The 51,388-nt window shown below is 45.0% G+C and overlaps 2 protein-coding genes across 2 annotated transcripts; one reads left to right on the forward strand and one right to left on the reverse strand.

Moving 5' to 3' along the window:
* Positions 1 to 297: 297 nt before the first annotated feature.
* On the reverse strand, positions 298 to 6,748 carry LOC124661783 (glucan endo-1,3-beta-glucosidase, acidic isoform-like). Its single transcript, XM_047199669.1, has 3 exons — positions 6,640 to 6,748; positions 6,089 to 6,493; positions 298 to 954 (listed from the first exon to the last, which is right to left on the reverse strand). The coding sequence occupies exons 1-3, from the start codon at positions 6,713 to 6,715 to the stop codon at positions 413 to 415; spliced, it is 1,023 nt and encodes a 340-aa protein (XP_047055625.1). The 5' UTR covers positions 6,716 to 6,748; the 3' UTR covers positions 298 to 412.
* Positions 6,749 to 11,578: 4,830 nt separating this feature from the next.
* Positions 11,579 to 13,037, forward strand: LOC124666369 (glucan endo-1,3-beta-glucosidase, acidic isoform-like). The gene is made up of 2 exons (XM_047203703.1): positions 11,579 to 11,720; positions 11,935 to 13,037. Exons 1-2 carry the CDS (start codon positions 11,579 to 11,581, stop codon positions 12,864 to 12,866), a joined length of 1,074 nt encoding a protein of 357 aa, XP_047059659.1. The 3' UTR covers positions 12,867 to 13,037.
* Positions 13,038 to 51,388: the final 38,351 nt, after the last annotated feature.

Here is a 51,388-nt window from a genome sequence, read left to right on the forward strand (position 1 = left end):
CGTACAAATGCATCCGCGCGCCCCGCTATACACAACGCCGAAGGGGTATCGGGTAATCTTGACCGTCAATGTGTTTTTCACCCCAACGTCGTTCGCCGGGGGGGGGACACCGGAGCACAGGCGTTGCTTTCATTTTACTTTGGATATTTTGGATAACCATGTGTATCTTAGTTACGCAGAGATTGATTGTAATACTTAAAACTCTTTAAGTAATAAACCATCATTTATAAAAAAAAGTAAGGGAAAGACGAGACGCCACTATGTATGGCCATCGCCAAGCTGAACAGAACGGGGCTTTTACTCCATATATTATATATATTCAAAATGTTTAGACGCTTTCAAGATCGAAATTGAAATTTTGTTTCAGAACCCTGGCCCCCTCCGAGATCTTTTCCTTACCACTACCCAAAACTTACGCGAAGATGATGGGGTACGCCGGCGATTGGTCCGGGTTGAACAGCCCAAAGTGCTTCTCCGTCTCTTCCCCTTTCTTATTGTTCTCGTTGAACATAGCAAATATGTACGTCTCGATGTTCCCAGGCCTCTTAGGAGTCCCCTTCTCGACATGGTTGATGAGGTTCTGGTTGTACATCTGCGCGTTGTCCATGGTGGCCACCGTGCCGTCTCCGGCCGACGGCCACCCGCTCTCCGACACCACGATGGGGACGGTCCCGGCCCTGGCGCTCTCGAGCGCGGAGTACATGGTGTCCACGAGCGCATCGAACAGGTTCTGGTACTGGTTGCCGTTGTCGTCCGTCACCACCGTGGTCGTTGAGCTGAAGAGGGCGTAGTCGAGGGTGATGTGGCTGGTGTCGCCCTTGTAAGAGAAGTAGGGGTATATGTTGGCCAGCAGCGGCGCGCCTGTGCTGGCGAGGTACTGCGCGATGGGCGGCATGTGGGAGGCGGAGGCATTGAAGATGCCCTTGGAGGGAGGGAACCCTTGGGTGACGGTGTAGTTGTCACCACCTGAACCTCAGTGTTCGTCAGAGAAATTCAGAGAACGAGAGAGAGTATTTTGTGCTGTCAACGTACTGCTTTTCTGTTCCTCCTTTATTGCTTATATATCTGCGAATACAAAGGGAATAACAACCTCCCGATCAGCTAGCCTAGGACCCGCTCCGGACGCGCCATCCCACGTCCAAGGTCGAGCTCCGCGAGGATCGGGAGCACTACGGAAAGATAGAGGGGAACGTGCGCTGCCGCACTTCCCAAACTACGCGCGTGCATGGATCACAGGCGATGCCACGCACACAGTTATTATCTGAAACTGAATAACAGAACTAAACTGACAGTGAGCTTAAGTGAGCTAACAATTCTCCCCCTAAGCTTACTGTCCCTTGTTGATCACCACGACGCCCAACTTCTGACGGAGCTCAATGAAGCGAACCCGCCCGAGAGCCTTTGTGAGGATGTCTGCGAGCTGATCTTGAGTCCCGACGTAGACGAGCTCAACTCTTCCCTTCTCCACATGCTCCCTGATGAAGTGAAACTTCACGTCAATGTGTTTGCTGCGGTCATGATGAACTGGATTTTTCGCCAGTGCTATGGCAGCCTTGTTGTCCACTTGAAGCTCAAACTTAGCAGGCTTGCATCCCAGCATCTCTCCCAGAAGACGACTGAGCCAAATCCCCTGCTGAGTTGCAGCTCCTGCAGCGATGTATTCGGCCTCACACGAACTAGTGGCCACTGCCGGCTGTTTCTGTGATGACCAGGTTACCAGATTCTTTCCAAGGAAGAAGACCTGCCCTGAGGTGCTCTTGCGGTCAGTGATGTCCCCAGCATGATCGCTGTCACTGAAACCCAGCAGCCGTGGAGTGTTGTGCCCAGCTCTGTACTGACACCCATGCTGCTTCGTCCCCTGCACGTATCGAAGGATTTGCTTGACGGCGGTCCAGTGTGCTGGTCCAGGCTTCTCCATGAACCTGCTGACCATGCCGACAGCATGAGCTATGTCTGGTCGAGTATTGACCAGATAGCGCAGGCTGCCGATGATGCTCCGATAGAGTGAAGCGTCGACAGCCTCGGCTCCTTCTTCCTTGGCCAACTTCAGACGACACTCCATTGGTGTCTGACAGCTGTTGCAGTTTGCGAGCCCAGCTTGCTCGAGGATTTTGCACGCATAGTTCTGCTGACAGAGAGTGATCCCATTCTCCGACTGCTTCACTTCGATGCCCAAGTAGTAGCTGAGTAGACCCAGATCACTCATCTTGAAGAGTTCCTTCATCTGCTCCTTGAACTCAGCGATTGCCACTGCATCCGTGCCCGTGATGATCAAGTCATCCACGTACACGCCAACGAGCAGGAACGATGTGTTGCTCCCCCGTCGATAGACAGCGTGCTCGACAGGGCTGCGTGCAAACCCAAGATTGGACAGCGTGTCGTCGAGCTTGGCGTACCAGGCGCGTGGGGCCTGTCGCAGGCCGTACAGGGCCTTCTTCAGGTGCAGTACCGCGTTCTCCTTGCCGGCGACGACGTATCCCGGCGGCTGTGCGACGTAGACTTCCTCCGCTAAGTCACCGTTGAGAAATGCGGATTTGACATCCATGTGATGCACTTCCCAACGAGAGTGAGCAGCTAGCGCGAGGAGGAGTCGCACAGTCTCCATACGAGCGACTGGCGCAAAGACCTCGCCGAAGTCGATGCCCTGCCGCTGAGCGTAGCCCTTTGCCACGAGTCTAGCCTTGTACTTCACAATCTGGCCGTCGGGATTGCGTTTTACCTTGTACACCCATTTCAGCCCAATAGCCTTGTGACCTGCGGGAAGAGAGGTGAGTTCCCAGGTGTCGTTGTCGTGGATCGAGCGCATCTCAACGTCCATGGCTTCCTTCCAATGGACGTCGACGAGTGCTTCCCCGACGTCTCGAGGCTCTTCCGCGCTGAGGAGGAGTGCCTCAGATTCCTCATGATCGGCCTCCCCCTCAGTTTCGTCGAGGATGCAGGAGAGGCGACGGTAGCGCAGTGGAGCGCTCGTGTCTGCGTCAAGTGCCTCGTCGTGCGTGGGTGGCGTGGCCCACCGGATCTCGCGACCCGCGGGTGGCGTCTGCAGACCAGCGAGTGGGGGCGTGGATGGGGCACCTGCGGGTGTCCCAAGTGTCGATGTAGAGGGGGACACCACCGTGTCCATGCCTGCGTCCAGCTCCTCATGCCCGTCCTCAGTGGTGTAAACCACTGTGAACGTGCCGTGCGCCGTGCGCGCACTGGGCGCGCTCTGGGCCCCGTCAGCCTGTGCCGTGCGCGTCGTGGGCGCGGCCGGCGTGCTCCAGTCCCATTGCCTGTTCTCCTCGAACAGGACATCGCGAGTTACCTGCACTTTCTTCGTTGCAGGGTTGTACACGCGGTAGCACTTTGATCCAACCTCGTACCCGACGAAGATCATCGGCGTCGAGCGATCTGAGAGCTTCGATACGCCGGGCCCAACGTTCTTGACATGAACCATGCACCCAAACGTGCGCAGATGCTGCACATTAGGTTTACGGCCGTGCCACGCCTCGTATGGCGTGACACCCTCCAGGCTCCTTGTCGGCGCGCGATTTAGGATGTAGACAGCGGTGACCACGGCCTCTGCCCAAAAGAACGGTGGCAGACCCATGCTTTTGATCAAGCATCGAGCCATCTCCACCACGCTCTGGTTGCGTCGCTCCACGACGCCGTTCTGCTGCGGCGAATAGGGCGCCGTGGTGTAGTGCTTGACGCCACGCTCCTCGCAGTACCTGCGGAAGTCCATGGAGTTGAATTCGCCGCCCCGGTCTGAACGGAACGCGCGCAGCTTGCATCTCCCTTCAGCTTCTGCCATGGCTTGTACTTTCTTGAAGCGATCGAACGCCTCGTCCTTGGAGGTGAGGAGCTCGAGCCACATATATCTACTGTAATCATCGACGACCAGCAGAAAGTACTTTTTACCTCCGGGAGACGGTGGGGAGATGGGTCCGCAGAGATCGGTGTGCACGAGCTCCAGACCCTGTTCTGCGCGGAACGTCGTGGCCTGAGGGAAAGGTGCCCTGTGCTGCTTGCCGAGGGTGCAGCCGTCGCAGTATTCGACGACGCGGTCGATGACAGGCATCCCTCGCACCATGTCCTTGGACGCCATGGCCCGCAGCGCCCGAAAGTGCAGGTGTCCCATGCGTGCGTGCCACCGCCAGGTGATGTCGTTTCCCTGGGCCATGAGGCACACCGGAGCATCAATGGTCAGGACGCCAGTGTACAGCCTGCTCCCCGTGCGCCTGACGCGGGCGAGCATCCGCTCTGAGGGGTCGTGGATCGTCATGATGCCGCGCTTGATGTCGATCGCGCATCCTCCCTCGTCCAGCTGTCCTACGGAGATGATGTTGCTCCGTAGGCTGGGGATGAAGAAGACGTCCGTGAGGGCGCGCTGCTCCCCGCTCTGCCCGCGGAACACGATCGTCCCGCGTCCGCGGATGGCGACGAGCGATCCATCGCCGAACTTGACCGTGCCGTGCACGGTTTCATCGAGGGTGGAGAAGGCGTGGCGCTCGCCTGTCATGTGGCTGCTTGCGCCGGTGTCGAAGAACCAGACGCCATCTGGGGAGGGCACAGGGATCACCTTTTCTTCGTTGAGGAAGACCGCCTGAGGAGCGACCACGATGTCGCTGACGACGGCCATGAAGAGGCCACCGTCCACTTCGTCCCCAGGGCGAACAAGGTTCGCAGTTTCCTGCTTCTCCTTCCGTTCACGATCGCGCTGTGCCTTCCGACACTCCTTCGCCCAGTGGCCTGCTTTTCCGCAGTACCTGCAGTTACCTTTTCGGCGCTCGCCTGAGCCGCCAGAGTCACCGCTCTCGGCGGCGTGTTTTCCGCCGTCGCCTGGCGATCTGGGTTTGCCTTGGGGCTTTCCCTTCTTGTCGCCGGAGCCGCCGCTGGATGACGATCCAGAGCGTTGCTTTTGGCGTGCGGCCCACTCCTCTTCTGTGAGAAGGAGTTTACCAACGCCGTCAGAGATCTCGTCGTCGAGTTCGTACCCTTCCTCCGCCGCGGTGAATCTGCCGGTGAGATCCTCGACGGTGAGCTCGCGCAGATCCACTGTCTGCTCGATCGCCATCGCGATCATACGGTACTTCTTCGGCACGGTGCGAAGATATTTCAGCACGGCCTTGTACTCGTCGATGGGATCGCCGAGCAGCTCGAGGTCGTTGACGATGGCGGTGAGGCGCAGGGCAAAGTCCTCGATCGTCTCCCCGGTTTTGAACCGGAGATCTTCCCACTCGCGGCGCCTCCTCTGCGCCTTGGCCTCCCTGATCCGTTCGGACCCAAGACGCATCGTCTTGATGACCTCCCACGCAGTCTTGGCGCAGTCCTTGACCGCCAGCGTGCGCACCAGCTCCGGCGGCACGGCTCGCAGCAGCGCCGCCAGCGCTGCACGATCGTCGCCGTCCTCGTCGGGCCCATATTCAATGGCGTCCCACAGGTGCGCTGCCTGCAGCTGGACGCGCATGACCATGGCCCACTCAGCATAGTTGGTGCGGGTGAGGGTAGGGTATTGAGCCGATCCGCTGCTCTCGCGATAGACGCGCTCGCGCACGATGATTTCACCGCCGCCACGCACCAAGCTTCTCCCCCTTCGCCGAGCCGGAGACACGGAGGTGCGACGCGCCGGCGGCGGTTTGGAACCGCCCGCCGCGCCAGCGTCCACCGGCGTCTCCTTCCCCTTCTCGGATGGGGTCTTGGACATGATCGCCGAGATCGAAACGGAGCTCTGATACCAAATGTAGTTGTCACCACCTGAACCTCAGTGTTCGTCAGAGAAATTCAGAGAACGAGAGAGAGTATTTTGTGCTGTCAACGTACTGCTTTTCTGTTCCTCCTTTATTGCTTATATATCTGCGAATACAAAGGGAATAACAACCTCCCGATCAGCTAGCCTAGGACCCGTTCCAGACGCGCCATCCCACGTCCAAGGTCAGAGCTCCGCGAGGATCGGGAGCACTACAGAAAGATAGAGGGGAACGTGCGCTGCCGCACTTCCCAAACTACGCGCGTGCATGGATCACAGGCGATGCCACGCACACAGTTATTATCTGAAACTGAATAACAGAACTAAACTGACAGTGAGCTTAAGTGAGCTAACAGACGGCCGAATTCACGGCCGTGGACACCTTGATGCCGCCGAGTCCGGCCCTGACCAGCGCGTTGCGGATGTTCTTCATGGCAGGGAGGATGTCCCGCGGGTTGCCGCCTTGACCGGGAACCTCGTTACCGACGGCGATGTATTTGATGGTCAGGCCCTGGTGGGACTGCACGTTGGCCTTGACCCAGGAGTCCGCGTTGGAGGCGCTAGAAGCGAGGGCATTGAGCTGCGTGTTGCCGGTGTCGAGGATGAGGCCGAGGTTGCTGCCGCTTAGTGCCTGCAGGGTGTCGTCGTTGACGGTGTAGACGCGCATGCCGGCGATGCCGTTGGACTTGTAGAGCTCCACAACGTCGCTCGCCGAGGGCAGCCCGTCGCCGTTCACGCCGTAGCACACGCCGATGGACTGAACCGCTGTGGTTGATCGATCGATCGATTCATTAATTCGCCATGCATTCACAAATCCAATTTGGCAAAGAGAACTCGTAGTAAGTGTGTCAATGTTAATTCCCCAACTTGGGTTGCACGCTATCCTGAGAGTTGAGAGAAATCTGGAATACCTGCCGGAATGGCTGCGAGCACGCCAAGGACCATCGCCACTGCAAACATGTAGGCAGAAGCACGATGCTCTGCCATCGCAAGAGTGGCTAGGCTAAAACAAGAGCTACGTACACGTGTTCCTCCTTTTGCATGCATTGCACAAAGCATTCGCCCCTCTATATATACCCACGGGGCAACTGTTTGGTAGCGAGCGATGTCGTCGTCCACCTGCCGTCGGGTTCGGCCGGCCGGAGGAGGACTTGTCGGTATATGTGTGCGGAGACACGAAGCTTTGTCCGGCTCGTGGAATTCCGGGGTTCGCTGACCGCTGCCGTGGCTTGTTAAAAGAGCTGATAGTGGCCGCAACAGTACGTGCTTCGTTGCTTCCTGCCACTGCCACTATATGACCGATCGATCGAAATACTCCAAGACTCCACCTTTGTCATATATTCCATATATCACATTAGATAGATATCATGGTTGTCTGTACACCGCATGCATGTGTGATGGCCGGACTGATGGATATCGCGCAATATGTGGTCAGCACATAAAAAGATAAATTTTCAGTAAACCACAACTTTTGAGGTCAAGGTTTAAAAAAAACACAATCAAAGGATTTTTTTCCCACAAAACTGCAACTTTTGAGGTAAGTTGATTCAAATAACCCAAATGATATGATTTGGATGTGTCTTCTAAACCATTTGGTTTCTCTTTGCTTTTTTCAGACCAAAATAAAGGAGTAGATGTCACTTGGAACACCAGCGCCGCCGGTGCACGTGTGGTCCTCACATATTCTCCTCTATCATCCAATCGTGGGCGAGAGGATGAAACGAGGGAGGTCGGGGCACGGTGCCAGTCCCATCTGTTGCCCTCCTCATTGTCTCCATGGAGCTCTTGTGGCAGGCCATGCTAGTGTCGTCCTCGCCTCTTCTCTCTTCATTTCTCCAGCTAGAGCTCCGGTGATCGCCACTGCTGAAAGGACCTAGACGTCACCTAGAGTGAGTGAATAGGCTATATAAAACAATTAGGGTTTTGGCTTGAAAAAAAGCGGAAGTAACTATTGTATTTATCAAGCACAAAAACTAAAATATCATTGGGTCAACCGTGTGCACCAACAGCTTATGATAAACTAGTAAAAATATGTGATCGAAAGATATAATGAGATAGATAATTTCAACCATGGTGGCTATGACAATGTAACTATATGTAAGGGAGCTTAGGTATAAAGACAACTGAAGCATGTGAAGACGACGATATATCCTTAAGTTCATGTCTAAGGAGAAGTTAATCTCTGTTTGAGAGGTGTGTAGGCACAGTGATCTCCAAGCACCACCACGAGTGTACAACCTGTCATGCCAATGCATGCAATCGAAGCTTCCTAACATTCCAGAAAAGCCACGCTGGCTCTTCTTCTTGAAGCAATCAAGTTATATCTTCACTTTTGGGCCTCCTTTCGTACTCTCGACCAAAATTCTACATCACACCTCTATAGAAATAGGTCAAGCACTCAAGGATTGTGCTTTGACCCATTCAAAAAAATTCATCGAAGGCATCAGTTGGTGTGCCATATAACAACATACACATCAAAGGTGCATTTGTGCAAAATAGAAAAGCCAACCTTTCCAAATGCATCGCTCCTTTAGCGGAAAATGGGGAGACCAATTATTAAGGGTTCGCACAATGGGATGAAATAGATGTTGTTGCATGCAGAGCATTTGAAGAAATTGCGAACCATTGTACCAAGAATTCTCCAAGAAGTAATCACTAATCGTCCATCAATTGATTTTCAACAGCTTCACAGTTCCTATCAACGTGCCTGCGAGAATCCCTTCTATGTTGATTAGACATAGGTATTTGTTGCTCTTCAATCTAGGCTAGACTTTGTTTATCTATCTTTCCTTCAACTCGATCGTTGACCAAGTCTCAAAAGAAATCATTGATGGTAGAGAAACTACTCGAATCATTGGTGTGATCTGGCTGATTTGACTAGGAGTTTGAGTATGTGGACATGCTTTTTGATGGCAAATATGCAAAGTCTATTGTATCACTGAATGAAGCATTTTGGAATGTAGTGTTATCCTCTAATTATGAACCTTCGTCCATCATGCATTTGTTACAATTTCTGTCTAGTTTTCAATTTAACAATGCACAAGTCTACCACTTAATATAGGAAGAGATACATGTTAAATTTGACAAATACATAATGAGTTGGAACATACATTTTTTTTTACCTAGACATAGTATTAATAATACTTCCGAATCAGTACATATATATGCGTAAAAATACTCCTAATTAGTTAAGCCCAAGCTCCATGGCTAAGTACTGAACCACTTGTTCATGCCTCATCTTTTGATTGTGGTTGTTGTAAGGGTATATTGCCCCTATGTGTGGTTTTGGTAATTAATGATAACCCCTATGGACTAATGTTTTCATTGAGTTTATATGAAGGAATATTCCATAGGTACTACTTGCTCTCCATGTGTTGGATTCAAGTATGGATGCCATGAAGATAAAGATATACCTTGTGTATTGGCATCAATATCATCGATTTGAAGATACATATGTGATATGATCAAGAAGAAAAAATGAAGATGGAGTTCTTATGTGGAACTCAATATTAGCCATGATCTATCTTAAGTGAGTATGAGAAGATACAAGGTTGAGTTGGGCAAGTTCAAGATGAGCATCTTGAGTGGATCACATGCTTGAAGCTTGTCATCCATTCGGTGATTATGGACATGTGAAGATATGCATCAATGGAGCTTTCCCATCATAGTCTATGGGGGAGCATTTGTGAGTCTTCACAAAGCAACATTGATCAAGTGAGGCATTCCGGCTTGAGTGACGCTTGAAGAGTTATCATCAAGATCAAGCGGGATGCGCAAGGCAAAGGTATGGCCTTGCTAGGTTTTCCTTTTACGGTCTCAAGATGGATGTTGGAAGACTGGATTATAGGATAGATAGCCGCACTATTAAGAGGGGCTTTCGGTTGGGTAACTTGATCACATCGTCTTAGGGAGCTCAATCCTTTGCATACTTTGCATATCCTTATTGTTTCTTGGTGTTTCTCTGTGTGAGGTTCTTGAGCTTGTTGCTAGCTTTACAACAAGCCCAAGTTCATCGAAAACGGAATCCGCATGCATCTTCTATTGCGTTTTCGAGTTTGGACGTCTTCACCGTTTCTTAACCGTTTTTTAGGGTTCTATTCGTCGTTATCTTTCCAACAAAATTGGTTTCATGTCAATCGGGGTCCGGACACAAAAGTTATCACAGTTTTTGTATAGCATGTTTTCCTGCTCACCCGGTCAGGGACCCGGTTGGCCGGACCGTGCGCCGGGCTGGCTCCGGCCTGCCGCCCGGTCAGCCGGCCTACCAACCGGCCTGGCCAGCGTGCCGTCCGGTCGACCGGTCGCCAACCGGGCGCCAACCGGATGGGCTCCTGGACGACGTAAAGTGACCCCGGTCGGGGTCTGGCCTGCCGACCGGTTTGGACCTGCTGGTCCGGTATGTGGCCCGGTCTGACCGGGCCCTGGACCGGATGGCCCGGCCCCAGGCCCGGTTGACCGGCCTCCTCGACGGTTGACTCAGCCCAACTCTTTTCCAACGGTTATATTTGCTCTTGGGCTATAAATAGCCCTTCTTTCACCTTGGACTGAGTTAGTTCTTCTATTCTCTCACCTCCATTGTTGCCTTTGAAGAACTTGCTCTCTCTCTTGTCTCCCCCCATAATTCTTGCTCATTCTTGAGGGATCTAAGAGAGGAGATCTAGATCTACACTTCCACCAATCTATTTCTCCTCTAAGTGAGGGGAACTCTTGGGATCTAGATCTTGGAGTCTTTTGTTGACTTTCCCCATTATTCTTCCTCTCCAATCTCATCCTAGCATTTGTTGTTTGGGTGGGATTTGAGAGTGAAGGATTTGAACACCTCTAGTGTTCTTGTTTTGCATCATTGCATAGTGTTGAGCTCTCCACCACGATTAGTTCGAGTGAGAGACCGTGAGCTTGTTACTCTTGGAGGGAGACCTCCTAGTTGGCTTGGCGGTTGCATATTTCACTTGAGCGAGATGATGAGCCTTGCATATTTCACTTGAGCGAGATGATGAGGATCTTAACCACACCAAGATGTAATGCCTTTCTTAATTGTGCTTTCTTGATGAAGTCTTGATGATGTAATTTTGACCATAAAAGGACTCCATTTGTCGTGATCCTCGATATCCTCAACTTTCGTTAGTAACACTGTTTGAACATCATCTTTGTCGCCACACTGAATATGTGTTTTCTCCTTGGCACCAACATCTTCCCCTTTTTTTGATTAGATCTAGGTAGATAAATTTTGTGTAACAAAGGGTCTATGGACGAGGTGGTATAATACCATTTCGTTCATAGAGTTTATGGTGATCAGACTCCTATAGCTTTCTGCCAAAAGTTGATATGGTAGTCAGAGCCACCTGTTTCATTTAGGTCTGATGTATATCCTGACATTACAATCTCATATATATGAGTGTTGCCTAGTGAATATCACGCTGCAACTTGTTTCTTCTCTTCTTGTTGGAATTTTTTTCATTAAGAAAAAAACTACTCACTCATCATCCAAGAGTGATGTCATTTTATTCTGCATCATCTAAACAACATGCAAGCGATAAGATATGATGACCTGTGTAGGCACAAACAACCAGTGGCAGGAAGCAACATGCTGGCCGCCACTATTATTAGTCCTTGTAATAGATACCCCGGAAATTCCACGTGCCGGACAAATCCCCGTGGCTCGACGTACATAAATACGGCCAAACGTATTCCTTCTTATTTATCCACATGAATAAAAATGTATATACACGGGTGATTGGTGGACGACGACCTCGCCCGTCCGTCAACCGGCAGGCTGGCGACGTCTACGTATTGGTCCGCTAGCGGTGGAAACTGGGAGCCGTGTGTGTATACATAGGGGTGAACCCTTGCATGCAAAAGGCACATCTACGTAACTCGATCGTAGAGAGTTTAACAAGTTGTAGCCATAGCCGCACAAGGCAAGTGAAGATGGTAAAGCATGGTGCTTTTGCAGTCGCTTTGGTAGTTGGCTTCCTTGCAGCCATTCCGGCAGGTAATCCACATTTCTCTCTCGGTCTTACCTGCAAACTTTCGATATGCGGTGCATGTAAACTGCAATTACTTTGTTAGTCCCTCGGTTCAGTAATTTTTATTATGGTCTAGTTTAATCTTAAAGTAAACAAGGATATAAATTATGAAAGGTTGATACCGGATACACATATGCCACTGTTCACAAATTAATCGACCGATGAAATTAACAACCACAGCTGTTGAGTCCATCGGCGTGTGCTACGGCGTGAACGGCAACAGGCTGCCCTCGGCAAGTGAGGTGGTGCAGCTCTACAAGTCCAACGGCATCACCGGCATGCGCGTCTACAACGTCAACGACGACACCCTGAAGGCCCTGAGCGGCAGCAACCTCGGCCTCATCCTCGACACCGGCAACACGCAGCTCAATGCCCTCGCTTCCAGTGCCTCCAACGCGGACGCCTGGGTCAAGGCCAACGTGCAGTCGCAGCAGGGCCTCACCATCAAGTACATCGCGGTCGGCAACGAGGTTCCCAATCAAGGCGGCAGGACGCAGGACGTCCTCCCGGCCATGAAGAACATTCAAAACGCGCTGGTCAGGGCCGGCCTCGGCGGCATCAAGGTGTCCACGGCGGTGCATTCGGGCGTCACCAAAGGGTTCCCTCCCTCCCAGGGCACCTTCTCCGACGACGGCGCCCACATGCCGCCCATCGCGCAGTACCTCGCCAGCATCGGCTCGCCACTGCTCGCCAACATCTACCCCTATTTCTCATTCAAGGGCACGCCCAGCATCGACATCAAATACGCCCTCTTCACCGCGCCGGGCACGGTGGTTCCGGACGGCCCCAACTCGTACCAGAACCTGTTCGACGCGCTTGTGGACACCATGTACTCCGCGCTCGAGAAAGCCGGGGCAGGGAGCGTCCCCATCGTGGTGTCCGAGAGCGGGTGGCCGTCGGCCGGCGACCCGGATGCGACCGCGGCTAACGCACGGACCTACAACCAGAACCTGATCAACCACGTCGGGAAGGGGACGCCCAAGAGGCCTGGGGCCATCGAGGCGTACATATTCGCCATGTTCAACGAGAACTTGAAGGGTGGGCTAGAGACGGAGAAGCACTTTGGGCTGTTCAACTCGGACAAGTCGCTGGCCTACTCCATCAACTTCTAAATCGAACAGACCGATACGAACGCACGTACATGGCAAGATGAGGAACATTTGCCTATTAATTTCCGTATTTGAATAAGATGCCCGTAAAATGCCAAAGCCTGAGGCAGGCGCTTTAATTATGTACTACTGTCTACTGGAGACAAATGATAAGATGATGCACTTTTTTTCTAACTGAAATTGTTCCTTTCAATTAATTTGCATAACGGAAATACAGAGTTCAGATCAATCTCGTTCACGAACAAAGAAGGAACTGAAAACACCTTGTAGGAAAATATGATGCACATTTGAGATATGTGTGGTTGTGTTCGAATTGTGAATCATGCGAGGAATGGAACGAAGGGCGGATCCAAGAATATAAACCATGCATGGCCGCAGCTTACGGCAAGAAGATCTGCTCTCTCTCCGCTTCTTTTTGTTCTTGCAATTGGCCCTTAACTTGCAATACATACTTGAGATATGTGGTTGTGAATCCGGCAAGGAAAGGAAGCGAAGGGTGGATCCAAGTGGGCAACATGCATCTCCACCCATGGTCATCAGTTTTTAGCTCCGTCACTGAATAGACCATTTTGTGTGATGTGGTCATTTGAGTATCGCTGCTGATAGTCTTAGCAATAGTTGTTATTACATCTTTTGTAAGATGGTCAAATTAACTGGCACACCTTTTTTTTGTGCATGTGAGTGCATTTTCTACAACGCACAAGCGAGATAATGTCCACATATCCACCGTCCGTTAGGGTTTGGAGATTTATGTCCCGTTCTTATTTTTGTGTCATGTTTTAGAATGTCATACACAATATTTTTCATGGTTTATTCAAGAACTTCACATTTTATTTTGTTTTAAAATGTACCATCATGTTTCGTTGCATGGAAGTGCACAGTATATTAACAAGGGATGAAGCTTGCTACCCGCATGGGTAGCTACACACCCATGCATTATACCAATTTGCAAGTCATATTAACTTGTTTTAGCTCAGTTTCCTAGTAGAACGCGGAATTCTAGTGTACAAAAGTGGTTTCCGAATTTTGATTTGAACTTTTTTTGTCAAAGTCAACTCAGTATTCAAAAATTCAATGCAAAATACGTTGGTGAGTTGACTTTGATCAAAAAAATATTGTTATCAAAATTTGAAACCACTTTTGTACACTAGAATTCCACGTTTTACTAGGAAACTGAGCTAAACCAAGTTAATAGGGCTTGCATATTAGTATAATGCATGGGTGTGTAGCTACCCATGCAGGTAGCAAATGCATTCTCATTAACAATGAGTATTCAGAGTCAAACAAAAATTCAACTCAAAACATCAAGTTCAAAATTTGTTCAACCCCGAAGCACACACAAAGATCGATAAAGTTTTCATTACTAATTAAAAAGGTTCAATAAGTTTCCATAACAACTCGATATCATTACAAAATAGTATAGAAATTACATAACAATAGATGAAATCATAGCACAACTTTGTCGTTTCCCAATCCATGGAAGCGATATGATTGCATTATCCTTTAAAAATAATTCCTTCTCAAAACTCAAGATATGTAACCATGTAATTGTTCATGCATGTATTGGCCTCCCGTCTCGTTTTCCGACTTATTCTTCACATAGTTCATTGAAGAAAAAATGCTTTGAAGCCCCACATTGGCCACCATAATCAGGACCTATGGTAGGTCTGGCTCGTGTGGTGCTCCCCCGTGCTCTCATCACTTGATGGCCCCGGGCGATGACGTCTGTGCCCCATCCACCTTGCCTCGACAAGATGGCAAGTAAATCAATCGCCTGCCACCCCGCTCTCGTCATGCCCTTTATAGCTAGAACGACCGAACGAGACTGGTGCTACACTCGTGGATGCCTCATGGTAATAGTATGGTATCCGAATTGTTTAGTAGAGATGATATGGGTAACAATAGAGGGCAACTGGATGTGGTGCTAAATGAGCTGAATACTAGATGATTTATTTTTGGCTAAAATAATGGATATTCAGATGAATACCCATGAATACAGTGTGCCCACTCATGTTTCTATGTGTATTAGAATAATCTAGCCGCATGAATCTCCAAACAGAATACACACTCTATTAGTGTATGAAATCTACCATGCATGGTAGAAACTTATATTTCATGAGTATAGCCTAACAACGTGTCACGATGTTTTTGTCAGGTGCCTAGAGATGCGAATGAAACTCTAAAAATCTTAATAACTAATCAGAAAGTTTGGTGTGAAGTCTTATAACTTATAGACAAAGGGAGTTGTACTATATAGTAGCATCATGCATATGATACTAGTATATAATAATGTATCTATAATGGTATCATGTAGTATCTTAATATTATTATATTTAAACATTTCATGCAAAATTGCGTAGAAGGTTTATTTGACATTAATTTTTCTAAGTCTACATCATATGATGTATATGATATGATATGGTATCTACATATGATACCACTATAATAGTTGCAATCTCCTAGAATAAAGTGACCCAAATGTTCTCTGCGTGCTAAGCATCACATTTTCACTTCTTCCTTGATCTTAGCACGAATGACAGGTGGCAGGGTGGGTAACCGCCGATAAAAATCCTTAGCTTAGTTTCTTTCCAAATCTCACATGAGACAAGCATGAAAAGCGGGGCAAAAGATTTTCAGTCATGATTTATGTTTCAAATCATCTCGAGCTACAATGTCTTGATGTCGTGGGCCCCCTCTTCCGAATCTTGTGGGTTGAAGCTTTGTAGTTCTAGACATCCTATGATAGTCATCAAAATGCCGATGGAGAACCGATACAAAAAGAGTTGGTGAGAGTATGTCTTAAGAACTCCATGAACGATGAGAAAACTAGAGAATTTACACTTAGGTGTTGGTACTTGGTAAGTTCTTCAAACGACAACATTAGTCATTGTTGCAGCGAGGCCAAAAAGTGTGATATGCTGTACGCGAGACTCGTTATAGGCTAAAGAGTCAAGATGCACCATTGACTCCATTACTCAAAAACTGTGAATAGGAAGTTTAAAACCTAATACTTCCTCCGTCTCACCAAAAGTATCTTAACTTTATCAAAATTTGAATGTATCTACCTACTAGATAGTGTCTACTTACATCTAAATTTTGATAAGGTTGAGACATTTTTGGTGGGACGGAGGGAGTACCGTTTATAATATTTATTTATGTTTGTGCCACCTCAGAGCGAATTGAATGGTATAAATTTATTTGCCTACTATCTAACTCATCATCAAATTAAAGATAAAACTGCAATTCCCATTACAGAGACATCCTCACCCCCAGCAGCCGACGACATCAACTACAAGCACCTAACATCGTGGCAGTGGCACCATGGTACATGAGCTGGACGATGATGAGGACAGCGACTACAAGCATCTAGCGGTGGAGCTGTGACGGATTTACAGCCACGCTTCTAAAGAATTCACAGTCATCGACACCAAAAATCCTGCTAATTCCACTGCAGTTTGACACAATGCATTGCAGTGATTTGAGGGGCTATATATGATGTACGTATGCACCGGGGCTGCGAAACTCAAGCATTTAGTAGTTGCTCCTGGAGCTAACACATAAAAAGGGCTCAGTGTATCTGCAGGCTGCAGCACAAACATGTCAACATAGGCTGCTCCTGATGATTACCTTACCTGCACATGTCACACGCGTTATTTGTATATATTGTTCATGGGCAAAAATACATGTGATTCCACTTGGTCCCGCTTCTTTTTTTCTTTCAGAATCTCCTCCTGGTCATCTTGTGTCATTGCTTGGACATGCCATGCCTGAAGCGTAATAGTAAGTTAGTAACCATGCTCATATCTTAATTATTTTCCATTTTAAAATCATTATTATATTTTGTTGTTCCACAGCAACGTTTGGGAACGCTGCTAGTTGAGTACAAGTAACTGCGTGACTCTCTTAGGCCAAAAGACCCCATCTGCTATCGTATAAGACCCTTCTCTGTCAACAAAAAGACCCCCTAGCGATTCCGGTGTCGTTTGAGGTAGAAAAAAAAAGAGAAAAAAGAGGGACTGTTAGACCCTACCCTCCCTATTCCTCGTGCCGCCTCCTCTCGCGCTCCCCTCCCCTCATTTCCACCGTCCCCTCTAGCGCTTCTCCCGACGATGCGTGCTCCCCTTCCTCGGCGCCCCCCATGCGGCTACGGCGGCCGCTGCTATTTCCCTCACTGCTCACTGCTCACTGGCAACACCGCAGGCACAGCGTCGACGGTGGCGGTGGAGATGCCCCCGGACCACCATGACACCAATGGCGACAGGGGCAAACCCTAGCGTGCAGGCGACACGTGTGGGGAGTTGAAGCGGACTAGGGCATGTGCTGGTGAAGCGGACGGCGGCCGCAGCTGGTGGACGACGGCTGCCGTCCGGCCACCGCAGTTGGTTGAGGGTTGAGGACGACGACGGCTGCCTAGCCACCATCGGCACACGCCAGCCCCGCTCTGGTCTCTGCTCAGCCAAGGCGAGCGCATCTCTTCCAGGTCATTTTTCTAAAAGCTCGTATCCCACGTTGGTGTTTGCGATTTGTCGCCATGGGATCTGGGCGGACTGGAGGTCAAGTTGGATCATGCATAGGATGTTATCTGTGTGACTGAATTTTTCCTTTTCCCTATGCAGTTGGATCTGGAGAAAGCAACGATGACTGCCTTTATGCAAAATGTAAGCTTATAGCGCCATTCTCTTCCAGGACTTGCTATACATTTGATATGTACTTTGAACTGCATATTTCTTTCCTGACAAATTCAGCATGTTATATGAAGGTACCACTTGTATCATTGACTGTTGTGGCTGAGCTTGAAAAGCTTGCACCCAAATATAGTGTTGCTTTGAGGTATGTTCATGCCCTCTTTTCCTCTCATGCATTTCATGGACGCTTGTTTAGTTTTTCGTGCATGGTTATAGAATATTGAGAGTAACTAAGACTTATGCCTGAGGACCGTTTGATCCAAGCCTAGGTGCAGGTTCCGGTAGAAGGCTGAGACCACATGAACATAGCCAAAGATCAACTTCCTGAAGCAGGCCAGACTTTCTCTGTTTGTGATATTTGAGAATTGAACTTAAGGCTTGTATGATGCATATCCCGTTTTTATATCTAGGCACTAAAGGATGCATATTTTGGGCCTGGTAACTCTTAGGTACTCATAGGACTATATGTATACTGTTGTTGCCCATATACTGGCTTCTAAGGTACCATTTTACGATGCCGATGCTTTGCTAAATTATTTAAAAAATCGCTTATCATCAGTACTGGAGTATAATCTTTTACACTAAAGAATCAACTTTGCAAGCATCTCAATCTTGTCTATTTCACCATTCACTGTTTTTACCATGTAATTCACTTTTAAGATTAATAAGTTGGTCCTTCTTTCTATATAGCAGACACCGGATTTCATCAACTTCACTACTGACTTCAGTTAGTCTGCTTTGTGTCCGCATAGGCTCTGAACATTTGTGGACAGGCCGCTGCTAGCATAGGTATTGCTGTTGGTGGTGGCTATACATTTTAAGGCTTGCATCAAAAGTTGTTGTCAGGAAAGAAATCCTTGATAATGATGAACATAAGTTATGGAAAAAGTGAACGCAATACTCTTTCTTAAGACTTCAGTATTGGAATGCTATGTTTGGTTCAGGTGCTATTTTCTTTCATCGAAATGAATTTGTTGTCTGTGCGCAGAGGTTGGAGCTGAACTTTATGGAATTCCTTGAGTTATCCACTACAACTGGCCGCCAAAAATGCCGGTGTTCATGGCAGTGTGGTTACTGAAAAGGTTAGGACTTAAATATGTTCTTAAGTGTAAATTTGTTATACAACTGCTAAGGTTTCTATTTTATTGATTGGGAACATGCTGTCATGGATGATGGACGTATATATTTGTCTACTGTATCTGAATGCTTTGGTTCCCTATTGTTGGCCAACAAGCTACTGTATCTAAATAATAAAATTAGTTTAAAATTTCGGGATCATATTTATTGTCAACATTTTTTTTTGATAAAACTACACAGCTGTTGTTAATTCTCTCCTCGCCACGAGATCAAATTATTTTTGCTGATTGGTTCCTGTCGCGGTGCTGCTTGCTTATTTTCTTTATCAGGCATTGCTTGATCAGATGATGAACGACACACTGTTGGGTGGGGCTTTTTATATTTTTAAATAACTTTGGATTGTATTTTCATGTTTTCCTGGTTATCACCTGATTTATGTATTCTTTTATTTTCCTATTCTTGAGAGAAGGATGCATGCATTTCTTAATGTTTTTTTTGTAAGGATGGGGTTTATCCCTTTATTTCCTGTAAAATCTAGACATATTAAAGGAAGTGATGTTGTATACTATAATTCTTGCAAAACAGCCATATTTCTGGTTTGGTTCATACTTCAAAAATATGTGTGCAATATCTCTAAGAGTTTTTACTTTAAATAGGTAGAATGTAATCTTCTTACTCTTTTATAAGATACTTGCTTATTTATTTTTGTAGCAACCTCTCCTTGTCCTTGTCCTCCAAGCAGCCCGTCGACGGAGGAAAGGCACCAGTGCAGAGGGAATGCCTATTCCGGCAGCGATCTGCGTGGATCTGGAGGCGGTGCTGGAGATAGACGGGGGTGATACACGAATGAGTGGACGGACACAAAATTGGTATTGCGCTGTGATAGGGCCACTACTATATGGTGAGGAGGCGCCTCAAAGATGGCGTTTCATCCCCTTCCCTGTCACTAAGAATTTGTTAACTCCTAAAATGCTTTCGAAGTATTTGGCGGTATCAAATTGCACGATATTCTTTCTTCATAACTCGATGCGTGCTTATTTTATTTGTTAATTTAAATTTAACTGGATAGCACAAATAGTAATTTACTGTGATTTTAAACTTCTGAACATGTCCAACAATTATCCATATTTAAGGACTGCAATAGTGCACACTTATTTCAAATAGGATTTTTTTTCTTATTTTGTCTCTCAATCTCTGATTTTCAGTACATAAGTCTAGCTTTTAGATTTTCAGGGGTATATTTTGTTCCATGGTAAATTTATAACATGATTGTTCTTTATTGCAACATATAATGCTACTATCCCATCATTGAAAACTTATTTTTTTTACTTCTGTTAAATAATAAGCGGATTTCAATTAATATTCACAATTCTCTTCCACGCTATGGAACAATGCAGCATGCGTTTTATCACTGAGCTTCAAACTAGCGTTGATATCCATTTGCCAGCTTTGAGGAACTGCTTTGCACTGATCGTACCTGAGTGACGCAAACCATTCAATCTAGAAGAGATTGAGCTCACACGGACCAGCTAGCAAGCACACCCCGACTGGAACGCGATTGGTCTGCCACGGCACGGAGAGGAGCTGCCCCATGGGGCAGCCCAGCCACTAGTTAAAGATAAAACTGCAATACCCATTACAGAGTACAGACACGCATGCGGTGTACGCAGTACGCACAGACTTCGAGTGGCAGGAAGCAACGAAGCACGCAGTGTCGAGGCCGCTATCAGCCCTTCAAACAAGTCAGGCCGCCGGACCCCGGAAATTCCACAAGCCGGACAAAGCCGTGCTCCGGCGAGCGCGACGGCAGGTACATCTTTCCGGTCAACCTCACCGCACTAGTCACTACTCCGGGACAGATCGAGTTGACCCGCGTCCAATCCTTTTCCACAGGCAACGAACAAGTTGGGTATGCCAGCAAGCAATATACACACAGTAGTACGTGCCTAGTTGATAGCTAGTGGTGGAAAATAGAAAACGATTGGGAATACAGCGTGATGTGCCAATCTTGATCGGTTGTGCGCGCAGCAGCTAGGGATTTGCGTTTGCATTTATAGGGATCCGTGTGGCTTGGTGCATTGCATGTACACAAACATAAACGGGAGAGTAGGATAATCCAAGGTTGATGGCGAACCAAGGACTTACTTCCATGCTTGCAATCTCAGCGCTGCTCCTTGCAGCCGTGGTTACGTTTCCAGCGGGTCACTATATGCTCCCTACTACAGTAGGTTCTAGTATATATCTGCTCGTGATTTTAGTAGTACAAGTTTGAACGAAAACTATTGTGCATATGTTTTCTTGGAATCCTACAAATTTTAATTGCAATTCATGTTGCAACTCATAACTAGTACGAATCACGATGCAAATCAAGTGATGTAGGTTTTTTTATATAGATTTTTTTTTGAAATGGGGGAAACATCGCTTCAGCTTCTGCATTCAAAGAATGCACATGGCTTTTTTATTAGATTATTCACAACACCTTACAAGAGCGATCCAAAAGATCAAACTCGAAGCCACCTCGCTAAACCAGAGGGATGAAGGGGGTGACAATTCACCAACTCATATCATCCAAAAACCAAATGTCTTTCCAGGCCGCCCAATAGCAGATGAGAAGCACATCCAGTCAAGCAGACTCTCCGCATACGCCAACACACACGCCATAGAAGTTGCTACCGCCGTCTTCCTCGACTTCATCTTCAAAAGAGATCATCGCATTGACCATGCTAGGCCTGCCATCGATGCCGCCACGGCGCTAGACGACTCCAACATCATGCGCGTGTCCATCACACTGCATCCGTCCCGAGACACCACTGCACCATGCCGCGGCGACTCGACGACGCCGACACAACAAAAGCACACCGCTCCACCTCAGCACCACCGCCATCCGTTGTCTGTCCAAAAACGATACCCCCAACAGGGAGAACGGCGTTGCGTGCCGCCATCATCCGATTCGGGAGACCCGGGTCTAGGGTTTCCCCTGGAGCAGCCCATGCAAAGAACGCAGACTGCAGAGACAATGCCTTCAACAAGGTAACGATGAAACGCGCCGCCATCGTCCGCCATGACCGAAGTCCGGGCCGGCTTTCACCGGCAGCTGCGCCTCGCCATCGGGAGCTAGGCGACGGATCGCAAGATCCGCCACTGCTAGCCACACAACTAGCCGATCTCCCCCGGCGAGAGAGAAGACCACCACCGCGGTGCCGCGGTTAGCGGCACCTGACGCCCGCCACCTGCCACCAGATCGACGCCGTCACTTCCATCGCCATCCAGGGCCGCCGCCCTTGGTTCTGTGGTCCCAGACCTTGAGGAACGTCCCCAACTCTAGCTGACACATCCTAATAATAAAATTAAACTATAGCTTACACGATGACTTGATTTAGCTTTTGTTTCTTCTTGCACTTGAATTGTTGTTGCGTTGCTCCATCGTAACAGCGGCATCGGAGTCTGCAACGGCATGCTGGGCGACAACCTTCTGTCGCCGGACGAGGTGGTGAAGCTCTACAGATTCAAGGGCATCACCGCCATGCGGATCTACGATCCGGAGAGCAACGTCCTCCGCGCGCTTAGCGGCATCGGCCTCCTCATGGACGTGTCCAACAAGAACATCACCTCCTTCGCCACTAGCCCATCCACGACCGCCAGCTGGGTCAAGGCCAACTTCCGGCCCTACACCCACGCACTAAGGGGATAGATAAGGTGCCGATGGCCGCCATGCCGTCAACATAACAAGAATTACCGTCGGCACAGCTAGAATTATCGTCGGCACAACCCCGTGCCGATGACCGCCGTCGGCACAATAGCCTCGGCACAGGCTGGCTATCGGCATAGAACAAACGGCTGTTTGCATATTCTAGCTCGAAATTTTTTTAATTTTTTTTTTAGTTTTTTACAATTTTTTAATCTCTCACGTGGATCATTTTAACTCTAACTACACTTAATATTAAGTCACCTTTCACGTACTCGTGGTAAAACTTCCCGGCCAGTCACACATGCTCCAGCCCTAAATATTCAAAAAAAAAACAATATTTGATCTCTCAAATGGATCATTCTAACTCTAACTACACTTAATATTAGGTCACGTTCCCAGTCACCCATTCTCACACTGCTCCACCTCTAGCATACTTAACTTTTCTATTCCTTCCGGATGAGCTTCCTTAAAAGAAATGGCACCTTGTTAATAATACTACTATATCAATCCTATTAACCCCTATTCTTTGATATTGCACCTCTTTATTTTTTAAATTTCAAACAATTACTTATGTAAACTACGATGAATAAAAAAATATAAATCTTGAATTCAAATGATAATAATTTTTTTCATTTCTATTTAATATATAATAATTAATATCTTTAAATCTATAAATCCGAATTTGACAAATAATATGTCTAAATCAATCCGAAAAATGAGAAGAACCCAAATGACATCTATATCTTATTTTTAATCTAAAAACAATTTTTCCAAAAAATCATGAGAATTAGGTCATGTACCTATAGTTCAAATCTAACCGACTTCCTACGGATTTGGTAGGAATTTGTCTTTTTCATGAGGGGTGGATGAAAATGATTAAGATATCTCGGTTGGGAAATTGTGAATGTAAGGTGGTCTAGTATTTTTTTAGATGGGGTTGTACCATTGTGAAACTTTCATTTCGTGGTTACTTCACAAAACACCCCATTTTTTGTACTCGGAAAATGGAAAATAGCTTTTTGGTGCGACGAAAAGAAAATCTTCCTCCTGCAACATTGTTCGACATCCCAACATGCAAATTGTGCACAATATGAGCACATTATAGCAAACTGTGCCAAGAATCTAGCCATAACATTGGTCGTTTAGCTTGAAAATCATGAAACATCAAACATGATAGCTCATTTCTGAGAAGGTTTCTTCGAATATTTTCAAATTCCAAGTTTGATATTTTTCCTTGCAACTATGTCACATAATATGACACCACACGAAGGTTTTTAATTGTTTTGATTGTTTTTTAATTTCTTATACTCGTTTCAAACTATGGTCAAAAAGACGGTCATGAAGATTCTTCGCTCGGGGATGAGCCTCGCTAAATTTGAAGTGGATCTCTGATGAAATAGCATATTTTAAACCTAAAAATGATTTTTTTTCAAAAAAATCATGAGCATTAGATCATGTACCTGTAGTTCAAATCTAATCGACTTCCTAATGATTTGGCAGGAATTTGTCTTTTCCACGAGGGAAGTACAAAATTGATTCAGATACTTCGGTTGGGAAATTGTGCATGTAAGGTGGTCTAGTATTTTTAAAAATTGGGTGGTACCATTGTGAAACTTTCATTTTGTGGTTGCTTCTTAAAACATCCTATTTTTGGAACACGGATAATGGAAAATAGCGTTTTGGTGCGATGAAAATGAAAGCTTCCTCTTGCAACATTGTTCGTCATCCAAAGATGCAATTGTGTGCACAATATGGGCAAATTATCACTTACTATGCCACGATTCTAGCCATAACCACTAGCAGAGAACAATGGCTTATGTTTGGAGCTGCCTAGAGCTTTAGCACCGGTTGGGCTACGAACCGAGACTAAAGGGTGCATTAGCACCAGTTCGAGCGGCCAGGACGTCGCAGGGAAACCGTGGGGCTTTAGCATAGGTTCGTATAGCACCTTTAGCACCGGTTTAAGCCACGTGGCAAGCACGAACCCTTTAGCACCGGTCTGTGGCTAAAACCGGTGCTAAAGGGTCCCCTTTTGCACCGGTTTGTGGCTCAAACCGGGACAAGGGGGGCCTTCCCCTCCCCCTGCCCCGCACTAGAAAATACGTCTAAAAATAAACAAAAAATTTAAAACTTCAAATTTCAAAATCCTTTGACATGCATGTACCTCACGCAACCAATTTTAGGGAAAATTTGAATTTTGATATTTTTTTGCAAAAAAAAGGTTATTCTGAATTAAAAAGGCTATAACTTTTGCGTACAGACTCGAAAAAATGTGTAATATATTAAAAAATCTATCTACGCAAAATGTTACATCCGATTTCAATGGTCGTGGGCCGTTTGCAGAAAATCTTGCTTCTTAAAATTCCGAAGGGAAATTTGAAAGGAGGAAGATTTTAGATTTTGTCAAAAAAATGATTATTTTTTTGAAATTTTAGGATTTCTTTTGTTGATTATTCCATTTTTTATATTTCACATTATTTTGGATTTTTTATTGTTTAAGTTTTTTGGAATTTTTTATTGATTTTTTGAAATATTTCGAGTTTTAAATTAATAATTGAATTATCCATAAAGATTATTTGGAGTTCATTGTTGCTTATTTTTAAAATTATTTGGAATTCAAAAAATAAAATCATGTGTTATCAAAGTCTAAGTGGTTAATACAGTTCATAGCATACATTAATAAGGAGTTGCGAGTGTACTATTGAAAGCGTGTAGGGAAAGAATGGAGATTTTAAGCGTGATAAAGGTTGAGCAGAGTGAGGATCGGTGACTGATACGTCTCCGACGTATCGATAATTTCTTATGTTTCATGCCACATTATTGATGATATCTACATGTTTTATGCATACTTTATGTCATATTTATGCGTTTTCCGGAACTAACCTATTGACGAGATGCCGAAGGGCCGATTGTTGTTTTCTGCTGTTTTTGGTTTCAGAAATCCTAGTAAGGAAATATTCTCGGAATCGGACGAAATCAACGCCCGACATCTTAGAATCCCGGAAGCATCCAGAACACCCAAGAGAGGCCAGAGGGGGGCCACAGGCCCACCACACATGACCCTGGCGCGGCCAAGGGGGGCCGCGCCCCCCTGTTGTGTCGTCGTCTCGTTGACCTTCTGACGCCGCCTCTTGGCCTATATAAAGGTCCCTGACCTAAAACTTCGATACGGAAAAGCCACGGTACGAGAAAACTTCCAGAGCCGCCGCCATCGCGAAGCCAAGATCTGGGGGACAAGAGTATCTGTTCCGGCACGCCGCCGGGACGGGGAAGTGCCCCCGGAAGGCTCCTCCATCGACACCACCGCCATCTCCATCAACGCTGCTGTCTAGGGTGTCAAGGTGGGATCCCGGTGGGATGTCATTTTGTACTATGTAGTTCAAATTTTATGTCAAAATTGTACTAGAAAAGTCAAATTATACTACAAGTGGGATAAAAGTGGGATCCCACTTGACACCCTTACTGCTATCTCCCATGAGGAGGAAGTAGTTCTCCATCGAGGCTCGGGGCTGTACCGGTAGCTATGTGGTTCATCTCTCTCCTATGTACTTCAATACAATAATCTCATGAGCTGCCCTACATGATTGAGATTCATATGATGATGCTTGTAATCTAGATGTCATTATACTAGTCAAGTGGGTTTTACTTATGTGATCTCCGGAGACTCCTTGTCCCACGTGTGTAAAGGTGACAGTGTGTGCACCGTGTGGGTCTCTTAGGCTATATTTCACAGAATACTCACTGTTATAAATGGCGTAGTGAAGTGCTTATTTATATCTCTTTATGATTGCAATGTGTTTTGTATCACAATTTATCTATGTGCTACTCTAGTGATGTTATTAAAGTAGTTTATTCCTCCTGCACGGTGTAATGGTGACGAGTGTGTGCATCGCGTAGTACTTGGCGTAGGCTATGATTGTGATCTCTTGTAGATTATGAAGTTAACTATTGCTATGATAGTGTTGATGTGATCTATTCCTCCTTTCGTAGTGTGAAGGTGACGAGTGTGCATGCTATGTTAGTACTTGGTTTGGTTATGTTGATCTGTCATGCACTCTAAGGTTATTTAAATATGAACATTGAATATTGTGGAGCTTGTTAACTCCGACATTGAGGGTTCGTGTAATCCTACACAGTTAGTGGTGTTCATCATCCAACAAGAGGGTGTACAGTCTAGCATCTATCTATTTATTCTGTTATGTGATCAATGTTGAGAGTGTCCACTAGTGAAAGTATGATCCCTAGGCCTTGTTCCTAAATACTGCTATCGCTGCTTGTTTACTGTTTTACTGCATCTGTACTTCCTGCAATATTACCACCATCAACCACACGCCAGCAAGCACTTTTCTGGTGTCGTTACTACTGCTCATATATATTCATACCACCTGTATTTCACTATCTCTTCGCCGAACTAGTGCACCTATTAGGTGTGTTGGGGACACAAGAGACTTCTTGCTTTGTGGTTGCAGGGTTGCATGAGAGGGATATCTTTGACCTCTTCCTCCCCGAGTTCGATAAACCTTGGGTGATCCACTTAAGGGAAACTTGCTGTCTGTTCTACAAACCTCTCGCTCTTGGAGGCCCAACACTCGTTTACAAGAATAGAAGCACCCGTAGACATCAAGCTATTTTCTCGGCGCCGTTGCGGGGAGGAAAGGTAAAAGGCTCTCATACTCCGGTCCCGGGTAAAAGTACTTTTCTGTTGCCGTTGTGTGTGTGCTCGAAGCTATTTCCTTTAGATCCTGCAATTGCATCTTTTTGTTTCTTGTTTACACTAGTTTGGCATAATGGACAACAATGGGCTTCTTATTCTATTTGTTGATTTAAAACATGGATTGTTTGATGCGAAAATTAAAAAACCTATGGAATCTTATTTGCATGCTGGTAGTAATATTAGTATGAACGCTTTGAACACCATTGTTGATAATGATATAGAAAGTTCTAAGCTTGGGGAAGCTGGTTTTGATGAGCATGATCTTTTTAGTCCCCCAAGCATTGAGGAGAAAATTTACTTTGATGATGCTTTGCCTCCTATTTATGATGATTATAATGATAGTAGTCTTTTAGTACCGCCTGTTATGGAGGATAAATTTGATTATGATTACAATATGCCTCCTATATTTGATGATGAGAATAATGATGATAGCTACTTTGTTGAATTTGCTCCCACTACAACTAATAAAATTGATTATGCTTATGTGGAGAGTAATAATTTTATGCATGAGACTCATGATAAGAATGCTTTATGTGATAGTTATATTGTTGAGTTTGCTCATGTTGCTACTGAAAGTTATTATGAGAGAGGAAAATATGGTTGTAGAAATTTTCATGTTACTAAAACACCTCTCTATATGCTGAAATTTTTGAAGTTACACTTGTTTTATCTTTCTATGCTTGTTGCATCATGCTTCATGAATTTCTTTATTTACAAGATTCCTTTTCATAGGAAGCATGTTAGGCTTAAATGTGTTTTGAATTTGCCTCTTGATGCTCTCTTTTGCTTCAACTACTATTTCTTGCGAGTGCATCATTAAAACTGCTGAGCCCATCTTAATGGCCATAAAGAAAGAACTTCTTGGGAGATAACCCATGTGTTTATTTTGCTACAGTACTTTTATTTTGTATTTGAGTCTTGGAAGTTGTTACTACTGTAGCAACCTCTCCTTATCTTATTTGATTGCATTGTTGTGCCAAGTAAAGTCGTTGATAGTAAGGTTCATACTAGATTTGGATTACTGCGCAGAAACAGATTTCTTTGCTGTCACGAATCTGGGCCTAATTCTCTGTATGCAACTCAGAAAATTATGCCAATTTACGTGAGTGATCCTCAGATATGTACGCAACTTTCATTCAATTTGTGAATTTTCATCTGAGCAAGTCTGGTGCCTCAATAAAATTCGTCTTTACGGACTGTTCGTTTTGACAGATTCTGCCTTTTATTTCGCATTGCTTCTTTCGCTGTGTTGGGTGGATTTCTTTGTTCCATTACCTGCCGAGTAGCTTTGAGCAATGTCCGAAGTGTTAAGAATGATTGTGTCACCTCTGAACATGTGAATTTTTAATTATGCACTAACCCTCTAATGAGTTTGTTTCGAGTTTGGTGTGGAGGAAGTTTTCAAGGGTCAAGAGAGGAGGATGATATACTATGATCAAGAAGAGTGAAGAGTCTAAGCTTGGGGATGCCCCCGTGGTTCATCCCTGCATATTTCAAGAAGACTCAAGCATCTAAGCTTGGGGATGCCCAAGGCATCCCCTTCTTCATCGACAACTTATCAGGTTCCTCCCTTGAAACTATATTTTTATTCGGTCACATCTTATGTACTTTGCTTGGAGCGTCTGTTTGTTTTTGTTTTTTTTTTGTTTGAATAAATGCTTGTGTGGGAGAGAGACAAGCTCCGCTGGTTCATATGAACACAAGTGTTCTTAGCTTTTAATGTTCATGGCGAAGGTTAAAACTGCTTCGTTAATTGTTATATGGTTGGAAACTCTTGCATCATATACTTTGCACCCATTAATGAAGAAACACCTAGAGCTTGCTAAATTTGGTTTGCATATTTGGTCTCTCTAAAGTCTAGATAATTTCTAGTATTGAGTTTTGAACAACAAGGAAGACGGTGTAGAGTCTTATAATATTTACAATATGTCTTTTATGTGAGTTTTGCTGCACCGGTTCATCCTTGTGTTTGTTTCAAATAACCTTGCTAGCCTAAAACTTGTATCGAGAGGGAATACTTCTCATGCATCCAAAATCCTTGAGCCAACCACTATGCCATTTGTGTCCACCATACCTACCTACTACATGGTATTTCTCCGCCATTCCAAAGTAAATTGCTTGAGTGCTACCTTTAAAATTTCCATCATTCGCCTTTGCAATATATAGCTCATGGGACAAATAGCTTAAAAACTATTGTGGTATTGAATATGTACTTATGCACTTTATCTCTTATTAAGTTGCCTGATGTGCGATAACCATGTTTCTGGGGACGCCATCAACTACTCTTTGTTGAATATCATGTGAGTTGCTATGCATGTCCTTCTTATCTGAAGTAAGAGAGATCTACCACCTTATTGGTTAGAGCATGCATATTGTTAGAGAAGAACATTGGGCCGCTAACTAAAGCCATGAATCATGGTGGAAGTTTCAATTTTGGACATATATCCTCAATCTCATATGAGAACACTAATTGTTGCTACATGCTTATGCATTAAAGAGGAGTCCATTATCTGTTGTCCATGTTGTCCCGGTATGGATGTCTAAGTTGAGAATAATCAAAAGCGAGAAATCCAAAATGCGAGCTTTCTCCTTAGACCTTTGTACAGGCGGCATGGAGGTACCCCATTGTGACACTTGGTTAAAATATGTGTATTGCGATGATCCGGTAGTCCAAGCTAATTAGAACAAGGTGCGGGCACTATTAGTATACTATGCATGAGGCTTGCAACTTGTAAGATATAATTTACATGATACATATGCTTTATTACTACCGTTGACAAAATTGTTTCTTGTTTTCAAAATAAAAGCTCTAGCACAAATATAGCAATCGATGCTTTCCTCTTTGAAGGACCTTTCTTTTACTTTTATGTTGAGTCAGTTCACCTATTTCTCTCCGTCTCAAGAAGCAAACACTTGTGTGAACTGTGCATTGATTCTTACATACTTGCATATTGCATTTGTTATATTACTCTATGTTGACAATATCCATGAGATATACATGTTATAAGTTGAAAGCAACCGCTGAAACTTAATCTTCCTTTGTGTTGCTTCAATACCTTTACTTTGATTTATTGCTTTATGAGTTAACTCTTACGCAAGACTTATTGATGCTTGTCTTGAAGTACTATTCATGAAAAGTCTTTGCTTTATGATTCATTTGTTTACTCATGTCATTACCATTGTTTTGATCGCTGCATTCATTACATATGCTTACAATAGTATGATCAAGGTTATGATGGCATGTCACACCAGAAATTATCTGTGTTATCGTTTACCTGCTCGGGACGAGCAGGAACTAAGCTTGGGGATGCTGATACGTCTCCGACGTATCGATACTTTCTTATGTTTCATGCCACATTATTGATGATATCTACATGTTTTATGCATACTTTATGTCATATTTATGCGTTTTCCGGAACTAACCTATTGACGAGATGCTCGAAGGGCCGCTTGTCGTTTTCTGCTGTTTTTGGTTTCAGAAATCCTAGTAAGGAAATATTCTCGGAATCGGACGAAATCAACGCCCAGCATCTTAGAATCCCCGGAAGCATCCAGAACACCCGAGAGAGGCCAGAGGGGGCCACAGGCCCACCACACATGACCCCGGCGCGGCCAAGGGGGCCCGCGCCCCCCTGTTGTGTCGTCGCCTCGTTGACCTTCTGACGCCGCCTCTTGGCCTATATAAAGGTCCCTGACCTAAAACTTCGATACGGAAAAGCCACGGTACGAGAAACCTTCCAGAGCCGCCGCCATCGCGAAGCCAAGATCTGGGGGACAGGAGTCTCTGTTCCGGCACACCGCCAGGACGGGGAAGTGCCCCCGGAAGGCTCCTCCATCGACATCACCGCCATCTCCATCAACGCTGTTGTCTCCCATGAGGAGGGAGTAGTTCTCTATCGAGGCTCGGGGCTGTCTCAGGTAGCTATGTGGTTCATCTCTCTCCTATGTACTTCAATACAATAATCTCATGAGCTGCCCTACATGATTGAGATTCATATGATGATGCTTGTAATCTAGATGTCATTATGCTAGTCAAGTGGGTTTTACTTATGTGATCTCCGGAGACTCCTTGTCCCACGTGTGTAAAGGTGACAAGTGTGTGCACCGTGTGGGTCTCTTAGGCTATATTTCACGGAATACTTATTCACTGTTATGAATGGCGTAGTGAAGTGCTTATTTATATCTCTTTATGATTGCAATGTGTTTTGTATCACAATTTATCTATGTGCTACTCTAGAGATGTTATTAAAGTAGTTTATTCCTCCCGCACGGTGTAATGGTGACAGAGTGTGTGCATCGTGTAGTACTTGGCGTAGGCTATGATTGTGATCTCTTGTAGATTATGAAGTTAACTATTGCTATGATAGTGTTGATGTGATCTATTCCTCCTTTCGTAGTGTGAAGGTGACAGTGTGCATGCTATGTTAGTACTTGGTTTGGTTTGGTTATGTTGATATGTCATGCACTCTAAGGTTATTTAAATATGAACATTGAATATTGTGGAGCTTGTTAACTCCGGCATTGAGGGTTCGTGTAATCCTACACAGTTAGTGGTGTTCATCATCCAACAAGAGGGTGTAGAGTCTAGCATCTATCTATTTATTCCGTTATGTGATCAATGTTGAGAGTGTCCACTAGTGAAAGTATGATCCCTAGGCCTTGTTCCTAAATATCTGCTATCGCTGCTTGTTTACTCGTTTCTATCGCATCCGTACTTCCTGCAATACTACCACCATCAACCACACGCCGGCAAGCACTTTTCACGGTGCCGTTACTACTGCTCATATATATTCATACCACACTGTATTTCACTATCTCTTCGCCGAACTAGTGCACCTATTAGGTGTGTTGGGGACACAAGAGACTTCTTGGTTTGTGGTTGCAGGGTTGCATGAGAGGGATATCTTTGACCTCTTCCTCCCTGAGTTCGATAAACCTTGGGTGATCCACTTAAGGGAAACTTGCTGCTGTTCTACAAACCTCTGCTCTTGGAGGCCCAACACTGTCTACAAGAATAGAAGCACCCGTAGACATCAGTGACCGATCAGGAAATTTAACCGTGAGTATGTACTTTGACATGGAAATAGGAGTGATTAGAGATTAGAGTGGAAACTGTCAAATGATGTCCCACAAGTATAGGGGATCGTGTGTAGACTTTTCGATAAGTAAGAGTGTCGAACCCAACGAGGAACTAAAGGTAGGATAAACATTCTCTCAAGTTCTATCAATCACTGATACAACTCTACGCACACTAAGCGTTTGCAATATCTAGGAAATAAAACTAGAGCGATAACGGGTATGAGAGGTGACTTTGCAGAACAATAAAATACACGGAATAAATATTAGTGCTACAGCAATAAAACAAACTAAACTAACAGTACCATGAGTGTGGAAAGGCGGTGGTAATAGTGGTGGCTTTGTCCAACATCAATTAGTGAAGATCTTGGGTTCAATGTCTTCGATGCAGCTTTCTATGTAGGAGAGGCTAAATATACATGCTCTCCCTTCGGGATTACAAGTACTATATGATTGGCTTGCTAGCAAACATCTGTAAATACTAGCAAGCATTAAGGTTTCCCCAACCATAGCCTTAAGTTTATGGTCCTCTTACTCCCATACATGCAACTAACCGGTTTGAGCCCTCAGTACTCCGGCAGGACTTCCCCTTTCTAGTATACAAGTACTACCAACCCTATGGTGCTTGATCCATGCGCGCACAAATATAATGAGCACCAAGGATGGTAACATATCAACATACAACTCTAATGAACCAAAGAGAAACAACCAATCAATCAAAGAACAATTAAACTATGGCAACATGACATAGATCATAGGATTATAACTTATAGCATCAAACACCATGTTTACATAGGGCGGTACAGAGGTTTGTGAGAGGATGGACCACTGAATACAATGAGGAGTTGGTGATGGAGATGGCGGTGAAGACGTTGGAGGGCTCAGCGAGGAGCGCCGGGAGGCGGAGGCATGGGCGGCGCTGGCGGCGACGCGGGGGACTCCTTCCCCGCCGCCGGCATCATGGGGGAGCGCCGCCCCTTAGTATTCTTCTTCCTTGAGTTGGTGCTGGTGTAGATGAGTGTTTCCCCCTCCTTGGCTGCTGCCAAGGAGGAGGATTTTCGTGACAATGCTTGGGGTCTCCAATAATAGGGTTTCCCATCAATATATAGTGTTGGAGATGCAATCTAGGCCATGGGATGGATGCCCCTTTGATGCAAGGGCTTTTGGGCACCTCTAGAACCTTCCTAGGACTCCCCTGTGTTCTTCATAAGCCTCACAACTCGTGGCTGGGCCGAAATATCCAGGTATTGAAAGAGTTTGTGTCAAATACGTCACCAACTTTCAGAGTTCCGAGACTGCACGAACCTCCGCAGTAATTCTGCTCTGCCGGATGCATCTGTTGTCCGTTCTGGACGAATAAGATGTCCAAATAGTTCGGTTTGAAATTCTCTACAACTTTGTAGTTTACGATTTTTCCATTGGACATCGTTTTGATGGAGTTTCGAAGAGATCTCTGAAAAGTTTTCAGCAGGGATAGATTCCGGGAAATTCCAGATTTCACCATAATGAGCTATTTCCTTCCATATTTGCCTATTTCCTGCACAACAAAGTTGAAACCAAGAACTTGTGCACTTTTGCAACTATTAATAGGTTACTCCCTTAAAACATATAGTAGTTGGTGTAAAACAAGCATGGAACATCAAAAATTATAGATACATTTGCGACGTATCAACATCCCCAAGCTTAACTCCTTCTCGTCCTCGAGTAGGTAAGTGATAAAAAGAATATATTTTAAGGTGGCATTCACCTTCAAAGTTCAAAGGATGACTAGATACAAATAATTTAAGAACAATTAATAACACATTCATGATTCAATCAATAATAATTTTGGGACCATGCACATAGAACTAAGAATGACAACTATGCTCTCATAAGACAGTGCTTATAACTTAGAAATGAAGACTCAACATAAAAGTAAAAGAATGGCCCTTCACAGAGGGAAGCAGAGATTAAACATGTGCTAGAGCTTTTTATTTTGAAAACATAGAGATATAAAATTTTAAGAGAGCCAGTTGTGTCAACGGTAGCAATAAGTAATATAGGTTATGTATAAGACTTCATATAAGTTGCAAGCCTCATGCATCGAATACTAATAGTGCCCGCACCTTGTCCTAATTAGCTCGGATTTCCATGGATTATCATCGCATTACATATGTTTCAACCAAGTTTCACAAAGGGGTACCTCCATGCCACCTGTACAAAGGTCTAAGGAGAAAGTTCGCATTGGATTTCTCGCTTTTGATTATTCTCAACTTAGACATCCATACCGGAACAACATGGACAACAAACAAATGGAGTCCTCTTTAAGCTTAAAGCTTTTGGCAACATAAATTTCTCATAAGAGATTTCTGAGGTTTTGATGTCCATGCTGAAACTTCCACCATGTAAACATGGCTTTGGTTAGCGGCCCAATGTTCTTCTCTAACAATATACATACTCTAATCTTTTATCATGGTTATCTCCTTTACTTCAGACAAGACAGACATGCATAGTAACTCACATGATATTTATCAAAAATATGATGATGGTGTCCCCATGTCAGCATGGTTGCCACACAACAAGCAGCTTATAAGAACTAAGATACATAAGTGACATATTCCTCACCACAATATTTTTTTAGGCTACTTTCCCATGAGCTATGTATTGCAAAAACAAGGAATTATTTTGAAGGTTTTAAAGGTAGCACATGTAAATTTACTTGGAGTGGCGGTGAAATACCACATATAGGTAGGTATGGTGGACACTTTTGGCATATTTTGGTTTTTGGTGGTTGGATGCACGAGTAGAGATCATACTCAGTACATAATGAAGGCTAGCAAAAAGAAAGATAGCGACCAACTAAGAGAGCAATAATGGTCATAATCATGCATAGCGACAAAACTTATTAATTAAAGCATATGATGATATTAAAAGTCTAAACTAAATGATCAATTCAACCCAATTGAAACATCAGAGGAGATCTTCCATTTGCATCACTATTAATATGAAACCTTTTTACTCGTATCCGACACCAATCAAGTTATTTGAAACAACTCTTATTTATAATATTCATTAAAGATCAGAGAGCTAATCATATATGACTGAAGCATACTAACAAGCTCTGAACAAAATAGGAGTGAAAAACCAGAGCTAAACGCAGTACTAGCAAAAATAAAACGCTCGTTGAACAATAAGAGTGAAAACTAGAGCGTTCATACAATTAAACGGAGCGTGTCTCTCTCCCAAACAAACATGGTATGATGGTGCCCACTTTATTGAAAATAAAATACACAACAGAAAATAAAGACGCTCCAAGAATAACACATAGTATATGAAGCAATAAAAATATAGTGAACAGAAACAGGACTCGATATTTTTATTGATGAAGAAGGGGATGTCTTGGGCATCCCCAAGCTTTGACGCTTGTACTTCTTGAATATATCTTGGGGTGACATGGGCATCCCCAAGCTTGAGCTTTTGTCCATTCTTCATCTCATCTCATCATTCTTCTTTCCTACACTTGAAAACTTCCTTCATACAAAACTCATCATAAATCTCATTAGCAGCGTTAGTGCAATGATAATATTAATCAAATCTACAAAGTTCAGTATGACATATGAAAAGCATTTTAATAAGCATTATCTACTGTAGCACAATTTCAATAAGGTTCTTTGATCAAGAGAACTCAAAAAGGTGGGCAAAAAGATGCAAATGCAAAACAGTGCAAGAATCTGTCAAAACAGAACTGTTCGTAAAAATTGATTTTTGAAAAATAGTTACGTTGCGTAACTCGAAAAACTCTGAACTAGTGAAAGTTAGATAAATACCTTGGGAAGATTCTCGTAAATTGGCAGCTCAAACTTACGTCCTGGTGATTTTTTGCGATTTTTCTCGTGATGAACCAGAAACAGTAAACAAAATTGCAAGTCTCCCAAATACCACTTTCTTACCATTAGAGGCAATTCTTGGCATAAAAACAAAACAAAAACGATAAGGAGAGGTCATTACAGTAGTAATGACTTCTAAGACTCAACAAAGCAGTAAATAACAGAAATATAAACATATTGGGTTGTCTCCCATAAAGCTCTTTCTTTATAGCCATTTAAGATGGGCTTGATTATTTGATGGAGCTCTCAAACCCCTTTTTTTGTTGTTGTTTTCCAATTATAAGTGAAACTGACAAAGAAATAAGAACCAAATAAAGAACCTAATAAAACTAAATAGGATAAAACCAAAGATAATAAAAGCAACTATATACAATGCTTACATGTGGATGGGTAATATTGAGTTTGAAGGAGACAACCTCATGTTGGTTGATGAATAGGGGGATGCCTTGGGCATCCCCAAGCTTAGATATTTGCATCTTCTTGAATATTCTCTTGGGATCCATCTATACATCTCCAAGTTTGAGCTCTTGCATCCTCTTGCTCATCTCATATCACCATATTGATTGGAACTTAAAAACTGCATCCACATAAAGCTTCACAAAACTCATTAGTAGGTTAGTACTCATTAAATAAAATCCATAAGTGTTCAAGTATCCCTAATTTCTATAAAATCTACCAAATATTTAGCCACTGTAATACTGAGGTTTCTTATTATTTCAATCGTACGTCGAAAACGAAGGAAACTTTTGAATCCTAAGTACAATATTTAAACAAAGAGAATAGAAATCTGTCAAAACTGAACACTCTGTAAAGATGTCACTCAATGAGATAGTTACGTAGCTCAATCGAAAAACTCATGATTAATGAAAGACAGATCATAACCTCAGGTCTATGCACAAAAAAATTTCAGATCAAAATGCCATACTAAGATTTTTCACGAATTTTTGCAGCACATCACAGGAAATCTGTCTCAACAGAATCAGTCCGTAAAGATTGAATTATTAGATCTGTCTACGTACCTCAAATCAGAAAAGTCAGAACTAACGAAAGTTAGATAGCAAGCACTACTATGCACTCAAGAAATTTCAGATCAAGATCACATTCTGGTGATTTTTAAAATTTTCTACAGTGGAGCACAGGAAATCTGTTTTCTAGGCAGCATAGTGACAAACTTGCATAACAAATTTGGGGTTATCTATACATTCTATTTACAGCGGGATATGTACACTATATACACTATTTACAAGTTTTTAATGAAAAGCTTCCATGGAAAGAATTGTTTTGGTTTCGCAGGCATGAACACAAGTGTTCAAGGTCGACCCCCACTTCACCATTACTCATCTTTCCAATCACTTTTCTTTTTCTGAAAACGTTTTTTTATTTTTTTATATAAGAAGTACAACTAATTTTTTTTGTAATTCGCATTCCCTATCCATAAAAGAGATAGAGAACAACTAGGTACAAGAAGTAAAACTACTTAGAGATAAAGCAAACAAGTGCACACGAAAATATTCACCTACGCTATGGCTCCCCGGCAACGGCGCCAGAAAATGTCTTGATGTCCCACAAGTATAGGGGATCGTGTGTAGCCTTTTCGATAAGTAAGAGTGTCGAACCCAACGAGGAGCTAAAGGTAGGATAAACATTCTCTCAAGTTCTATCAACCACTGATACAACTCTACGCACACTAAGCGTTTGCAATATCTAGGAAATAAAACTAGAGCGATAACTGGTATGAGAGGTGACTTTGTAGAACAATAAAATACATGGAATAAATATTAGTGCTGCAGCAATAAAACAAACTAAACTAACAGTACCATGAGTGTGGAAAGGCGGTGGTAATAGTGGTGGCTTTGTCCAACATCAATTAGTGAAGATCTTGGGTTCAATGTCTTCGATGCAGCTTTCTATGTAGGAGAGGCTAAATATACATGCTCTCCCTCCGAGATTACAAGTACTATATGATTGTCTTGCTAGCAAACATCCATAAATACTAGCAAGCATTAAGATTTCCCCAACCATAGCATTAAGTTTATGGTCCTCTTACTCCCATACATGCAACTAACCGGTTTGAGCCCTCAAGTTTCTGTCACTCCGGCAGGACTTCCCCCTTCTAGTATACAAGTACTACCAACCCTATGGTGCTTGATCCATGCTCGCACAAATATAATGGACACCAAGGACGGTAACATATCAACATACAACTTTAATGAACCAAAGAGAAACAACCAATCAATCAAAAAACAAATAAACTATGGCAACATGACATAGATCATAGGATTATAACTTATAGCATCAAACACCATGTTTACATAGGGCGGTACAGAGGTTTGTGAGAGGATGGACCACTGAATACAATGAGGAGTTGGTGATGGAGATGGCGGTGAAGACGTTGGAGGGCTCAGCGAGGAGCGCCGGGAGGCGGAGGCGTGGGCGGCGCCGGCGGCGGCGCGGGGGACTCCTTCCCAGCCGCCGGCATCATGGGGAGCGCCGCCCCTTAGCCTTCTTCTTCCTTGAGTTGGTGCTGGTGTAGATGAGTGTTTCCCCCTCCTTGGCTGCTGCCAAGGAGGAGGATTTTCGTGACAATGCTTGGGGGCCTCCAAAAATAGGGTTTCCCATCAATATATAGTGTTGGAGATGCAATCTAGGCGATGGGATGGATGCCCCTTTGATGAAAGGGCTCTTGGGCACCTCTAGAACCTTCCTAGGACTCCCCTCTGTCCTTCATGAGCCTCACAACTCGTGCCTGGGCCGAAATATCCAGGTATGAAAGGAGTTTGTGTCAAATACGTCACCAACTTTTGGAGTCCCGAGACTGCACGAACCTCCGCAGTAATTCTGCTCTGCCGGAAGCATCCGTTGTCCGTTCTGGACGAATAAGATGTCCAAATTGTTCGGTTTGAAGTTCTCTACAACTTTGTAGTTTACGACTTTTCCATTGAACGTCGTTTTGATGGACTTTCGAAGCGATCTCTGAAAAGTGTTCAGCAGGGACAGATTCCGGGAAATTCCAGATTTCACCATAATGAGCTATTTCCTTCCATATTTGCCTATTTCCTGCACAACAAAGTTGAAACCAAGAACTTGTGCACTTTTGCAACTATTAATAGGTTAGTCCCTTAAAACATATAGTAATTGGTGTAAAACAAGCATGGAACATCAAAAATTATAGATACATTTGCGACGTATCATCAAACAATTCAAATATTCGAAAATAGAGAAATGAAAAAATCTGAAAAAAGTTCAAAAAAAATTCAATTTTTTTTCAAAATTTATAGCGGAAATTTTACCAGACCTTTAGCACCGGTTCGTGGCTCAAACCATTGTCAAAGGGTCCTCTAGGCGCAGCACATGACGCCGGCCCCGTGGAACCCCTTTAACACCGGTCAACCGGTGCTAAAGGGGGGAGGCTTTAGTACTGATTCCTTTGCACCGGTTGGGCAACCGGTGCAAATAGAACTTATAAACGGTGCTAATGCCCCAGTTTCTACTAGTGAGTATTGGTCGTTCAGCGTGAAAGCCATGAAATATCGAACATGATAGCTCATTCCTGAGAAGGTTTTTTGAGATATAATTTGCAATATTACAAGTTTGACATTTTTTCAAGATAGATATTATTTTTCTGCAAATTTTGATATATTATTTGTTTTTTCTGAATTATACTCCCTCCGTTCTTTTTTAATTGACTCGGATTTAGTACAAGTTTGTACTAAATTCGAGTCAATTAAAAAGGAACGGAGGGAGTAATAATTTAGTTATGATTTTTGTAAAATTAGTATGGTAAATTGCCATAGTTCTAGCCATAACATTGTTACCTCGTCGTCACGGTACCCTGCCAACGGCTTTCTTCTGCCTGGGCGGAACGGGACCTATGCCGACGACCCCTACATCTAGCCATCTGCACCGAGTATGACCATCGACACCTTGTGCGTATAGTGCTAATAGTAGTCATATAGGGATGTAAAACCTACTTAACCATGAGCCAGCATATAGTGCTAATCTATTGGGGAGTGGTGTTTTGGAACATGGGTGCGTATGCTCCCTATATTTTCAAATGCATTTTACATACATTTTGAATTTCAGAAAAAATAGAAAAAAAAAAGTTTGCACGTACATCTTCACGTGCTACGCGCTTATAAAGTTGTTTCATAAAAAATCGACTTGTCATTTGACGTGTGTAAAAAAGACAAATTTAGTGCTAAAAATAATGTTTTTCGTAAGATAAGTTTTCTCTTTTTTACATAGACCATACAAAATATTATTTTTTTCGTGAAATTTGACGAACGCACATATATTATGAAGATGTACATGTAACATGTTTTCTTAAAAAAAATTAACACTTCGAAATATGATTTTTTGGTAGAGGGAGCATACGCACCCGGGAGACGAATTGAATTTCCGGATATTACACACTGTCTTGCATAGGTTCATTTCTACTTTATTCTATTACAGCCTAACTATACTTGCTTACAATAATTATCATAGAAGATGTACAACTTGTAGCAGATGGATTTAGCATTAATGTTTTCCGAAGAGGTGACTATAGTCAGAGTGTAGAAATAGAAAATAGGATGGTGTATATATGACACAAGTATGATAGTAATTAAGAAAATACGATTTTCTTGTTTAATTAAATCATCTAAGAGGAATAGGTAACACCATGAGAAAGTTCCCTAACAACACCCTCTACCTAAATTTTGGAACAAACGACAAATTAGAAAGACCCTCCAATTATCGAATATGAATTTGAGTGTCTTTTTCCATAGCATTAGGAGTTCAGATTCAGAGTCTGTTTACTTAACAATACATACAGCATCCAAAGCGTTGGGAGTTCAGATTCAAAATCTTTGTATTCTTACAATGTATACAGCATCCAAAACATTATGAGTACATAATCCCTACAATGTGTACAATCCTTTCATTGCCTCGTGCTTCTTTGAACAAAATATGGATCTGAGCCTAATGTAGTCACTACAAATCAGAGATAAGAGAGTGAATTAGGACATGGCGTTTTTGATCCCGAGCTCAAATGAGCTCGTTTTCTGGTCCTCACGTTTGCTCTGGGCATGTGGGCCAGTTAGGCCATTTTAGAGCTGATACGACACACAGAAAATGGGGAAACAGGATGATGCATGTATGCTACAGGGGACTACGGTGGAGCAATTTGATGGGGAATCACGTGTGCCGTGTGCGGGTGGTACAGACCGGCGGTACAACATCTGTACTTCCACCATTTCAGTTGAGAGACTAAACATGCTTATCCCTTACCAAATAATCTGTGTAATGATCTTGGGGGAAAAATCAGGACAAACTATTTGTCTTCCATCGACCATTAACATAGTGTTTGAAAAATTAGTTAGTCCTAACTCCTAAATCTAGAGCACGCACGGCAGCATTCACTGGTGGAAAAACAGGCTTCGGGTGAGCCCCATAAGTCGCGATGCTGCAGGAACCGCGACTAATGGTACCTTTAGTCGCGGTTCGGGAGGCGAACCGCGACCAAAGGCCTGGGTCCAGGGCGCTCGGTGGCCAGCCGGTGCACGTGGGGGGCTTTAGTCACGGTTGGCCAGGCCAACCGCGACTAAAGGTGCCCGAAGGCCTTTAGTCGCGGTTGGCCAGGCCAACCGGGACTAAAGCCCCTCCCTATATATACCCACCCAGCGAGCCAACACTTAGCCATTTGGTGCCATTCTCTTCACAAGCTTCACAAGTGGGTGTTAGGTTTGCTTTTGGTTCCTCTTATGCACATAAGGTGTTTGATGAAATGCCCCAAGAGCATGAAACAAACATGATATGAAGTGTTGGAGCCACACTTGAGCTTTCTCATTTATTTTTTCCTCCTCGATCGCGGTTAGCAACTTGAACCTTTGATGTGTCGTTGATAAAATGTGCATGTGTGTGTAGTTCATTGTTTAATTTATATTGTTTGTAGCTAGTTAGTTTAACAAATGCATGATGGTTAATTATATATTTTATATTATAATAATGCGGATGAATCGACAATGGATGTACGGTAACCGACTCTCCGGCGAGTTCGGTGCGGGTTTGAAAGATTTCCTCGTAGTGGCCAATGCGAACAAGCAGGGGGTTTTGTTATCTCGTCCATGTGTTAAATGTAAGAATCGGAATGGTTACTCTTCCTCAAGAGATGTTCACATGCATCCGCTTCGGCACGGTTTCATGCCAAGCTATAATTGTTGGACCAAGCATGGAGAAAGAGGGGTTATAATGGAAGAAGATGAAGAAGGGGATGATTTCAATGATGAAAGCTATCTTGCTCATTTCGGTGATACTTTCATGGAGGATGCTTGAAGGTGAAGGGGAAGGTGAAGGGGAAGGTGAAGAAGAGGCACGTGATGATCCCGTTGATGATCTTGGTCGGACCATTGCTCGATGCACGGAGACGCTGCGAAACTGAAAAAGAGAGGGAGAATTTGGATCGCATGTTAGAGGATCACAGGAAGGCGCTGTACCCGGATGCGATGATGGTCCGAAAAGTCTGGGCTGCACACTGGATTTGCTGAGATGGAAGGCATAGGCAGGTGTAGCTGACTCGGCATTTGAAAACTTGCTGAAAATGTTGAAGAATATGTTTCCAAAGAATAACGAGTTGCCCGCCACTACGTACGAAGCAAAGAAGGTTGTCTGCCCTCTAGGTTTAGAGGTTACGAAGATACATGCATGCATCAACGATCGCATCCTCTACCGCGGTGAATACGAGAATTTGAATGAATGCCCGGTATGCATCGCATTGCGTTATAAGATCGAGGCGATGACCCCGGTGACGATGTTGAGGGCCGAAACCCAGGAAGAGGGTTCCCGCCAAGGTGATGTGGTATGCTCCTATAATACCACGGTTGAAACGTCCGTTCGGGAACAAAGAGCATGCCAAGTTGTTGCGATGGCACAAAGAGGACCGTAAGTCGGACGGGGAGTTGAGACACCCCGCAGATGGAACACAATGGAGAAAGATCGACAGAGAGTTCAAAGATTTTGCAGTCGACGCAAGGAACATAAGATTTGGTCTAAGTACGGATGGCATGAATCCTTTTGGCGAGCAGAGCTCCAGCCATAGTACCCGGCCCGTGACTCTATGCATCTACAACCTTCCTCCTTGGTTGTGCATGAAGCGGAAGTTCATTATGATGCCGGTGCTCATCCAAGGTCCGAAGCAACCCGGCAACGACATCGATGTGTACCTAAGGCCATTAGTTGATGAACTTTTACAGCTGTGGGGCAGACCTGGTGTCCGTGTGTGGGATGAGCACAAAGAAGAGGAATTTGACCTACGAGCGTTGCTTTTCGTAACCATCAACGATTGGCCTGCTCTTAGTAACCTTTCGGGACTGTCAAATAAGGGATACAATGCATGCACGCACTGCTTACATAAGACTGAAAGTGTACATTTGCCAAATTGTAAGAAGAACGTGTACCTTGGGCATCGTCGATTTCTTCCGAAAGGTCATCCAGATGAAAGAAAGGCAAGCATTACAACGGCAAGGCAGATCACCGGCCGAAGCCTCGCGGAACACACTCGGTGCTTGAGGTATTTGATATGGTCAAGGGTTTGAAAGTCATCTTTGGAAAGGGTCCCGGCGGACAATCAGTTCCGAAGGGAGCTGACGGGCACGTAGCCATGTGGAAGAAGAAATCTATATTCGGGAGCTAGAATATTGGAAAGTCCTAGAAGTCCGCTCCGCAATCGACATGATGCACGTTACGAAGAATATTTGCGTGAACATCCTAAGCTTCTTGGGCGTGTATGGGAAGTCAAATGATACAAAGGAAGCACGGCAGGACTCAGCAAAGTTTGAAAGACCCCGATGACCGGCATCCGGAACGGTTTCGTGGTCGTGCCAGCCTACGCTCCGACCAAAGAAGAGAAGGTCATCTTTTTTGAATGCCCGAGCAGTATGAAGGTCCCGTCGGGATTCTCGTCCAATATAAAGGGAATAATAAACATGGCGGAGAAAAAGTTCCAAAACCTGAAGTCTCACGACCGCCACGTGATTATGACGCAATTGCTTCCGATTGCTTTGAGGGGCTCTGTCGGAAAATGTTCGAGTAGCCATTGTGAAGCTATGTGCATTCCTCAATGCAATCTCTCAGAAGGTAATCAATCCAGAAGTTCTACCACGGTTACAGAACGATGTGATCCAATGTCTTGTCAGTTTCGAGTTGGTGTTCCCGCCATCCTTCTTCAATATTATGACGCACCTCCTGGTTCACCTAGTCGATGAGATTTCCATTCTCGGTCCTGTATTTCTACACAATATGTTCCCCTTCGAGAGGTTCATGGGAGTATTAAAGAAATATGTTCGTAACCGTGCTAGGTCAGAAGGAAGCATCGCCAAGGGCTATGGAAATGAAAAGGTAATTGAGTTTTGTGTTGACTTTGTTCCTGACCTTAAGCCGATTGGTCTTCCTCAATCGCGGCACGAGGGGAGACTAAGTGGAAAAGGCACGATCGGAAGGAAATCAATGATATGTATGGACGGCCATTCTCCGATCGAAGCACACCACACGGCTTCGACCAATTCCAGCTTGGTGGCTCCGTACTTTGAGAAACACAAGAATATTTTACGCTCGGACAACCCCGGGAAGCCCGAATCTCGGATTAGGAAGGCCCACATGGAGACTTTCGGCAGCTTGGTTGAGAAAACATTTAATGAGTGACAATAAGGTTGTAGATCAGCTGTACATGTTGGCCAAGACACCATCTTCGACTATAACGACTTTCCAAGGGTACGAGATAAATGGGAATACATTTTACACGATCGCCCAAGATAAAAAGAGCACCAACCAAAACAAGTGGTGTCCGCTTTGATGCAAGCAACCGAGAATGGGCAAAAGATCACATATTATGGTTACATAGAGGAGATATGGGAACTTGACTATGGACCCTCCTTTAGGGTCCCTTTGTTCCGTGCAAATGGTTCAAGCTAACGGGAGGTGGGGTAAAGGTGGACCAGCAATACGGAATGACAATGGTGGATTTCAACAATCTTGGTTATCTTGACGAACCATTCGTCCTAGCGAAAGATGTCGCTCAGGTTTTCTATGTGAAGGACATGAGTAGCAAACCGAGGAAACGGAAAGATAAGAAAACGATCGATACATCATGCGATGATCCAAAGCGCCACATTGTTCTTTCAGGGAAAAGAAACATCGTGGGAGTGGAGGACAAGACAGACATGTCAGAAGATTATAATATGTTTGCTGAAATTCCGCCCTTCAAAGTGAACACCGACCCAAGCATTAAGTTAAATGATGAGGATGCTCCATGGATACGGCACAATCGTAAGCAAGCAGGGACACAAGGGAAGAAATGATGTGTAATAATTTATTGTACCAAACTTTGTTGAATGAATCATGTGAATTATATTACCCGTGATGTGGTTGGTGTCCATTTTCGAATGATTCAATTGACTCGAGATAGCATCGATGATACATGAAATTTGGAGTGACTAAGTCATACTCCCTGCATACATGAAATTTGGAGTGACTAAGTCATACTCCTGCATATAGGAAATTTGGAGTGACTAAGTCATACTCCTGCATACATGAAATTTGGAGTGATTTAGTCATACTCCCGCCTAGGCGTATAATATGCATACTCGTAGTCTTCATAGCCGCCGCCGTTGTACCGGTAGTCGTCGCCTTCTAAGTTGCCGGCGTCGTCGTCGCCTGCTTGTCGTCGCTGTCGTCGGGCGGCGCTCGTGGCTCGAACCGAGGGTAGCGCAGCGGGGGATATCGCGGCCGTGATGTAGTCCATGACGCTCCGCAGAGTCCGGCCGTACCACCATAGCCGACGCGCCGGCCTCGTGGAAGTTTCCGGGAGGCGGACCGTCCTCCTCATACTCCGGCGAGCGCCCTCTCACGCCGATTGATGAAGAAGGCGTCCCAAGTATGCTGGTTATCGGGATGCCGCGGGGATTCATCCGCTGCTCCGGCGTGAGGTCGAGGTAGTAGTGGTTCGTGATGGCCGCCCGCGCGCGCGCACCCCGAGGGACGGGAGGGACCGGCACGCCGCCGCGCTTAGGCTCCAGCCGCAGGGACGCGTAGCCCGGAGGGCAAGGGTAGTTCGAGGCGCAAAGCTCCTCCACCTCGCCGGTAGGTTAGAGTGGGTACGGTGGAAGCCATGAGAGAGTGATGAGAGATTGTAGAGATGTGATGCTGGCCAAGCCGGCTACCTATATGTAGTGACAAATGGCGGGAAAAATGGGAGCGGGAAGACATGAGGCGGGAAGAAAGAGGCGGGGAGAAAGTGGCGGGAAGAAATTGGCGGGAAAAAATTGGCGGGAAGAAAGAGGCCGGAAGAAATTGGCGGGAAACAATTGGCGGGAAGAAAGAGGCGGGAAGACAGGGAAGAAATGGCGGGAAGACGAGGAGGGAAGAGGGGTCGACGGAAAGAGGCGGGAAGAGGGGGCCAACGAACTTTTGAATTGAATTAGTTTTATTTTTATGAATTTTTTATAATTTGTATTTTTAAAATTTTGAATTGAATTAGTTTTATTTTTCTGAATTTTTTGATATATTATTTGTATTTTTAAGATTTTGAATTGAATTAGTTTTATTTTTATGAATTTTTTGATATATTATATGTATTTTAAACATTTTGAATTGAATTAGTTTTATTTTTCTTAATTTTTTGATATATTATATGTATTTTAAACATTTTGAATTGAATTAGTTTTATTTTTATGAATTTTTTGATATATTATATGTATTTTAAACATTTTGAATTGAATTAGTTTTATTTTTCTTAATTTTTTGATATATTATTTGTATTTTTAACATATTGAAATGAATTAGTTTTATTTTTCTGATTTTTTTGATATATAATTTGTATTTTTAAAATTTTGAATTGAATTAGTTTTATTTTTCTGAATTTTTTGATATATTATTTGTATTTTTAAGATTTTGAATTGAATTAGTTTTATTTTTATGAATTTTTTGATATATTATATGTATTTTAAACATTTTGAATTGAATTAGTTTTATTTTTCTGAATTTTTTGATATATTATTTATATTTTTAAGATTTTGAAATGAATTAGTTTTATTTTTCTAAATTTTTTGATATAATATTTGTATTTTTAAGATTTTAAATTGAAATGAATCTGAAAAGCACCTTTAGTCGCGTTGGTATCCCCAACCGCGACTAAAGGTCGTTTCCGCGGAAACGCAAAAACGGGCGAAAATAGCTTTTAGTCGCGTTGGGCACACCAACCGCGACTAAAGGGTAACCTTTAGTCGCGGTTTGTGTCCCGAACCGCGACTAAAGGCCGTCGAGTATAAATACTCACGCGACGTGCGCCCCCACTTCATCTTCTTCCACTCTTCGAATTCGCCGTCTCCACATCGATCTCGCGCGCCCCGAAGGTCTGCCGCCGTCGCCCTCGACGCCGCCGCATCGCCCTCGACAACGCCACCGCCGGAGGAGCCACGCCGCCGCCGGAGGAGAGCCACCGCCGTTCGTCTCGCCGGCCCCCGGCCCCTTTCCTTCTCTCGCCGCCCCTCCACGTACCGGCCGCCTGCGCGCCTCCCTCGATCTGGCCGGCCACTTCGCCGCCGCGCCCTCCCCGCCGCGCCCTCCCTGCAGGCCACCGTTCGCCGCCGTGCCCTCCACGGCCACGGCCGCTCACCGCCGCGCCTCGATCCCGGCTCGGGCCACCGTTCGCCGCCCGCGCGCGCGCTCCTTCCCTCGGCCGGCCCATGGATGGCCGCGGCGGCGCCGGCGCACGCCCGCCCGTCGTCTAACACACACAGAGAGAGGGAGAGGAGAGAGAAGAGAGAGGAGAGAGGATTTTTTTAGTTTTTTTTTAACTAAAATTGTAACGGAAATTTGTAATTAAAGTGTAACTAAACATGTAATTTAAATTGTAACTAAACTTTGTAATTAAAAGTGTAACTAAAATTTGTAATTTAAATTGTAACTAAAAATTTGTAACTTAAAAGAAATCGCGACTAAATCGCCGTCGTCCTCGTGCCGTCGTCGACGTCGTCGCCGCGTCGTCCTCGCCGCGTCGTTGTCGCGCGCCCGGCCGCCCGGTCGTTCGTCTCGTCTCCGGTGCCGGCGAGATCGACGAAGGGCCGTGGCCGGCGCCGGCCCCTTTTTTTAGTTTTTTTGGTTTTTATTAATTATCTCACATTTTGTTAATTAAAATTGTACACTAAAATTTGACTTAAAAAAAGATTGTGTAAAGAAAACTAAAATTTGACTTAAAAAAGATTGTGAAAAAACTAAAAGATTGTGTAAAGAAAACGCTAAGGAAAACTTCGTCCGTGCCTCCCCCCGTTTGGTCCCACCTACGTCACCGTCTTCCCCTCCATCTTTTTTTTCTGGCCCGGCAATCTCATCCCCAAATCGAGCCGCCGCCAACCCAGCAGTGCGTCGAGCCATAGCGCGCCACTCCGCCTCCTCTCCTGCATATACACCGACACCGCCACCGCCACCGGTCTCTCGGTCACGCGGTCACTGCATGCGAGGCGAGGTCGATCGTCCGCATATACACATCTAATACACGCGTCCCCCCTCTCGCCTCCCTCGTCGCCCTCTCTCTTTATATGTAGAAGAGATGTGATAATGCTGGCATATACACAATTAATTTGTTTTGACTACATGTTTTCAGGACTGACATATGGCGGACGATAGAGCTGACCCGATTCTGGACAACTATGATCCGGACGCTGAAGACCATATGTTCGGCATCATAAAAGGCGATATTCCATATGTGCCGACCGGAGAAGAAGAAGATGATATCTCTTCTTATCTGGAACCTTGAGGGTGAAGATGAAGGGCACCGTCGACGAAGATGATGCCGAAGAAACGTCGATAAACGACGATCTTCAATTGGAAGTAGCAACCACCTCCTGGCGCCGAGGTATATATATATACATATTGAGCGTCCGGTGATACAACTAACTCGATTTGAATAAATGTGTGTGTACTAACGCGCGCACTCTCTTTCTTATTTTAGCCCTCGGCCGGATCGTCGAAAAATCGAGTACGACGTCGTCAAAGCGTGGCGCAACCAAGACGATGAAAGCAGGAGAAAGATGCACCATCGATGTTGTCGACGAAGCAACCGGCAGTGCCGTCCGGAGCCCAGCAAGAACGCCACCAAGTTTGTCGGCCAATGCGGAGCCGTTGTTAGAGACAACGTCTCGATCATCCTCCAGGAGTGGAATGAGCCAAAGAAGGCACGTGTTGGTTTCACTTTTGTCGATAAGAGAACAAAAAAAGATTGCTTCAAAAGCTTATGGAACATTTCGTTCTACCTCCGAATACCGCAAATACGATGAGGAGGGTAACAAGATTGCGGAAAACAAGAAGAGGCGCAAGCTAGTCAAACAGTTCGCTCTTTCTAGGATGGCCAACGCATTCCGAAAATACAAGCAAAATCTAGCCCATGACTTTGTCAACCATGGCAAGACTCCGGATTTCAAAGGACAATATGAGAAACTGCAACATGATTGGCCAGAATTTGTGAAGCAAAAGAAATCGGAGCAGTTCCTTGAACTATCGAAAAAAATAAGGAAAATGCGGCCAAGAAGGAGTACAATCATAAAATGGGGCCAGGAGGGTATCGCTTTTGGCAGCCTAGGTGGGAGAAGATGGAGAACGAGCTGAGGGCGCGAGGAATCCGTCCAGGTACTGGAGGGATGGGACCCAAGGGCCAAAAGCTGGTGGTACGGGCATGGGGGATCGCTGAACCCGGAGACAGGGGAGTGTGTTTACCAGGGCAAAATAATTACACCCACCCAAAAGCTTATTGAGGCAATGAGGGATGCTCAAGAGGGGAGGATCAAGTTCAACGAGAGAGAACGACGCCCGACAAAAGCCCTCAGGAATCCCGAACACGGAGGACGTGTACGAGGCATGGGGCACATTCAGTGGAAAATAGGGTTCCCAGAACGATGACCCGTACGGTTACGTAAGCCGTAAGAGAAAGATGGATCGGGAAAAAGATGTTGTGGCGCAGATTGGTAACGGAAATGGATGTGATGAAGAAAACCGTGGAGTGTACTAGTAGCCGAAGAGAGGCAGCTCGGCGCAGCATGAAGATCATCCAATGGATCTCGGAAGCCGCAGCGGAGAAGAAGCAGCGTGGCTTCCACGGAGGCCTCACCGGCTGGTGCACCGACGATAGAAATTACTGCACCGGAGCCTGCTGGTGGTCGAAATTACCGCACCGGAGCCTCCTCGCTACCCCGTGGACGATATAAAGGAGATGAAAGCATGTCATCTCGTATTATCCTATCGGGAACATGTCCATGAAGGTAGCCATCGGCGGTGCTTTACCACCTGGAGCACTCCACCACAACAACCCCATTCAAGATGGCTATGCTCGTGTCACGGTGGAGGAGATAGTCCAAGGGTTTGAGGACCTGGACATTGACATTGCTACACCTGAAGGGGTGAAAAGACTTGGAGATGTCAAGCGCCGGTCCATTCTATGGCAGAAGAAATTTATCAAGTTTCTGTAGCGAGGCGTACAACAAGTCCACCCCCGTACGGTGGTGGTGGTGGCGGATGGCGGTGGACGGTGGCGGTGGCGGTGACGGTGGCGGTGGTGCTTCACCTAATACACCTCATTCACGTCAGCCGGCGCGCCCCCTGATCCCCGTCCGGCCGGGTGATCGGACTACCGGTACCGCCCCCAATCCACCTCACGCGAAGAAGGCGAAGCAGTCCTGGGTTATTAACCTGGACCCTTATGTACCTAGAACCACAAAGATACCAGAGCCATCACCTGAAGCCTCTCATCCCGAGGCCTTGGGAACTTAGTGTCGAGGAAAATGCAGCGGCCGTGGGCTGCTCGGCATGAGAAATGGAAGGAGGAGTGCAAGAAGAAAAGAGAGGGCTGAGCCCAAGCGCATTATATTCGACAAGCAAAAGCAGTGGGCTAAGTCATTTTTGAACACACCGTCCCAAGCCGCGAAGAATCTGCTCCGACGACTATTTACGTGAACTTCGTAGGCAAGCACTCGTTGCTCAAGAGGAACCAAGAGTTGGCGGAGAAGAAAGCCTTGGAGGACGAGGACCGAGACAAAATTAGAAAGGGGGAAAGAAGTTGCCCAGCTCGGGAACAAAGTAAACAATCGATCGCCTTTAGCCATAGTGCAAGCCGCCGTCCGGATGCCCCCGATATCATAGCAGCTGCGGCAGCACATGGATTGACCGTAGCGAGTGCCAGAGCAAGCTGCTGACGACTTAGGTATCACTCTTCGTGCACTCGTTAGGCCTTGATGAGGCGCCAATGAAGGACGCAGTATTTACATATGTGAAGAATGGCCCTCTCATCGAGCTCGCGCGAGAAGAGGATCTACCTCGACAAATGAAAGGTCCACTAAATTGGTACAAGGGTTACATAAAACATAAAAACGCCAAAGACTATATCTATGCGGAAGTTA

The sequence above is a fragment of the Lolium rigidum genome, chromosome 6, assembly GCF_022539505.1.
Source record: "Lolium rigidum isolate FL_2022 chromosome 6, APGP_CSIRO_Lrig_0.1, whole genome shotgun sequence".
NCBI lineage: Eukaryota > Viridiplantae > Streptophyta > Magnoliopsida > Poales > Poaceae > Lolium > Lolium rigidum.

Coding starts and splice junctions, on each gene's coding strand:
- LOC124666369 (XM_047203703.1), top strand. CDS start 11,579: ATGCAAAAGGCACATCTACGTAACTCGATCGTAGAGAGTTTAACAAGT. Junction 11,721..11,934: donor CCTTGCAGCCATTCCGGCAG/GTAATCCACATT, acceptor TAACAACCACAG/CTGTTGAGTCCATCGGCGTG.
- LOC124661783 (XM_047199669.1), bottom strand. CDS start 6,715: ATGGCAGAGCATCGTGCTTCTGCCTACATGTTTGCAGTGGCGATGGTC. Junction 6,494..6,639: donor GCTCGCAGCCATTCCGGCAG/GTATTCCAGATT, acceptor GATCAACCACAG/CGGTTCAGTCCATCGGCGTG. Junction 955..6,088: donor GTCCACGGCCGTGAATTCGG/CCGTCTGTTAGC, acceptor GTGGTGACAACT/ACACCGTCACCCAAGGGTTC.